This window comes from Henckelia pumila, chromosome 3 (genome assembly GCF_033568475.1).
Source record: "Henckelia pumila isolate YLH828 chromosome 3, ASM3356847v2, whole genome shotgun sequence".
In the NCBI taxonomy this organism is placed as follows: Eukaryota; Viridiplantae; Streptophyta; class Magnoliopsida; order Lamiales; family Gesneriaceae; genus Henckelia; species Henckelia pumila.
This window is the reverse complement of record NC_133122.1, coordinates 98,988,683-99,060,771: the sequence shown is the minus strand read 5'-3', so window position 1 is coordinate 99,060,771 and position 72,089 is coordinate 98,988,683. Positions and strand designations below refer to the sequence as shown.

At 37.8% G+C, this 72,089-nt stretch overlaps 1 protein-coding gene across 7 annotated transcripts; it reads left to right on the top strand.

The window, feature by feature from the left end:
* The first annotated feature begins 41,029 nt into the window (after positions 1 to 41,029).
* Positions 41,030 to 50,113, top strand: LOC140890807 (glyceraldehyde-3-phosphate dehydrogenase 3, cytosolic-like). Of its 7 annotated transcripts, none has more exons than XM_073298890.1 (5): positions 41,030 to 41,355; positions 41,446 to 42,518; positions 42,611 to 42,641; positions 42,744 to 42,840; positions 49,011 to 50,113. In XM_073298890.1, exons 2-5 carry the CDS (start codon positions 42,486 to 42,488, stop codon positions 49,138 to 49,140), a joined length of 291 nt encoding a protein of 96 aa, XP_073154991.1. In that variant the 5' UTR covers positions 41,030 to 41,355; positions 41,446 to 42,485; the 3' UTR covers positions 49,141 to 50,113. The 7 variants fall into 7 exon arrangements, 2 of the variants coding, with proteins under 2 accessions (XP_073154991.1, XP_073154990.1); XM_073298889.1 differs by having other exon boundaries at positions 41,446 to 42,525; XR_012152321.1 differs by having other exon boundaries at positions 41,031 to 41,355; positions 42,611 to 42,670.
* Positions 50,114 to 72,089: the final 21,976 nt, after the last annotated feature.

Sequence of the window (72,089 nt, the reverse complement as noted above, 5' to 3'; positions counted from 1 at the left end):
AGATCAAGAAACGGATTAAGACTGCACAGGATCGTCAGGCCAGCTATGCTAATATCAAGCGTAGGCCTTTGCAGTTCGACGTTGGGGAGAAAGTGTTTCTGAGAGTGTCACCTTTCCGCAAGATTCTCAGATTTGGCCATAAGGGCAAGTTGTCTCCCAGGTTCATCGGTCTGTTTGAGATCTTGGAGAGCATTGGCGATTTGGCTTATCGACTAGCTTTGCCACCGCATCAATCCAATATTCACGACGTGTTCCACGTATCTCTGTTGCGACGGTATGTGGCGGATGAATCTCATATTCTGCAGAGGTCTGAGGTTCAGGTGAACAAGGATTTGACCTGTGTTGAGAAACCTATTCGTATCCTTGATTATAAGGATAAGGTTTTACGGAACAAAGTCATTCCTTTGGTTTTAGTTCAGTGGCAGCGCCGAGGCACTGAGGAAGCTACTTGGGAGCTTGAGGACAGGATGCGTGAAGTCCATCCTGAGTTGTTTTGATTTCATTCTTCAAGTGTATTCAATTGCAAACTCTGTAAACGTTTGATTTGAATAAAGAATGTTTCTGATATCTGTATTGCATTCGGTACTTATGATCTGATTTCGAGGACGAAATATCTTAAGTGGGGGAGAATGTAGTAGCCCGTAACCAAAATCAGTAATTAAGGAATTAATTATAATTACTTGGGTAGAGTTCGGAAGCTCCAATCAGGATCGGAAGCTCCGATCGATATTACGTCAGGCATGACGTGTGGATGAATCGGAAGATCCGATCAGGATCGGAAGCTCCGATCACCCCTATCCGAAGTCAACAAGTGATATTTTGACACGTGGCAGATCAGGATCTTCGGAAGCTCCGATGGCAGGATCGGACATTCCGATCAAGGATCGGAAGTTCCGATCGTTGTCTATAAATAGAAGGCCGAGGCTTCACTTTCATTTGCCAATTTCGAGTATTTCCATCTCCTTTCTAGTCTATTCGAGTTTCTCTAACCTTCTTAGGCTTGACCCGGCGTTCGGCAAGGCGTTCGGTAGTCGTAGCGGAGTTGTGCCCAAGTTCTGGAGGCATCGACATCAAAGGGCTAACGACAGACGAAGGTATAGCTTTTGCTTCCTATAAATATTTAGGAGTACGCAATAGCTTAGTTAAGGCTTTTAGAGCGCTATAATGACAGTAGTATCATTTGGCAGTGTAGCGCGGATTATAGGCGTGGACCTAGGGCTGATAGCACTTGCCTAGTTTTGAGGTACGGAAGTACTGTTCGAGATATCCTGACTGAGTATGCATGTATTATCTGACTGCATGGTTTATATGTCATTGATTTATGCTGCATTCATTTGCATCTTGCTGTATCTCATTCGATATGTCTGTTAGTAGGGTTTTACCCTATCCTGTTAGTGGATGGACTTCCATCGATTTGGGTCTGGCGTATCCACGGTTATCTCGGTATGGGAGCCACCTCCTGAAGGGACGGCACAGCGTGCTACATACCAGGGCCCGGTCTGTCTCTGTTATCTGATCCTTGACCTCGAGTTATAGGGAGTTCACTTTGCATGCATGTATACTCATACTCTCGTACTGAGCATTTTATGCTCACGTCTCGTACTCTGTATTTTCTGGACACCCTATTCCATGGGGCAGGTTTGCGATTGGACGAGGAGGGTGGATCCAGAAGGGGCTAGTCAGTGGTTGGCCAGCTGGAGCTTCGTCTAGGTTTTATTACTGTTGTTTGGGTTTATACAGCTATTCAATTTGGTTGTATATTATTTGGATAAATTACAGATTCCTTTACTTGGGATTGTATAATGTTTATTGGTTTCCGCAGTTTTATTCTGATATCTGTTTAATTAAGTTAATTGCATGCTAAGTTCTATTTAGTAGGTGATCCGGGTAAGGGTCACTACACGGGCTGAGCTGGCGGTCGTGAAGAACTGCCGCTCTGAGCTCTATCGGATCCTCGCTGAGGACAGACTCTAGCAAAATGACCCGGCTGCTGGCAGATGTTGCAACTACCAAACACGCCTCGACACTGATCACTCGGGTGACGTCCTCCACACTTGCTGCATGAAGCTCCAGAAAACCCAGAATTCTATCCAGAACTGAACTGTCTAGAGCCACTGGAACTCGATGAACTGTTACCAGCCTTCTTAAAATTCTTCCCCTTCGGCCGATACTGATCTCGCCTGTTTCTGCCACTATTTCCTCCCTCAAACCTCTGAGGCTGATTCGACTGTTGAGACGGTTGGTACTGATACTGAGCCTGTTGAGGCTGAAACTGAACAGGCTAGTCCTGAAAAGATCTCTGCTGCTGCTGAGGAGCTACCTGATTACCTCGTTGCATCAAGAATCCGACTTCGGATCCCTTTGCTTGATCCATAGCATCAGCGAAGTTGTTGGGTCTTCCGGTATTGACCAAGGTAAATATCTCAGGGTTCAATCCATTTATGAAATGGTCGGCCTTGGCTTCCACGTTATCTGCAACGTGAGGTGCAAACCTCAAGAGACTGTCAAATTTGCTCACATAGTCCTCAATACTCAAGTTCCCTTGTTTCAGGTTCGCGAATTCGGCACCCTTTTCCTTTCGATAAGAGACAGGAAAGAAATGCTTGAAGAACTCAGTCTTGAACAAGCTCCAAGTGATGGCGGTGCCTCGGTTCTCATTCGCTCTCTTGGTTGTGGTCCACCAATTCTTAGCAACACCCTGCAACTGATGACTGACTAACCTGATCCTGCGGTCATCGGTATAGTCAAGGGAATCGAAGAGCTCATCCATTTCATCTAGCCAACTTTCACAAGCAACGGAGTTCTCGGTACCCGTTAAAGTAGGCGGTCGAAAAGATCGGAATCTCTTCAGAAGAGTCTCCATCGGGGTTGCGGTTGCATCAAACTGATCCACTCCTGTACTATCCTGATCATTCGGAGGAGTAATAACTGGCGGCGGATTCTCAGTAGAAGAAGGAGTCAAAGGTGGTTGATTCCTTCTCAAAGATCGTCGCGGTGCCATCTGATATCAAGGGTTAGGACACAATATCTCAGACTCAATCTCAATCTCAACCTCAAAACCTCGGTATCCAAAACTCTGCTCTGAGAACTCATGAATCTCAATGATATACAATGACAGATACATATCACATAATTCATGCTTTATAAATTAAACCACAACTCATGTAATTCAATTAATCCAAGAATCAATAAAGCATGCTCGCACATATTTAAAATAATCATTTAAATAAATCAATCACATGCAAGAGTTCAATTCATGCAGATTCTATCTACCCCGCTCACTCTAGTTCAAATCCAAGAATCTTATCGCTCTGATACCACTTAATGTGTGACCCCGTTTCTAATCTCCTATTCTCGAATAATTAAACAAAAACAAACACGAAGAGTCGCGTAAAAACGAATCAATTTTTTATTTTTTTTAACAACAGCGCGCCTGCGCCGGAGTCTCGCAAAGGACAATGCGCCCGCGCCGTGACCTCGCAAGAAACAGCGCGCCCGTGCCAATAGTCAGGGCACCTGCACCGTGACCTCGCAAAACAAAGGCGCGCCCGCGCCGTCAACTCGGCTGCAGAAAAACCAAAGCATAAAAATACATCTTTACGAACTCGAATCCAAAATCCAAGCAACCCAGGTTCAAACATCATAAATACATGAGATCTAAGGAGTTAAAACACCAACAAAAAGATGTTTAACAGTACAAGTTTGACGGTAGGGGTTCGTTCGACTAAACAAAATAGTACAACTCCAAAAGGTACGACCCTAAGATACACGGTGTCTCACTTCTATCATCACACCCCGAGCTAACCCAAACTACTTGGTCCAGCTCCTGATCCTCCTGTTGCCAAGTTACACATACAAAACAAAGACAACAGCAGGAATAATCCGGTTAGAAATATAATTTCTAAGTAAAAGAGACATGCACTCAATATAAAATAAACACTTCAATCGAAATGTGTCAACATAAATCATAACATCGAAATGATATTGAATGAATGCATGAATTTAAAAGTCGAGATTATCAAGTCAGATAATCATAAAATCGGTTGGTACTCAGTAGGGATCTCGGGGTCAAGTCTTCACGACAACTCACCGATGCACCCTTTTGGGGTGGAAGTCGAGCAACTCGATCCCCTAGACTTCAAAGCAACTATAAGAAGTATTCTGGCAATTGAAAAAACTCGAAATCCAAAGCCACTTCAATATAGCTCCCTAAAACGTCTAATTTCAAAACGAATCGAAAGTCGGCTCAATATGAATGCAAGTGAAAATAGAATGACAATCAAATTCACTCAAGCAAATAAATATGTAGTATGTGATTTTCGGGAACTCGAGAATAAGTCGATCTCGAGTATTCGTTCCCATTCATTTCAATGTCGACTTTTACCTTATTCTCGAAGCTTCAATCAATCCTGCCAAACAAAAGACAACTCGATTCAAACTCTAAACAATTCGAAACTCAAAGTCGATAAATCAAACAATCTATACCGTCTTCCAACTCTTCGATTGGTAACCGATCTCCAAGTCCTCCAATTCCAATCTCTAATCAACTGTTAAAAAATCGAGACACGGATTCGATATCAACTCGGAGTTCAAACTCAATCAAATTCGATATACAAATCAAATCGAACTAAAACCGATAACTCAAACAAGATTTCGACGGCATAACGGCTATAAATCGACTATCCGGAAAAACTCAAATCATCAACAACAATCATAACAACTCGAATATCATAACCAAACATCCAAACAACTCAATTCCAACCTCAATCAAAAGCACCATTTTTTAAGTAATGCCTCAAAAATCATATAAAATCCAAACTTCGTTCTTTTTCCAAACTGACTTCGAATACACGATCTATACTAGCTCAAAAATGACATACTCCAATATTATCAAATTCTGACAACTCAACAAAATCGAAGTTCAAGAGATCGAAGCAAAACTTACGTCTAAACGAAGCCCTCATTGTGGTGATCGTGAATTTCAACTCGGATATGAAATCTAACGGTCGGATCGAGCGAATCGAGTGGAGAGAAAGCTTGAAGAAAAGATTTGGCTATGGCTTCTTCAGTACGTACGAAATGGGAGGAAGGAGAAGAAAGGAGAGGAATGGGTCAAGGTGATGGGAAAGCCAACTTGCATGAGATAATATATTAAATCCAATATTTGCATTTCAGTCCTTTATTTCTCCAATCTTGCAAAGTAACCCCCTGCTAAATAACAAAACAATCCTCAATCACTGAAAACCCTGATTATCTCAATTAAACTCAATTATAATAAAATCGGGGCATTACACTATATATGCAAATAATATGCCTGGCTAAGTCAACCATCAAGGCCATACATATATAATCCCTCAAATCATCTAATCGAACGCTTCCGTTCATTTCAAAATCAAGGAATCAGTTTCAAGATGAATGCAACATATAAAATCAATATAGCATTCATTCACATCATAGTCTCATTCAAGAATTCATATAAGAGCAAGTAATCAAATAAGTATGTAATTTAGGGAACTCGATACAAACCATCTCGAGTTTTAATCTCATTCAAGTAGTAGTCCACCTTTACCTTCGTATTTCTTCTGTTCTGAATTCTTCAAATCTGCACTACAACATCCAAACATTCACATCAAACTTTGTTCAATTCATTCATTTCAGAATCGAGTCAAATTCATCAGTACATCTCCATTCAATCCATTTCAAACTTCCACTTCTTCTTCTTCAGTTCTCATTCAGAGTCATGCGTTGTTAATCTTCAAAACAAGTCTGAAATTAAGAAATAACAATGCTATATCATCGATAACATTTCAAAGAACATCTCATCTCAATAATCAGCTATCAAACTGGTTTCAAAACAAGCATTGACGGCGTAGCGATTGAAAATCGGTAACCGACAAAATATCGAATTCGAATCTAACTTCAATTCAAGTCATATGTATAATCACTTCAATCAACAACATTCAAATCATCATACCAGCATCTATAATTCTCGATATACATGCTGGAAATCATAACAAGTTTATTCCATAATCCATAGTCGATCCGATTTCGAAAATAAACGATACAACACGTCAAGAACATGATCATATACACACATACTGATTACCGCCATATCCTGATTTTGAAATCTAGGAGAAAAATCAAACTACTTACACAAGATCGAAGCCCTCTACGCAAGGATTCTAGAACACTTTTTGGAATTGAAATCGGACAATCGAATCAAAAGTTACGGGGTTTTGAAAATCGGAAATCAAAAGGAAAAGGAAAAGGGTTCGAGCTCCTCTGTTCGTCATTTCTGAATTCTAAATTTTACACAATGTTTACACGTTTCATTCTTCTTATCAATCTAATTAAATCGGATATACATTGCATAATTGCAATTTAGTCCTCGAAACTTCATAAATTGCAATTCAGTCCTCAGCCTTCTTTTTAATTCAATTTCAATCCAAAATAATTTAAGAATATTAGAATTTAAATCAAAACTCTAAATATTCCCAAATTAAATATGCTCGGATTAAAATTAAATAAATTCGGATTAAATCCATAATCCCGGCCTTTTACACTTTAGCCCTTCAACTTCGATATTTGCAAATCAGTCCCTGATCGGGTTTTATCTTCAAATTTAATCTTCGTTAATTTCCGAAACATGGAATTTAATCTTAAATCCCATAAATATTCAAATCAAATATTTATTCTTTTAATTTAAGAATTCTCGGAATTTACTTCTCAAAATTCATAAATTCTCAAATTAAATATTTTCGGCTCGGAAATTAAATCTATCATTTCCATAACTTCTCAAATCAATATTAGCCCATAATATGGAATTGAATTCTCAAATGCCATAATTATTCATTTAATATTTTCGAGCCTTACAGACGAGATGTTGTATTTTCACTCAAAATATTTAATGAGATTTTTATAAGCCTTAAAATATTATTTTAAGGTATTATTTCATGAAAATTTTAGTATTTATAAATATATATATATATATATATATATTTCCAATTTTTTTAATCCAAAATAAGCCATTTTATTGACTTTTAAGGACTTTTAAAAATCCATATATTTAATATTTCGAGATTTATGTTTTGATATCATATTTATTTATTGTATTTATGAGTTTTAAGATATATATTTTAATAATATATAAACTAATTAATTACCCTAAGTATAATTATAATAAAAATCCTACCCTAAACCACTCCAACCACACGTATTTCACCTTAGCCGCCATCTTCATCACCTTCATCAGACACCCTCCATATGTAGCAGCCACCATACCCGTGCTTTAGAGGTTTTTGGCTTGGTTTTTTGACTCGTTCATCTTGGAACGTCGTACACAAGTCGTAGGAATCGTTTTCATTCAAATCTCTATCAAAAGCATTTTTAATTCTATTATTTAAAACCATATAAGCTACATAATTGTCTATGCATCAGAAACTTTTGATCTAGCATGTTACATCACGAAATTTTATGAAGTTCTTGCATATTTGCCTTGGATGCTCATGGTTTGCATGTTTCCTTGCATGAACCTAACGTTTTCTGACATGGTGAGGATCTGGGCTGCTGGCTCGAGGTTAAAGGGTGTCTTAGGGTCCCTAGGGTCGAGCTTGGTCAGGGTTTGGGGTTGGAAAGGGCTGGAACCGAAGCCATATCTTTTGATGCACAGCAGATCATGCAGGTTGAGCGAGGTTAGGAGATTGGCTCGTTCTCGGTCCACAGAACGTGTTTTAGGGTGATTCTAGTTGTTTTAGAACCCAAATACCGTAATAAAAGGTATTACCAGTGGTTCTCCGGTCGGTATTAGCCGGAGATAGGAGTCCGAACGGCCTGAAGTCGGGACTAGTGTTCTGCACGCGAGCAGAAAAATAGGCTGTGTTGTTTTTGTTTGTTCTCCTCCTATAGGTTTCTGTTTTAGTTGATTTTTTGCTTGTTGGAAACGTATTGAAGTGGGCTAGGTGTAGGTGGTGGTGCTCCGGCTAGGGGTGGCCGGAGTAGGGCAGCAGCAGCCCTTAAATTCTGCTGCTCGCGACCAAGAGGGAAAGGGAATGGGGGGATCGGGTTTGGGCTGTAGGGCGGGCTGGGCCAGGGCTGGAGGGTCCGGGTTGGGTCCGTTGGGTCACGGGCCAAGATATTTGGGTCCGGGTCCGGGTCCGGGTCCGGGTCCGGGATATGTAAGTCGGGCTCGGGTATTTTTATTTTTAAGTAATTATTAGATTAAGTGTTATTTGTGGGCTAAGTTAATTAATATAAATATCATTTGGGCTTTTAAAATATTTACTTAAGTCTTAAAATATTTATTTAAGTGAGTCCAATAATTTTCATGGGCTTGGAAGCTTATGAGAATTATTGGGCCAGTCTGTGAATATTAGAGTCTGTCTGTGATTTTATTGAGCTTAATTAAGTTATTGGGCTTAAATGTTTTTATTTGGGATCAATTATGTTTAAGTATTTTATTTGGGACAAATTATGATGTTTGGGCTTAAATTATGTTAATGAGCCAATCTTTGAATTTTATGGGCTTAAGTCTAGGGGACCAGTAGTTTGGACAAAACCCATGAAAAATAATTAAATCCGAAATATATATTTAATTTATTTTATTCATGAAGTTTATTTCAAGTATAAGTATATATGTTATGAAAATAATTAAATATATATTACGGAAACACTTTTAAGTGCATGCATACATGAAATAATTTTATGATGTGTTTATGATTGAGATTGAGCATGAAAAATATTTTTATGGAAATTGAAGTGATGTGGCGGCACAGAGGTGGTTTACCACTGGCACAGAGGTAGTTCTACTACCGGCACATAGGTAGTTCTACTACCGGCATAGAGGTGGTTTTACCACCGGCACAGAGGTAGTTTACTACTGGCATAGAGATGATTTATTCATCGCCACGTACGTTGGTTCCTTTAGACTGATCAGTCGACACAGTTATTAGTCACATTCATGGATATGACCATACTCAGTTTTTATGATTATGACATGCTCAATTATGCTATGTATAATTAGTTATGATTTATGTATGGACTGATGATGGCAGATGTTTATGATGCATTATTTTTAAGATCATGCATGCATGCTCATGTAAGTTATATGTATTAGTTTGATTATGTGTTTGCATGATTTTAAACCTTGTTATTATGAGATAAAACATGTTGAGCCTCTAGTCTCACTACGTTTATATGGTGCAGGTGAGCATGAGTATGATGATGACACAGTCGCTCCGACCGGTGGTGAGGGCCTATGAGTTTTCGTACAAACGACGCCCGTGACCGATGCTAGTTTCACGTTATGAGAACATTTGCAGTTTTCTTTTAAAACATGTTTTCCGCATATTTAAGTTTTTATGGGGGTTTTGAATATATTATTTTATTATGCATGGCATGGCATGGGAAATTATTTGTTATGGTTTATTCATGAGAGATTTTAGTAGTGTTTTTAAATAAATTCCGCATTTACACGTTTATGGTGGTTGAAAATATTATTTTATTACGTATGCTTGGTTTATGGATTTTGAGTTGAGATATTATTTTATTATTGCATGATTTGAGAATTTTATTAAGCATTTAGACATCATTTATGTTAGTTTTTATTAAATGTTTAATTTTAGTGTTTATACATATATGTATGGGCATTTATGTATTATATGTATTTTTATTAGTTATTATAAAAAAAATTTCTAGAATTTTATTAGATCGAGTCGTTTCAATTTGTCCCAAGGGTTGCAAAGCATGACCCGTAAATCCATACAGCGCCGTGGTGATTGGGTCCAACTCAAAACCCTCCAATTTTATCTGGTCCAGGGTTTCTTTGAAAAAATCATATCTTAAGTTCTAGTTGTCGAATCGAGCCGAAATTTGGACAGAAACTACAAAACATCTTGAACTTATTTTGAACGGTGAAGATCGGATTTGGATTTCTCTAAAATAAAATATAATTTTGTATCATGGCTGGTCCGTAATTCATTCTTCAAAAAATTATTTTCCAACAAAATCAACCTAGAGAGTGAAAAGCACATGTAAGCAATAAATCACATAAAAAAACACATAAAACAATATGAGTGCACACAATATAGACATACAAATATCACTAAATAATGCATAAAAAATGCACTCATCAGCAGGCGCACAAGAAGATGGCACGGGCGCGCTGGCCTTGCGCAGGAACGGCATGAGCGCGCGACAATGTTGTGAGACCATGATTCTAATCATCTAAACTCGAAATAATACAAACATAAACGATAATCAAAGCCCGAAGAAATCGAATAAAAAAAAATTATTTTAAAGATGCCGCGCTCGATCTCATGAACTAGCGCGATCGAGCGCGCCATCCAAGCATCAAATACTGCCAAAAAAATTTGAGGTGCCGTGCTCGATCCGCTGAACTCGTGCGATCGAGCGCGCCACCCTTAGACATAACACTGCCTCAAAAATTGAAGGGTCGCGCTCGATCCACTCAACTCTTGCGATCGAGCGCGCCCTCTGCCCAAAAAAAAAAATCAGAAAACAGAACATGTTTTTCCAACTTTCAACAACAATTCAAATTAGAAATTACAACATGCAAACATCAATATTCGATAATCAAAGTCAAATTATTCAATACAACAAGATTCAACAACAATTCGAGTCTAAAAAGCTCTCAATACATAACAAGATTGACATGCAATTTCATTTCTAAATCGAGTCTCACTTCTATCACTCCCAACTTGATCTAATCATGCAGCTTCTGACTCGAATTAGCCCCACCTGTTACCAAGTACACATACAAAACAAGACAACAGCCGGATAAATTTGATAAGAATACAATTCCGAGTAAAAGAGACAAAACATGCATATCAAATAATATATCGAACGCGATATATGAAACAACCAAACAAGAAATTCCAATAGCATGTCAATAAATCCAAATCAAAATGAATAAAATTCAATGCATGTCTGTAAAACCAGGATTATCAAGTCTGGATAATCACAAGGTAAAGGTTCTCTTCTCTCATTTGGGATCCCGAGGACAAAATATCACCAACACACCGAATCTCCCGATCGAGGTGGACGATGCATATTTTACTTCTCTAGACTCTGGGCACCTATAGAGAGTGTTTCTAAAAAATTGGTAAAAAAATCTTCTAACTAATGTCACTCAACTATAGACCACAGAACATCTAACTCCTCTGGGTCATTCTTGCCGGCAAAACAAAGGTAATTGGCTCAATATGAATGCAATGCAAATCATAACTCATTCAACTGATTTCAAGTAAAAACAAATAACTTGCAAGCATGTGATTTCTTCGGTACTCTCGAATATAACTCCGATTCGAGAACTCATCCCATTCCAAACGATGTCGTCTCTTACCTCTTCTTGATTCAACGAAGCAGAAATCCAGACAAGCTACAAGCACGAAAGGCTCAATCAAACATCATTCATTTCAAGCCAAAGAATAAAGTAACCTCGATACCAAGCCTTGATCAATTCTTCAACGATTCGAATTCTGTAAATTCCGAACTCCACGATCTGCAACTGAATCTGAATAGAGATATAAGAATTCCAAAGTCAATCCATCCAATTCAAACCATTCAAACTAAATTCCAACTCCTAAATCTAAAATCTCATTAATATAAACGATTGATATTCCAAAACTCAAACTGCCAGCATAACGGCTATAACTGATCAAACCGGAAATACAGACAGTAGTACAGCATCTTAAACAACTCATATCAATGCTAAAACCACAATAAAGTTTCAAACCCAACAAATCTCAAAACTCAATTTTTAGAATAAACTTCCAAAATTCCTAACTATTCCGAACGACGTAATAATTCAAAACTGATTGAGAATAAATTATCAGAACTCTGCCAAGAACAACATACTCGAAACTCAATCGATTCTAGCAACATACTAAAAATAGAATGTTTCTGATCGTAGAAATACTTACAATAAAACGGAGCTCTCACTGCCGTGATCGCTAATCTGCATTCAGAATTAAATTCCAACGGACGGATCGAGCTCGAACTGAAATCTGGAAGCTTGGAAGCTCACGTTAATGGAAGAATCGGCTTGGGAGGCATGGAGGAGAAGGAGAAGATGAAGACCCATGCCTCTCTCTCCTATCCTCGGGGCGTTACAATTCTCCCCCTCTAAGAATAGATTTCGTCCTCGAAATCAAAAAAGTTCCAACATCCTCGGATAACATCTGAACTCCGAATGATTGGTAGCTCTGCGACAACACCTGTCAAATGCTCCAAATTCTATTCTAAAATAAATAAACGGTACAACCAAAATCAGATCTCTCTCTTAGCTACCAGCTGTGGATAGTTCAGATTATCAGTAGTAGTACTTCAAACCTCCTTCTGCATCTGTTCCGAAAAGATCAATTTCTCAATCCTCTGAATATCTGTCGGTCATCTGAAAGAATACTGAATAACTTCAAAGTGCCAATCTTGAGATACTCCATTTTCCCCAAAACATATGGCATAACAAAATCACTTACTCACAACATACAATCTCGGAACTGAACTAAAACTCGAACTGCTAACCCAATTTGAATTTCTTCAAAAAATTCTCATATCTGCTTCAAACTCAAAATCGAAACTGTATCAATCATCGATCAAAGAGAAATAACGATAGTAGATAAAATAAGAACGGATCTACACTCCAACCAGAAGTGAAGATATCACCGGTCAAGAGAATAATTTTAGTTGATAAAATAAGAATAAATCTTTCGGTTAAATAAACTGATCTCATAAGATTGGGTTCAAACAAAAGTGCATTCTCTGGAGATAGCTGAGAAATTGGCTCCACGACGATAAAAATCTCTCAAAGATTCTGTTATAGAACTCATAATCTTCAACTCTCCGGTACAGACACGATAAGATCAATAAGAAATCTAAATTCATCTAATACATCTGATAGATTCAGTTCAAAGGATCAATAACACTGAAGACGAATTTACAATTCAAACGGTACTACAACAAAATGAAAGCAGCCATCCTCAATCCAAATCTAGTCTTCCATACCTCTTTCTTACTAACTCTCAGCTGATGATGTCTGATCTCAAGTTGTTGTTGAATCTAACCTCATAAATCAGAGGCAATCCCAGAATCTTATCTGAAAATACCAGCAAACTCTCTAACCACTGGTTTATCAACGAATTCGGGCTAGATTCTAGGACATCAACTGCATACAAAGAGAATTCCTCCACAAAATTCTGAAATCAAGCGGTCATACGACAGAAAATAGCAACTACGGGATGCAAAGACTCAAAAGGATGAGGATGCATCATAGTAATATCCTCAGCTAATAAATAAGGAGCGTAACAGGACTATTATAATAAGAGCATAAAATCATACTCAACGGTTACCTGCTGTGTCATCATCGGGTGCAGCCCAAGTCTGCGGATCCTCGTTGAGAGCAAGATTCAACGTCTGTTGAATCTGAGATTGATTCATGATTGAAGAGCCTCTAAGTCAATTCTGGTGCGGCGGCTGAAATGAGTGAACCACACGAGCTTGTCTCTCCTGTTGAAACATTGGTCTAAAAGAACACCCCGACTGAGATCCAATTGTATAACGCTGAGGACATCTCCTAGCAAAGTTTCCTGGCAGATGGTAGATATAGCAACTACCATAAATTCCAAGATAGTGCTTGCTGGGGTGTCGACCTCCACAATTGTTGCAAGATACTCCTGAATACCCAGAACTCTGTAATTAACCAAACTGTCCTGATCCACTGGAGCTAGAAGAACTGCTCCCCAAATTTTTTAATTGTTTTCCTCTTGGTTGCAAATGATTCCTTGCGGTACTTTCTCTATATCCGATCGATTTCTGGAACGGGATCTGCCGAAGAAATTCATCTTTAAACAAACTCCATAAAACAACCAAGCCTTGCTTCTCTAATGCCTTCTTCCTAGAAATCCACCAACTTTTGGCAGTCCCTTGCAGTTGTTACATAACTAACCAAATTCTATGGTCATTGTTGTATTTCTGAGAATCAAAAAACTGGTCATTTCTTCTAACCAATTTACACATTCCACCGCACTCTCTGTACTTCTCAGGGTTAGGGGTTGAAAGGTCAGGAACCTCATCAACAAGGCTTCCATCGGCGTCGATGTAACGTCTATTCTTCAGTCATAGAATAACCTTGTTCAATCGAATTTCGATGCAGAATGTTTCCTATTAAAAATTCATCGAGGAACACATATCTCAATTTCGAGAGCATTAGGACACAAACATCCCAATCTCAATCTCAATCATCTCGTGTCCATAATCTCTATTCAACAATTTTCTTCTATCTCAGAAATATTCAATTGCAATTGAGAAACAATTATAGTTTATATTCCAGATAATTTATGCTTTACAATTTAAATCACAAAATTATGCAATTCAAATAATCTTCACATAATAAAGCATGCTCGCATGAAATTTAAATAAGTCAAAAAATAATTCAAACACATGCGAGAATTCAATTCATGCGGACTCGATCTACCCCGCTCACTTCTAGTTCAACCAAGAACTTATTGCTCTGATACCACTTAATGTGAGACCCCGATTCTAATCATCGAAAATCAAAATAATACAAACATACATCGATAATCAAATCCCGAAGAAATCGAATAAAAATAAATTTCTTTTAAAGGTGCCGCGCTCGATCGCATGAACTCGCGCGATCGAGCGCGCCATCCAAGCATCAATTACTGCCGGAAAAATTTTAGGTGCTGCGCTCGATCCGCTAAACTCGTGCGATCGAGAGCGCCACCCTTAGACATAACACTGCCTCAAAAATTGAAGGGCCGCGCTCGATCCGCTCAACTCGTGCAATCGAGCGCGCCCTCTGCCCAAAAAAATCAAAAAACAGAATAGATTTTTCCAACTTTCAACAACAATTCAAATTACAAATTACAACATGCAAACATCAATATTCGATAACCAAAGTCAAATTATTCAATACAACAAGATTCAACAACAATTCGAGTCTAAAAAATCTCTCAAAACATAACTAGATTGGCATGCAATTTTATTTCTAAACCGAGTCTCACTTCTATCACTCCCAACTTGATCTAATCATGCAGCTTATGACTCAAACCTGCCCCACCTGTTGCCAAGTACACATACAAAACAAGAAAACAGCCGGATAAATTTGGTGAGAATACAATTCCCAGTAAAAGAGACAAAACATGCATATCAAATAATATATCAAATGCAATATATGAAACAACCAAACAAGAAATTCCAATAGCATGTCAATAACTTCAAATCAAAATGCATAAAATGCAATGCATGTCTTTAAAACCAGGATTATCAAGTCTGGATAATCACAAGGTAAATGTTCTCTTCTCTCATTTGGGATCCCGAGGACAAAATATCACCAACACACCGACTCTCCCGATCGAGGTGGACGATGCATATTTCACTCCTCTAGACTATGGGAACCTATAGAGAGTGTTTCTCGACAATTGGTAAAAAAATCTGCTAACCAATGTCACTCAACTATAGTCCACAGAACATCTAACTCCTCTGGGCCTTTCTTGCCCGCAAAACAAAGGTAATTGGCTCAATATGAATACAATGCAAATCATAACTCCTTCAACTGATTTCAAGTAAATACAAATAACATGCAAGTATGTGATTTCTTTAGGACTCTCGAATATAACTCCGATTCGAGAACTCATCCCATTCCAAACATTGTCGTCTCTTACCTCTTCTTGATTCAACGAAGCTGAAATCTAGACAAGCTACAAGCACGAAAGGCTCAATCAAACATCATTATTTTCAAGCCAAAGAATAAATTAACCTCATTACCAAACCTTGATCAATTCTTCAACGATTCGAATTCTGTCAATTCCGGACTCCACGATCTGCAACTGAATTTCAAAGGGGATATAAAGAATTCCAAAGTCAATTCATCCAATTCAAACCATTCAAACTCAATTCCAACTCATAAATCCATAATCTAATCAATATAAAAGATTGATATTCTAGAACTCGAACTGGCGGCATAACGGCTATAACTGATCAAACCGAAAATACAGACAGTAGTACAGTATCTCAAACAAGTCATATCAATGCTAAAACCACAATAAAGGTTCAAACCCAACAAATCTCAAAACTCAATTTTTAGAATAAACTTCCAAAATTCCTAACAATTCCGAACGTCGTCCTAATTCAAAACTGATTGAGAATAAACGATCAGAACACTGCCAAGAACAACATACTCGAAACTCAATCGATTCTAACAATATCCGAAAAACAAAATGTATTTGATCGTAGAAATACTTATGATAAATAGGATCTCTCGCTGTCGTGATCGCTAATCTGCCTTCAGAATTAAATTCCAACGGACGGATTGAGCTCGAACTGAAATCTGGAAGCTTGGAAGCTCACGTTAATGGAGGAATCGGCTTGGGAGGAATGGAGGAGAAGGAGAAGATGAAGACCCACGCCTCTCTCTCCTATTTTATATTTAAGACCAAGTCAAACTATTAAAATTTCACTTTGGTCCCTAAATTTTCAAAATTGCAGTTCAGTCCCTTATCGAATAACAATTAAATCCTCGAATTTTTTAATCTCTGATTAACACAAATAAACTAAATTAAGATAAAATTGGGGCATTAAAAATGTAGAGCGGACCCGCAGGGTCTTTGTAGGAGTAAGGCGTGGGCGCGCAGATATAGGAGTGCGGGCGCGCCGCAGCTTCGACTTTGGCCTTCATTTTCTTCACTTTCTTGACTTCTTTTGACCTCAATAAAATTATAATAACCTCCAAAATTATATTCGAGCATTCCGAATTGGTTTCCATGTATTCCAAACCCTTTAACTCTCGATTGTAAATCATGGAGCAAATCTTGAAACAATATGAATCTTCGAGCACCTCCTAGAATCATAGGAGACTCCCCTTCTTCAAAAATATTTGAATCATCTAGGACTCTTTAAACTTAAATGCGGAAATTTTTATTTTTTTTAAATAATAACAATACATATACGCCCATACATATATGTAATTCAAAATAAAAGATAAATAATATCAGCATGAAATAAAAATAAGTTTTGCATGCTCCAAAAACACCAAGTGCGGAAATACTAAAGTAAAAGTATAATTTGATTAAAAATCAATAACATAATAAAATATATCTGCAATAATCCTAAGTCATGCAACGGTCACAGGGCCACTTTTCCGTGAGCTCATACGTCCTCACCACCGGTAGGAGCTACATAAAAGTCATCTGTCTCACCTGCACCATATAAGCGTAGTGAGCCTAGGGGCTCAACATGTCTAAACTTGAATATCAAGGTTTAAAATAATGCATCACATAATTATATTAATACATATACATGATACATGAACATGCATTGAAACATTTTTATAACATAAATGCTGAATCATAAATCTTTCTTCATCATACATAACATATTTGAGCATGGTATTTTTGAAATAGTCTATGGTCCTATCCGTAAGTGTGACGCTTATCTGTGTCGACTGATCAGTCTCCTGAACCAACGTACATGGCGGTGATAAATCACCTCCTATGGTAGTAAACTACCGCATAAATCATAAATCATATTGTAACACCCGGAAATTTTAATACGTAAATTCGCATTGCATAATTAGGGAAAATAATTATTTAAAAATTTATATTTGGGTTAAATGATATTTATGTGTTATTATGTGAATTATATGCATGATTTAAATTTATTTTAGCATTTAACCCGTGATTTTAGAATTTCTAAATTTTTCAGAATTTTATTGATTTGATCGCGTAGACGGGACCGTGGACGAATGAGATATCAAATTTTGAGCCAAAAATATTTTATGAGATTTTATGAGCCTTAAAAAAATAATATTTTATGATATTTTGTCAAGAAAATTTTAGTATTTAATTATATATTTATTTAAGGGTTGATTTTTAGCCAAAATAAGTCATTTTAATGATTTTTATTAATTTTTAAAAATAGGCTATTTATTTATTTCGGGATTTTGGTCTATTTATCAGATTGGTAGGTATTTTAAGAGTTTAAAATTTTAAGTTTATGATATATTATCTTTTTAAATAAATTATATTAGTTATTATCCTAATCTACCCAACATTACACCCAAAATCTCTCCCTACCCTACGCTCAAACCCCATCAGCCGCCAACCCCATCTCCTCCACCTCCTCCCTCACGATTTTCAGCAGATAGCAGCCTCCTTAGCTGAGTTCTTCAAGTTTTTGGCCCGTTCGTCGTTTCGGAGCCCCGTATACGCATAAATCTTCGTTATAATTAACAAGGCATGTTTAATTCCTTTCCTTTACCACCATATAAGCTACTACTCACGTTTTTCATTAGACTATATGGATTTGACATGATATTTACTGAACTTCTTCTGAAAAATCTCATAGACTCCTTCACGTGCATGAATTTTCTTGTTTTCTTCAAGGTTTGATCACGTTTTTCTCATGTGGCTCGGGTCTAGGCTGTTGGCTGTGGTTAGGATCGTGTCTTAGGTTCTGTAGGATCGAGTGAGGCAGGGGGTTTGTGCCAAGAAGGACCGGAACCGAAGCCAAAGAAGTTGGGTGCAGCAGATCGCGCAGATTGCGCAGCGTTGGGAGATTGGCTCGTTCTCGGTCCACAGGGCGTCTTTTAGGTTGATTCCAGTGGGGTTAGAACCCCAAGACCTTGGGGAAGATATTTCAGGTGGTTCTCCGGCCGGTGGTTGCTGGAGATGGGCGGCCGAATGGCCTGAAGTTTCTGGTCGCGTTCTGCGCGTGAGCAGAAACTAGGGGTAGATTGTTTTGGTTCGTTCTCCTTCTACAGAGCTCCGTTTGAGGTAAAATTTGTTGGGTTAGAACCATTTGGATGTTGGCTAAGTATGGGAAGTGGTTTCACGGCCAAACGTTGCCGGAGTAGGCAGCACGGTCAGTTTTTCCAAAGTCGCTCAGGGCTGCCGTGAGTTAGGATTAAGGAAAAAAAAAGGCTAAGGTTGTGTCTAGGCTTTAGGCGGGTCGGGTTATGGGTCAGGGTTGAGTGATGGGTCGGGTCAGGTAGTCATGGGTCGGGTTAATTTGGTCCGGGTCCAGGTTAGGTGGGCCGGGCTTGAGTATTTTAATTTTTAAATGTTTAATGTTTTAATTGGTTTTTGGGCAAATTAATTAGAAATAAAATTATTTGGACCTCCAAATAATTTTATTTGGGACTTAAATAATTTATTTAAGTTAGCACAATGATTTTTATGGGCTTGGGAGTCCATGAGAATATTTGGGCCAGTCAGTGGATTTTGGGCCAGTCTAGAGTTTGATTGGGATTAAGTTAAGTAATTGGGCTTAAATATTTTATTTAGGTCAAGTTAAGTTTAATTAAGTTATTTGGGCTAAAATATGATTATTGAATTTTATTTAAGTTTAATGGGCTTAGAGTGAGTGATCAGCAGTCTGGACCAACCCATGAAAATAAACTAAGTCCGGAATATATATTTAATTATTTTTATGCATGAAGTCTATTTTAAGTAAAAGTATATTTATTATTAAAATTAATTAAATATATATTACGGACATATTTTAAGTGCATGCATACATGAAATATTTTATGATGTGTTTATGATTAAGAATTGAGCATGAAAAATATTTTTATTGAAATTGAAGTGATGTGACAGCATAGAAGTGGTTTTACCACTGACACAGAGGTAGTTCTACTACCGGCATAGAAGTGGTTTTACCACTGGCACAGAGGTAGTTTACTACCAGCATAGAGGTGGATTTATCCACCGCCACGTACGATGGTTCTTTAGACTGATCAGTCGGCAAAGTTATTAGTCACATTCATGGATATGACCATACTCAGTTTTTTTTATGTTTATTACATGCTCAATTATGTTATGTATGATGAAAAAAGTTATGTTATGTTTATGATTTATGATTCAGCATTTATGTTATGAAAAATGTTTCCATGCATGCTCATGTACATGTATATGTATTAGTATCTACGTGATGCATTATTTTTAACCTTGTTATAAAGGATTAGACATGTTGAGCCCCTAGGCTCACTACGCTTATATGGTGCAGGTGAGCATGATGACATTTATGTAGCTCCTACCGGTGGTGAGGACGTATGAGCTCACGGAGCAGTGGACCCCGTGACCGTCGCAGTTATTTAGTCTATTATGATGGAATTTTGAAACATGTTTTATTTTATTATTATTCCGCATATGAGATTTTTCAGCAGCATTGTTTATCATTTTAAATTGATGCATGAAACATTTTTAAGGATTTATTTATTTATTTAATATTTTTCAGTTATTTAAGAAATATATGTTATTTTTATATACATATATGTATGGACGTATATGTATAGTATTATAAAAAAAAAAGTTTTTCCGCATTTTATTAGTAGTAGGCGTTACAATTGGTATCAGAGCACGGTCCTTGGAGGGGTCTATCTGCCACGTGAAGCTCAGAAATCCTACTACCGGTCTGTAAGTTTTAAATGTTTTATTATGATTTATCAGGAGCATATGTTATGACTTAAGACTTTATGTTAGCAAAGTTTTAAAATACTTAGTTAAAATTGCGATTACGTGACTTTGGGATACTGAAACTTGAGAACTAGATAAGTAATCGTGGAGTTAGTAAACTAGAATTTTGAGGGACTTCGTTATTAAAATTTGATCAGTCTAATTTCGAGGACGAACTTCAATTTAAGGGGAGGAGAATTGTAACACCCGGAAATTTTAATACGTAAATTCGCATTGCATAATTAGGGAAAATAATTATTTAAAAATTTATATTTGGGTTAAATGATATTTATGTGTTATTATGTGAATTATATGCATGATTTAAATTTATTTTAGCATTTAACCCGTGATTTTAGAATTTCTAAATTTTTCAGAATTTTATTGATTTGATCGCGTAGACGGGACCGTGGACGAATGAGATATCAACTTTTGAGCCAAAAATATTTTATGAGATTTTATGAGCCTTAAAAAAATAATATTTTATGGTATTTTGTCAAGAAAATTTTAGTATTTAATTATATATTTATTTAAGGGTTGATTTTTAGCCAAAATAAGTCATTTTAATGATTTTTATTAATTTTTAAAAATAGGCTATTTATTTATTTCGGGATTTTGGTCTATTTATCAGATTGGTAGGTATTTTAAGAGTTTAAAATTTTAAGTTTATGATATATTATCTTTTTAAATAAATTATATTAGTTATTATCCTAATCTACCCAACATTACACCCAAAATCTCTCCCTACCCTACGCTCAAACCCCATCAGCCGCCAACCCCATCTCCTCCACCTCCTCCCTCACGATTTTCAGCAGATAGCAGCCTCCTTAGCTGAGTTCTTCAAGTTTTTGGCCCGTTCGTCGTCTCGGAGCCCCGTATACGCATAAATCTTCGTTATAATTAACAAGGCATGTTTAATTCCTTTCCTTTACCACCATATAAGCTACTACTCACGTTTTTCATTAGACTATATGGATTTGACATGATATTTACTGAACTTCTTCTGAAAAATCTCATAGACTCCTTCACGTGCATGAATTTTCTTGTTTTCTTCAAGGTTTGATCACGTTTTTCTCATGTGGCTCGGGTCCAGGCTGTTGGCTGTGGTTAGGATCGTGTCTTAGGTTCTGTAGGATCGAGTGAGGCAGGGGGTTTGTGCCAAGAAGGGCCGGAACCGAAGCCAAAGAAGTTGGGTGCAGCAGATCGCGCAGATTGCGCAGCGTTGGGAGATTGGCTCGTTCTCGGTCCACAGGGCGTCTTTTAGGTTGATTCCAGTGGGGTTAGAACCCCAAGACCTTGGGGAAGATATTTCAGGTGGTGCTCCGGCCGGTGGTTGCCGGAGATGGGCGGCCGAATGGCCTGAAGTTTCTGGTCGCGTTCTGCGCGTGAGCAGAAACTAGGGGTAGATTGTTTTGGTTCGTTCTCCTTCTACAGAGCTCCGTTTGAGGTAAAATTTGTTGGGTTAGAACCATTTGGATGTTGGCTAAGTATGGGAAGTAGTTTCACGGCCAAACGTTGCCGGAGTAGGCAGCACGGTCAGTTTTTCCAAAGTCGCTCAGGGCTGCCGTGAGTTAGGATTAATGAAAAAAAAAGGCTAAGGTTGTGTCTAGGCTTTAGGCGGGTCGGGTTATGGGTCAGGGTTGAGTGATGGGTCGGGTCAGGTAGTCATGGGTTGGGTTAAGTCGGTCCGGGTCCAGGTTAGGTGGGCCGGGCTTGAGTATTTTAATTTTTAAATGTTTAATGTTTTAATTGGTTTTTGGGCAAATTAATTAGAAATAAAATTATTTGGACCTCCAAATAATTTTATTTGGGACTTAAATAATTTATTTAAGTTAGCACAATGATTTTTATGGGCTTGGGAGTCCATGAGAATATTTGGGCCAGTCAGTGGATTTTGGGCCAGTCTAGAGTTTTATTGGGATTAAGTTAAGTAATTGGGCTTAAATATTTTATTTAGGTCAAGTTAAGTTTAATTAAGTTATTTGGGCTAAAATATGATTTTTGAATTTTATTTAAGTTTAATGGGCTTAGAGTGAGTGATCAGCAGTCTGGACCAACCCATGAAAATAAACTAAGTCCGGAATATATATTTAATTATTTTTATGCATGAAGTCTATTTTAAGTAAAAGTATATTTATTATTAAAATTAATTAAATATATATTACGGACATATTTTAAGTGCATGCATACATGAAATATTTTATGATGTGTTTATGATTAAGAATTGAGCATGAAAAATATTTTTATGGAAATTAAAGTGATGTGACAGCATAGAAGTGGTTTTACCACTGACACAGAGGTAGTTCTACTACCGGCATAGAAGTGGTTTTACGACTGGCACAGAGGTAGTTTACTACCAGCATAGAGGTGGATTTATCCACCGCCACGTACGATGGTTCTTTAGACTGATCAGTTGGCACAGTTATTAGTCACATTCATGGATATGACCATACTCAGTTTTTATGTTTATGACATGCTCAATTATGTTATGTATGATGAAAAAAGTTATGTTATGTTTATGATTTATGATTCAGCATTTATGTTATGAAAAATGTTTCCATGCATGCTCATGTACATGTATATGTATTAGTATCTACGTGATGCATTATTTTTAACATTGTTATAAAGGATTAGACATGTTGAGCCCCTAGGCTCACTACGCTTATATGGTGCAGGTGAGCATGATGACATTTATGTAGCTCCTACCGGTGGTGAGGACGTATGAGCTCACGGAGCAGTGGACCCCGTGACCGTCGCAGTTATTTAGTCTATTATGATGGAATTTTGAAACATGTTTTATTTTATTATTATTCCGCATATGAGATTTTTCAGCAGCATTGTTTATCATTTTAAATTGATGCATGAAACATTTTTAAGGATTTATTTATTTATTAATATTTTTCAGGTTATTTAAGAAATATATGTTATTTTTATATACATATATGTATGGGCGTATATGTATAGTATTATAAAAAAAAAAAGTTTTTCCGCATTTTATTAGTAGTAGGCGTTGCACATATGGTGGATAACCACCCTTATGTCACACTACTTCAATTTCCATCAAGAAAAATATTTTATTGCTCAACTCATACATAATCATAATCATATCATATAAAATTTCATGAATGCATGCACTGAAAATTTGTCCGTAATATATATTTAATTGATTTTTCATAGTAAATATACTTATACTTAAAATATAAACTTCATGCATAAAAATAATTAAATATATATTCCGGACTAAGTTATTTTTCATGGGTTGGTCCAGACTGTTGGTCTCTCTACTAAACCCCTTAACTGACTTAAAGCCCATTATCTAACTTAAAGTCCATAATTAAATAAATAATTTTAAAAATTATAATTTTTACTAAAATAAAATACTTAAATATTATTGGGCTTAAATAGAAATATTTAGGCCCATTAACTAATTAATTTATAAAAATTCTTGGACTGGCCCAATAAAGTCACTGACTGGTCCAAAACTTTCTATGGGCCCACGAGCCCATAAAAATCATTGGTTTTACTTAAAAAAATAATTTGAAAGCCCAAATAAAATTATTTGGAAACCCAGGCATAACCAGCCCTAACCACATGACCCAGCTCGACCCTAGGCACCCTAGGACACCCCTTAACCAAGCCACAACCTCTGGACCGAACCATGCAACAGAAACGTGAACCATGACATGAAACAATCAACAAACATGCATCAAAATCGTGCATTCTTGCATAAATCAAAAAGCTCCTGATTAGATCTGAAATAAAACAATCATGCATAATTAATAGCTTATATGGTGTTAAAACGAAAGAATATACATGCCTTTTAAATTTATAGACAAAGGTTGATGTGTTTACGGGTATCCGGGATGACGAACGGACCAAAATCTTCAAAGATGGAGCTTTGTTGGATCGGCTATGGTGTTTTCTGCTGAAGAAATGTGAGGAAAGGGTTGGAGAAAGTGGGTTGTCGGCTGATGGAAGATAGTGGTGGGGTGTGGGGTAGGTTTAGGTTTAAATTTTTGGGTAGATAATATATTAAAATCTCGTTAAATCAATATATAGATATTATATCTTAAAGATAAAAATTTTAAGCTCCTAAAATATTAACAATATGATAACAAATCAAAAATCCCGAAATAATATTATAGAGGATTTTTAAAAATTAATAAAAGTCAATAAAATGACTTATTTTGGTTAAAAATCAACCCTTAAATAAATACAAAAATTTTATTGAAAAAATACCTTAAAATATTATTTTAAGGCTCATAAAACTCATAAAATATTTTTGGCTAAAAATTTTGGTATCTCGTCCGTTCACGGTCCCGTCTACGCGATCAACTCAATAAAATTTCTCAAAAATCTAAAATACAATAATTGCGGGTTAAATGATAAAATAAATTTAAATCATGCATATAATTCACATAATAACACATAAATGTCATTTAACCCAAATATAAATTTTAAATAATTATTTTCCTTAATTATGCATGCGAATTTACGTATTAAAATTTTTCGGGTGTTACAATTCTCCCCCCCTTAAATTGAATTTCGTCCTCAAAATTAAAGTACTTACTCGAATAACTCTGGGTAGCGAGTTCTCATGTCTGCCTCGGTCTCCCAAGTGGCTTCTTCCTCGGAATGATTCTGCCAGTAGACTTTGACCATCGGTATGACCCGCGTCCTCAATCTCCGCTCCTCTCTGGCTAGGATCTGAACAGGCCTCTCCTCAAATACTAGATCCGGTGCTAACCGCAAAGGCTTGTAATATAGTACATGCGCCGGATTCGAGACGTATCTCCGAAGCATGGATACATGGAAGACGTTGTGCACTGCTGCAAGCCCTGGCGGTAGTGCTAATCGGTATTCCAAAGTGCCAACTCTCTCCAAGATCTCAAATGGCAAAATATATCTCGGATTCAACTTTCCTCTGCATCCAAATCTCATCACCCCTTTCATAGGTGATACATTCAGAAACACATGATCACCCACTGCAAACTCAAGATCTCGTCGACGAGTATCAGCATAACTCTTCTGCCGACTCTGAGCAGTCCTCATACGATCCCGAATCTAAATCACAACATCTGCAGTCTGCTGTACAATCACAGGACCAAGTAGAATCCTCTCACCAACCTCATCCCAATGCACGGGAGATCTGCATCTCCTCCCGTAGAGAGCTGCATAAGGAGCCATACCTATAGATGCCTGAAAGTTGTTGTTATAGGTAAACTCCACCAACGGCAATCTAGTCTCCCAAGAGCCCTGAAAGTCGATGACACAAGCTCTCAGTAGGTCATCGAGAACCTGGATCACTCTCTCATACTGACCATCTGTATGGGGTTGGAATGCTGTACTGAACAATAATCTAGTCCCCAACGCTGTGTGCAAACTCTTCCAAAAAGCAGATGTAAATCTCGGATCCCTGTATGATACTATCGACACTAGTATGCCATGAAGTCTAAAAATCTCCTTGATATAAAGCTCTGCATACTGTGTCAACGAGTAAGTAGTCCTCACCGGCAAGAAATGAGCTGACTTGGTGAGTCTATCCACGATCACCCATATAGCTGTACATCCTCTAGTACTCCTCGAAAGGCCAACTACAAAGTCCATCGTGATGTTCTCCCACTTCCATACTGGAATGGGTAGTGGATTAAGCAACCCTGCTGGACGCTGGTGCTCTGTCTTGACCTGCTGACAAGTCAAGTACAAAGATACGAATCTTGCGATATCACTCTTCATGCCGGGCCACCAATACAACGTCTACAAATCCTTATACATCTTCGTACTTCCTAGATGAATGGAGTACGGATATGTGTGAGGCTCTGTCAGGATCTCAGTCCTCAGCTGATCAATATTCGGTACGCACATACGACCACGATACTGAACAATACCATCACTAACAGAAAAAATAAGATTGCCCTTGGCCTCATCCTTCTGCCTCAATCGTTGCAACTCCTCATCGGCAGGCTGTCCATCCCTGATACGATCTCAAAGATTCGGCTGTACTACTAACACTGCCAAACTCGGTGCGTGACCATTCGAATAGTACTCCAAACCGAATCTCTGGATCTCTTCCTGAAGTGGCAACTGTACTGTCAAACAGGATACCACTGAAGTCTTCCGACTCAATGCATCAGCCACCACATTAGCCTTACCCGGGTGGTAGCTAATGTCGCAGTCATAGTCCTTCACTAATTCCAACCATCGGCTGTCTCATGTTCAACTCCTTCTGAGTGAAGAAGTACTTGAGACTCTTGTGGTCTGTGAAAATATTGCACTTATCACCATACAAATAGTGCCTCCAGATCTTGAAAGCGAAGACCACTGCAGCAAGCTCCAAATCGTGCGTCGGATAGTTCTGCTCATGAATCTTCAACTGTCTTGACTCATAAGCAATGACTCTGTCCCTCTGCATAAGCACGGTGCCTAAGCCCAGTTTAGACGCATCCGTGAACACCACTAACTCCTCATGGGGCACTGGCATCGCCAACACTAGCGCAGTAATGAGTGCTTCCTTAAGCTGATTGAAGCTCCTCTGGCAGTCTGAACTCCATATAAACTTCGCATTTTTATTGGTCAAGGAAGTCAAGGGTACTGCAATAGAAGAAAAACCCTTGATGAACTTCTGGTAGTAGCCTGCTAAACCCAAGAACTGCGAATCTCTGAAGCATTCTTCGGAATTCCCCAATCCTGCACTGCCTGCACTTTTGTCTGATCCACTGCTATCCCATCTCTCGAAACCACGTGGCCTAGAAATGCCACCTGCTCAAGCCAAAACTCGCACTTACTAAACTTTGCATACAATCGATGCTCCCTCAAAGTCTGCAACGCTGTCAGCAAGTGCTGTCTATTCTCCTCAATGCTCCTCGAGTAGATCAAGATATCATCAATGAAGACTACGATGAACTGATCAAGGTACGCTGAAATACGCGGTTCATGAGATCCATGAAGACCGCTGGAGCGTTGGTCAAACCAAATGGCATTACCAAGAACTCGTAATGCCCATAGCGTGTCCGAAAAGCAGTCTTGGACACATCCGCATCTCTGATCCTCAACTGATGATAGCCAGATCGCAGATCGATTTTAGAGAAAACCGATGGTCCCTGCAACTGATCAAACAAATCCTCAATCCTCGGCAGTGGATACTTGTTCTTCACTGTGACTCTATTGAGCTCTCGGTAATCGATACTAAGTCTCATGCTACCATCCTTCTTTTTCACAAACAACACTGGAGCTCCCCAAGGCGAAAAGCTAGGGCGAATAAAGCCCTTCTCCAACAGTTCCTGAATCTGCTCCTTCAACTCTTTCATCTCTGTAGGAGCGAGTCGATACGGTGCCTTAGAAATAGGCACAGTGTCCGGCATCAACTCAATGTTAATCTCCACTTCCCTCGCTGGTGGAATTCCTGCAACGTCATCGGGAAAAACATCTGGAAAGTCACGTACCACCTCTATCTCTGCTAGGGAACTGGTAGGTGGCACTGCTGATGTGACTACACTGGCAAGAAACCCCTGGCAACCACGTCTCAATAACTTCCTCGCATGTGTATAAGAAATCACCGGCGAGATCTCACTGCTCGGAGATGCATAGTAAACAAACTGGTCGCCCTCCTCTGGTTTCACTGCCACTGTTCTCTGCCGAAAATCAATCACGCCCCATTGACTGACAACCAGTCCATACCCAAAATCAGATCGAATCCAGTCAACGGTAGGACCACTAAATCTGCCCTGATAGTGCGCCCCTGTAAATCCATCTCCAAGCCTCTGCAGATACTAGTGGTAGAAAGGACCTGTCCAGATGGCATGGTTACATCGTACCCGGTAACAGCATCCTCGGGCTTAATTCCTATCCGTCTGATAAACTCCAGGGAGATAAACGAATGCGTAGCCCCTGAATCTAGCAACGCATACGTGAAGTTTCCTCCTACTAGAATTCTCCCTGCACGCAGAAAATCCCAAAAATCGCATACTAAACTTACTCTCTCCCAATAAAAGTTATAAATATTTCTCTTACTTAAACACAAGTAAAAATACATCTTACTCTAATCATGCAAACAGATAACCCATACAAATTAAGATCATGAAGTAAATTCCCAAAAATTTCTTAAAAGCATAAGTTAGGATATACCGGTGATTAAGGAGGTATCTGGGTCTGCCTCCTCAGCCTGCATGACAAACACCCTCCCAGTGGTGTTCTTCCTCTTCGGGCAGTTGTAAGACACATGCCCTGGCTCCTTGCAAAGATAGCATACATTGGACCCCACTAAACACTTCCCGGTGTGCGGCTTCTAACACTGCGGGCAAATCGGAACTCCTCTAGTCTTAGGGGCCCCGCCCCTCTGCTGCTGCTGACCCTGCGGCCTCTGCTGATTTGGGCCCTTATATGGCCCTACGCACTGCTTCTTCGCAGGAGGCTGCGAAGTCGCCCTCTGATATCCTGGAAAAAATTGCCTCTTACCCTGCTGCTCTCTCTGAATCTCCTTTCTGCCCTCCTCAGAATGAAAAGCTCTGCTAACTGCAGCCTCATATGTGGTGACGTCCATCATCCGAACGTCATGCTTGACTTCAGCCCGCAATCCCTCAGCGAACTGCCTCAGCTTCTCTGGTGCCCTGTCTGCAATCAAGGGCACAAAATGAAAGCCCCTCTCAAACTGACTCACGTACTCCACCACTGACTTGTCCCCCTGATGGAGACTCATAAACTCTCGGACCATGCGACTGCGCACATCCTCCGTGAAGTACTTGGCATAGAAGATATGCCTGAACTCTGCCCAAGTCAAGGTAGGAAGGTGTACTCCCCTGACAGCGCCCTCCCACCATAAAGCTGCATCTCTCTTCATCATATAGGTTGCACACTTGACCCGGTCAGCATCAGTAATCCCCATGTAATCGAAGATGGTCTCCAGGGATCGAATCCATCCCTCAGCAACTAGCGGATCGGTAGTGCCCGAAAACTCCTTCGGTCCCTTCTTCTGGAACTGCTCAGCCACGTCCTCCTCATGTGACAGCCTCGGGCGCGCCGCCTGCTGCTCCAACAGAGCAGTAATCCCAGCCATCATGTTTGCATTGGCCTGATCCAATGCTGAAAGAGGTTTCTGCGGAGGTGGAGGTGGAGGTCCTCCGCGTCTATTCATCTGTCTGGGAGGCATTCTGCACCACCACATTTTTCTTTACGTAAATCGCAATGCATAACTTAAGTGTTCTAAAACTTTACTAACATGAAAATCTTAAATAATTACATATGCTCCTTATAATTCATAAGAAAACAATTAAAACTTACAGACCGATAGTGAGATTTCTGAGCTTCACGTGGCAGATGGACACCCTCCAAGGACCGTGCTTTGATACCAATTGAAACATCTAGGACTCTTTAAACTTAAATCGGAAATTTTTTTTTTTAAAATAATAACAATACATATACTCCCATACATATATGTAATTCAAAATAAAAGATAAATAATATCAGCATGAAAACAAATAAATTTTGCATGCTCCAAAAACACCAAGTGCGGAAATACTAAAGTAAAAGTATAATTTGCTTAAAAATCAATAACATAATAAAATATATCTGCAATAATCCTAAGTCATGCAATGGTCATGGGGCCACTGTTCCGTGAGCTCATACGTCCTCACCACCGGTAGGAGCTACATAAAAGTCATCTGTCTCACCTGCACCATATAAGCGTAGTGAGCCTAGGTGCTCAACATGTCTAAACTTGAATATCAAGGTTTAAAATAATGCATCACGTAATTATACTAATACATATACATGATACTTGAACATGCATGGAAACATTTTTATAACATAAATGCTGAATCATAAATCTTGAGCATAAACATCATCTTTCTTCATCATACATAACATAGTTGAGCATGGTATTTTTGAAACAGTCTATGGTCCTATCCGTAAGTGTGACGCTTATCTGTGTCGACTGATCAGTCTCCTGAACCAACGTACGTGGCGGTGATAAATCACCTCCTATAGTAGTAAACTACCGCATAAATCATATATCATATGGTGGATAACCACCCTTATGTCACACTACTTCAATTTCCATCAAGAAAATATTTTATTGCTCAACTCATACATAATCATAATCATATCATATAAAATTTTATGAATGCATTCACTGAAAATTTGTCCGTAATATATATTTAATTGATTTTTCATAGTAAATATACTTATACTTAAAATATAAACTTCATACATAAAAATAATTAAATATATATTTCGGACTTAATTATTTTTCATGGGTTGGTCCAGACTGCTGGTCTCTCTACTAAACCCCTTAACTGACTTAAAGCCCATTATCTAACTTAAAGCCCATAATTAAATAAATAATTTTAAAAATTATAATTTTTACTAAAATAAAATACTTAAATATTATTGGGCTTAAATAGAAATATTTAGGCCCATTAACTAATTAATTTATAAAAAATTCTTGGACTGGCTCAATAAAATCACTGACTGGTCCAAAAATTCTTATGGGCCCACGAGCCCATAAAAATCATTGGGTTAACTTAAAAAAATAAATTTGAAAGCCCGAATAAAATTATTTGGAAGCTCAAATAATTTTATTTCTAATTAATTGGCCCAAAAACCAATTAGAACATAAAATATTTAAAAATTAAAATACTGGAGCCCGGCCCACCTAACCCGGACTCGAACCGACCTAACCCGACCCACTACACCCAGACCCGACCCATACCCCCAGACCCGACCCAGCAACCCCCAAAACCCCAAACCCGATCCCCCTTCCTCTCCTTTCCTTCGGCCGTGCGAGCAGCAGCCCTTCCAGGGCTGCTGCCGCCTTGCTCCGGCCATGGCCGGCCAGAGCGCCACCGGCAGGACCTTCCCAGGGTCCTGTCGGTTTGAACCATACCATGGCTTGGCTGGTTCATGGCCTAGCATGAACCAGCCGTGGCCTCTTTCCGTACAACCCTAGCCGCGCATTCCCTTGGACCAATCCATGCATCAGATAAAACCCAAGCATAACCAGCCCTAACCACATGACCTAGCGCGACCCTAGGAACCCTAGGACACCCCTTGATCGAGCCACAACCTCTGGACCGAACCATGCAACAGAAACGTGAACCATGGCATGAAACAATCAACAAAGATGCATCAAAATCATGCATTCTTGCATAAATCAAAAAGCTCCTGATTAAATCTGAAATAAAACAATCATGCATGATTAATAGCTTATATGGTGTTCAAACGAAAGAATAGACATGCCTTTTAAATTTATAGACAAAGGTTGATGCGTTTACGGGTCTCCGAGACGACGAACGGACCGAAATCTTCAAAGATGGAGCTTTGTTGGATCGGCTATGGTGTTTTCTGCTGAAGAAACGTCAGGGAAGGGTTGGAGAAAGTGGGTTGTCGGCTGATGGAAGATAGTGGTGGGGTGTGGGGTAGTTTTAGGTTTAAATTTTTGGGTAGATAATATATTAAAATCCCATTAAAATAATATATAGATATTATACCTTAAAGATAAAAATTTTAAGCTCCTAAAATATTAAAAATCTGATAACAAATCAAAAATTGCGAAATAATAATATAGAGGATTTTTAAAAATTAATAAAAATCAATAAAATGACTTATTTTGGCTAAAAATCAACCCTTAAATAAATATATAAATAAATACTAAAATTTTCTTGACAAAATACCTTAAAATATTATTTTAGGGCTCATAAAACTCATTAAATAATTTTGGCTAAAAATTTTGGTATCTCGTCCGTCCACGGTCTCGTCTACGCGATCAACTCAATAAAATTTCTCAAAAATCTAAAATACAATAATTGCGGGTTAAATGATAAAATAAATTTAAATCATGCATATAATTCACATAATAACACATAAATGTCATTTAACCCAAATATAAATTTTAAATAATTATTTTCCTTAATTATGCATGCGAATTTACGTATTAAAATTTTCCGGTTGTTACAATATTTGTCCTCAAATCTTGCCCCTTGTCAACAAAAACCATGTAAGAATTAAAAACTTGAAAATTATTTCCCACAAGTAATAATATACTTTGCTCACTTAAAACCATATCAAGACTCACGAAATATCTCATGCACAAATTAAACACACCAACATCATTAGCATGCAAAAACATGATTATTACTCCATTAAGCATTACAAACACTAAATTCCTCCCCTTCCTAGACCTAGTTAACAACAACGCAATGTTCATAGTTAAGTACAACCATTGCTGTCTAGGAATAAGAAACAATGCACTTGAAATATGCCACTCACAACTCCTCTCAACATATCTCTTCATATACAACCACAACCAATATTCATGCAACTTATTAATTTCTCTATAATCTCCCAAACAACAAATCAACTTTATACGACATGATCCCACAACAAGTAACTTATTCAATGACGAAGATGGAATGAAAATTCTATTCTTTTTAAACAAACACTTATTGCTCGCATAGAATTTTTCATGAGTATCATGCAAACATAACTCAAAAACATCTTTCAAACCATTATCCAATGCATTCAACTCCTTAACATTCTCAATCCACAACAACATAAAAAACAAGGTAGATAAAAATGCGTACCTTCGTGATAGTGTAGTAACTACCACATACTCCTTACCTCGTTGACACTTAATCACCTTTCCATCAAAAATTCTCTTTCCTTGAAGACTCACACCATAAACAAATAAAACAAGTTCTCTCACACACTTTTAAATTCCCATTACTATGTATAAACAACACAAGTATCAAATGATCAACATGCCCATTAAAATTTTTGCTATATACTATGACATAATCAAAGTATACCACAACAAATTTATCCATAGATGAATGCAAAACATAATCCATCAAACCCATGAAAGTATTACGCACATTAGCTAGCCCAAAAGTCATCACTAGCCACTCAAGAATATATGACTTTCCACATATGCTATTCATGCACAATTGACTCACATCAACACAAACTAACTCATCAAATCTTTTAGTATACACAAACTCAAGAGAATTGATATCAAGATTTGACATCAAAGCAGAATTCATAGCTAATACCTTCTCAAATCCTTCAACAAAGTAATTGAATCCATGCAACATTGAATTTAGATCATACCTTTGAAAGTGTACATTTGGTAGGTATTCAACATTTAAAGTTAAATCATACCTCTCAAACGAAACAACTCTAAAATCCCTAACCTTTCCAAGGACGTGACCAACCTCATATGGAACCAACATGTTAAAACTTTTAGTATGACTTCTCTTTTGCTTCTTCATCAATGCATCTCCGAAATTCTGCAAAGAAGAATAAACGATGCTCGGGATTGAACTTGCTAAATCATGACAATAAAATAAAACCTCCTTATACAAAAGTACTTTAGGGATTTTATTCAATTGCAAAAACTTTTGAACCTCACAATTTTGGACCATAATATTTTTTTTTTCTTGGTCTATTTCCTCTCTTTTCTTTCCTCTCTTTTTTTTACCTCAAAGGTCATCTCACTTTTTTGCACTCTCTTTCTTTCGGCCTATAAATTTTCTTTTTTTTTTCTTTTTCTATGGCTATCTCACTTTTTTTATCACTCTTTTTTTCATCCATATCACTCAAATTTTGAATTTCCAATTGATTCTCGAGAAAATATTTTGGATTCAATTGCAAAGAATGTTTACAAGATTCATCAATAGATTCAAAAGTGATACCAACAACATTGTCATCCACAACATTCATAATATAAAAATTATCATCAATTAATGATTCACCCTTCGCCACACATATTTTAACACTCACATCATCATTAGTTGAAGTATCATCAACCTCAATTTTCTAAATTTTTTCAACTTCAACTTTTGCCTCAACATCCACTAAAACATTTGCTTCAACATCTACTTGAGAGCCCACCGCTTTCATCATAAACTCCTTAAAACATGCTCACATATCATTCTTACCCTTTTTATGACATCATAAGCATTAAATATCACATGTACTAAAATTTGAAAATTTAGATGTACCTTGATAATCATTCTTTGGAACTCCACTTTTCTTCTCACTAGGAGCAAAACGTGTCCGCATAGCCCTCTTCATTTCATCCCATGTAGAAATAAGACTCATTCCATGCCTTTTTCTATTCACCACCATGTTATCCCGCCAAGTACAAGCATAGTCGGCAAACTCTTGTAAGACAAGTTTAACCTTCTTAGCTTCAGAAAAATCACGACCATCTAATTTATTCTCTACTCTTTTCTCCCACTTCAAATATGATTCCGAATCCATATCTCCATGGAATGACGGAATTTTATTTTTCTTAATCCTATCTAAATAATATTCAAAATCTTTTTCTCCACGATAACCATCATCACCTCTATACACATCAATTTTTCTCTCTCTCCTACTCCCATAATTTCTCCTTTCTCTCTCCCAATCCTCACTACTATATTCATCTTTTCTTATATTACTACCACACCCATAAAATCTCCTTTTACCCTCCCTATACTCATCACCTCCACCAACAAAATAATTTCTATAGGACATCGTACCTGTAAGAAAAAGTTTAGTAATAAAATATTCATCACCCAAAATCTCACAAGTCACTTCAAAGAAATTCACTCAAAAACTCCCTTTTATTCACTCAAAATATGGAATAGCTTTATGCTATGTGGTTTTGTGTGTATCAAACTCACAAGTTCAAAATTTGTAAACACTTGTCAATCGACTCACGTAGATTTCACAAAAACAAGGACTTGACTTATGAAGGTTGAAATAGAACTTGGCACCCAAGGATGAACCAGAAACAAGAAAATTGACCACAAGTTATTTCTCACTTCTTCTTTTTTTCGAAGCTTTTTTTTTTGTCCTTCAATTTTTTTTTGACCGATTTTTTTTTTACTTTTTCGATTTTTCTCTTTTTTTTCGAATAACTTGTAGGACAAGACACGAAACTTAGGCAACAAGATTGACAGAACAAAGAACGACGAACGAAGAACGATGAACAAAGGACGAAAAACACGAAGAATGGATAAGAAGAAAGAAGAATAGATAGAAGAACAAGTAGAAAGATACGACTTACTTTAATTAATGAAACCTTAAGATTTGATACCAAATGATGCGAATTCTTAATGTATGAAAAGCAAATACGACTATATTAAAATTATACCCTCAATCCAATAATAAAAAGATTCTATAATTTTGTTCCGACCTTTTTAAACAAGTTTTTTTTCAGATATTCACCTCTAATTTACTTGAAATTAGCAACAGATAATCACGAGAATAAACAATTAATCACAACGAAACCTTCAGAAAATTTGTTTCTGAAAATCCACGAAGATAATCAATTGACAAACGCCACAAAGTAATTAAACTTTGATAAGTTTGATTTTTGACAAAGAAAAAGCTTCAATAAAATTCTATATAGAATTTTTGTCACAAAATGTGTAAAATATTAACTATGTTATTCAATAATTAATGTAAAGTTTACAATTTATAAAAGAAATAAACTATGAATCCTAAAAGAATTAGACTAAAGATTTTCTAGTTGTATTATAATTTCAAAATCCTAAAGATAATGCAAAATATATCTAAAGATATCATCTAGAAGTTTCCTGATAGACTTATAAGACTCAAAATAATACAATATATCAAAATATATCAAAAATCATGCACACACACAAAACACCTTCGGCGTGTGAAAATCTCGGATGCGCGGGAGCGCTGGCCTTGCGCAGGAATGGCTCAGGCGCACGAAAATGTGGAGCGGATGCGCAGGGTCTTCGCAGGAGTAAGGCGCGGGCGCACGGATATAGGAGCATGGGTGAACCACAGCTTCGACTTTGGCCTTCAACTTCTTTATTTTCTTGACCTCTTTTGACCTCAATAAAATTATAATAACCTCCAAAATGATATTCAAGCATTCCGAATTGGTTTTCATGTATTCCCAACCTTTCAACTCTCGATTATAAATCATGGAGCAAATCTTGGAACAATATGAATCTTCGAGCACCTCCTAGATTCATATCAACTGCGGAAAATGGCTCAACATGCAAAGCATGTAATATAGAAAATTGTTCAGAGATAAATGTATGCGATGCACCTGTATCTATCAAAATATAAGCAGGATAACCAAAAAGAGAGCAGTTACTTGCTATAACGTCATAAGGTGCTGCCTGTGCTTGCTCCTCTATCAATGCAATCACTCGAGCCTGTTGTCTCGGCGGTTGGCTCACAATCTGGCTTCTTCCTTGTATAGCCTGTGGTTGCGGCTGAAATGAGTGTACTGCAGAGGATTTCCTATCAGACTGAGGTGCTGGTTGAGATGAACTTCCACCTAGTGCTCTCTCAAGACCACATTGCGGGAAAATTCTAGCAAAATGACCAGTCTTATTGCATATGTGGCAACTACCAAAAACTCCTCTACACTTATCTTTGGCATGACGACCTCCAAATTTTTCACAATATACCTCTGATGCACTAGCTTTCTGTCAAGGCCTAAACTGTCGTATCCCACTAGAACTAGACGAACCACTTCCTGACCGCTTAAATGGCTTCCCCTTGGCTTTGAAGAAATCTCTTCTACTGCTACTACCACTTCCTCTCTCGAATTTGGGTGGTCGTTGAGAATCTTGTGGCTGATCTTGGGGTTGTCTAGGTGGATTTGGTACAAACGGTGCTACTCGTTGTCTGAACAAACCACCTTCCGCCCCTTTTGATCTATTCACTGCTTCTGCAAAGTTGTTGGGTCTTTCCGCATTTACCAACGTAAACACACCCGGATTCAACCCATTGATAAATTGATCTTCCCGAGAATCATCATTTTTGGCCATGTGCGGCGCAAACTTCAACAAACTAGTAAACTTGGCTACATATTCCTCGATATTCTGTTGTCCCTGCTGCAAACTAGCAAATTCCGCTCCTTTGTCTTTTCTTTAGGATACTGGAAAAACCTGTTGATAAAAAGAAGTTTTAAACACAGACTAGGTGATAACCGTACCTCTATTCTCCAATGCTTTCTTTGTTGTGATCCACCAACTTTTAGCAACTTCTTGAAGTTGGTGTGCAACAAGTCGAATCCTATGATCATCAGAATAGTCCAGGGATTCAAATAGCTGATCAATGTCTTCTAGCCAACTCTCACATTCCACTAGATTCTCATTTCCCTTAAGTGTTGGGGTTTTAAACGACTGAAATCTTTTCAGTCGCACTCATCGGGTCAGCAGATGTACTACCCTGAGCATTCGAAGGTTCTTCTATTGTCTGTGGTACGAGTGCTGGTTCTGTCGGAGGAATAGCAACTGTATGTCTAGTGACTGGTGCTTGTCAAGGAGACATATCTGATATTCAAACAGATTAGTGCACAATACAACCATATATCAGATTCAACCATTCTGTTTCAGTCCCCCCTCTGATTGGCATAATAATGCAGTCTCAGGAGATCGAGTTCTGATCAAAATTCAAGTCTAGTATAGTTTCCAAATAAAGATACTCGCATAAAAGATAATCATATAGTCAAATAAGAAACTCAATTTCATGCGAGAAAAATAAATAAATCAGACTTGATCTACCCCACTCATCTATTATCAGTCCAGGAACTAACTTCGCTCTGATACCACCTGTTGTGGGGGCTCGGGTTTTTAATCTCAATTATTATGGGAAAATTAATGAATAAGCATCATTAAATAAACAAGTAAGGAAAAAGATCAAACAAAAAAATTTTTTTGCAAGGGGTGTTGCGCTCGAGCTGCACATTATGGCCGCTCGAGCGCTCCCTCATCACCCAATCTACGGGTTGGGCTGCTTGGGCTGCGCTCGGGCTGCAAAATATTGCAGCTCACGCCTGTTCTGGGAAATGCATAGCTCTGTTTTTTGCAGCCCTCCTTTTCTCTTTCTAATATCTTCTATAACATGTTCTTTTCAATATCAAACAAGCACAATCATTGATATCAACTTCTACATATGTTCACCAGTTGATATTACATCCATCTAGAGATCCGAATACGAGAAAATATAATTAAAATCAAGTATAAAACAAGTAGAACATATATACAAAGTTCTTGTTTCTTTTGCAACTTGATTCAAAACACATATATTACATCATCTGCTATAACCCGAGTCACCACATGCTAAAACTCTCTCTCAAGCTACCCTCGTCATCTCTAGCAAGCTCCTGCCCCTTTTATTGTCATGCAAACATACAAAACAAGATAATAGCCGGATAACTTCGTTGAAAATAAAATTCTCAGTATAATCAACATAAACATGTGTTAACGATAGCAATTAAATTCAAGCTATAACATAAATAGAACACATATTTAATAAAGACAATTGATCCACGTTCTCGAGATTTTGTATCCAATCTCGGTCTCAATATTCGTTTGTTCATTTTCGATCTTGGAATCAAGATTTGTAAACGATCTTGATCTGGATATATCCGGGCCTTGGGGATCGTAACCGACTCAACATCAAAGGTAAATAACATAATTCAAAGATCCATTTACCTGAGATGGATTCACAATTCAATTTCTATATCAAAACACATATAAAATCAAGTATGTGATTTTTTGCGTGATAACTCAAGAATCGTAGTTTTCGAGTTTCAAAGCCCTTAACTCTCGATGCATTCTTATACCTTCTATTTTTTTGGTTCTTAAGGTGCTTCAAATCTGAACAACACAATAACAACACATATATCACAAATCTGCTCAAACATCATCATTAAATCTTCAACAAAATGACTTCAAACTTTGAGCTATTCTATCCCAATTCGAATACGGAATTCCCGAGCTCGTCAACCTTCAACTAAAATCTTATATGAAGTGATTATCAGCTAGGAATCTCAGTTTGCAACTCAAGAATACACAGCTCAAAGAACAATACAAAATCTTGACAATTCTTGAACCGGTGGCGTAACGCTACAAAATCCGTAACCCAAACTATATCGAATTCAATCCAACAATCATATCCAACTCATAACATACATATATCAGAAAGAATACTCAATAAACCAGATGAACAAAAGCATGAGGTTCGAACAATAGGCTAGAAAATTCATAACAATTCAAACCGATATCCGTTCTTCGATCCGACTTCAATTCAATCATATACAGAAGCTCAAGAACACATAATAATATTCAAACTCCGAATTATTCAACATCACATTTTTGAAATATGCTGGAACCTTAAAATACTTACATTAAATCGAAACTTTTGAAGAGAGGATCGCAGAACTATTCCCGGAATTAAAATCGGTTGGCCGGATCTTGAGATATCTAATTTGAAGATCAAATTTGCAAGGAAGAAAATGAAGTCTCGGTTTTGACATGCTATGAATTGATAAATTCTGATTATTTTTCATGTATAACACGTACATGCACATAATAAATCCATGTGTCCTCCACTACATGCAAAAATTGCATTTTGACCCCTTTTTTTTCATTATTTGCAATTCGGTCCTCGGCCCTTATTTTAATTCCATTTCAATCCTAAATAATTTGAGAATATTAGAATTTAAATTTAAACTCTAAAAATTCAGAAATTAAATTTTCTCGAATTAAAATTAAATAATCTTGAATTAAATCAAATAATCCCGGGCCTTACACATAGTGCGACGTGTTTATATGTGTACGGTGGATATTATTATTTTTGATATTTTTTTCCTATTTTTGAGTGTTTGAGAGCGATTAGAAAACTATTTTTTGCATATTTTGCATTTTCAAGTTGTAAACTATATAACACTAGATTTATTCATTATTCAATAACAATTATTAAGATTATTGAAATTTGTGTCAAAATTTTCTCTTGAATTTAATTGAAACTTTTGTTTTTCCAAAAATCAAACTTATCAAAGTTTATCAACTTTATGACATTTGTCAATTTTTCTTCATCGTGGATTATCAAAAAGAAGTTCTTCGTTTATCGTGATTATTTATTATTAATTTCTTTTAAACTTGGGGTGAATATCCAAAGTTTTACTTGTTTTAAAGATCGAAAAAACAATTTGATTCTTTTTGTTATTGAATTGAGGTCACGATTCTTCTTATAATTGTGTTTTATTTTCATGGATATTAAGATTCATAACAGTATTTCTACGACTTTAATGAGGATTCGAAAACTCAACTCAATCTACCAAGAACATCTAAAAAAGTATGATCTAACCAGCTCAACAGCCTTTGACTATCAGGTTGTGTTCAGTCAATTGGATATGAACTCGAGTAATTGTAAAATAAAAGTAAGGTTTTGGGAAACATATGAAGAACTTTACTTTCCCAAATTCCACCAAATATTAAAGAAGAAAATAAAGTCATCAAAACAATGTATTGATATTGGACCAGTTAAGGAGACTAGTGTCCTACCTAAGCCAACTGAGGAGGCACGGGGTCCAATCGAGCCAGAGACAGTCACCAATCCAGAGCACCAGATTACTATTCCTCTCGAATATGTATCACTTCTCAATATTCCCATCTAGCCAAGTGTTGGCCAAGGGTACTTGTAATAGCTCTTGTATGACAATATTTCTTTACTATTTTAATATAGTTGAGAAATTCATAGAAACTGCTCCCAGAAGGACCAACTTTATCCTTTTGTTTTTGATTTTTCCCTCTTCTTCCACAATTATTTTTGCATTTTAACGCGTATTTTTATCCACTCCCTTCTCCATGTCTGAGGCTAACCTCTTCACGTTCTCTCCGAATTCCCACGCTTCTTCTCCCTGCCTTCAATTCAACTGAAAACTTCTTCTCCAAAAAACCCACCCTCTCTCTGATCTCCGCTTGCCCTATTGTTCATCGAGAGATGAACTCTGGTCAGAAAGTCCCACACTTCTACCGCAGATCTGCTCACGTGGTCAGAAATTCCATCGGAAAACTCACCCGCCACAGCCTCCGCCACCCGCTCACACCAGGTGATGCACATTTAATTAAATTGATTGATGAATAAGAGAGTGTTTATTGTTTTTTTCATGAAGTTTATGTTTTTGAGTTTTTGGTTGAAGGATGAAGCCGTCAGATGGGATCAAAAAAGTGGTGTTCGGGGTTCAGGTTACTGATGAAGAAGTTGAGAGCCTGAATAAAAAGTGGGAGATCTAGCTTTGTTTTCTCCTGTCTAAATTCGAATTTGAATGTATACTTTCTTCCATGCAACAGGAGAAGCTATAAATTTTACTTTGATGCATTTTTTTATTTAAACTATGTGACTACGGCCTACCTCAGTTAAAATCTTGTGTGGCTTCTGGGTTTTGTTCGTTTTGCGTTGCTTCAGAGTCGAATAATCCTCAAACCTAAAAACCTTCTGATGTAGGTATTTTCCACACTTTGTTTCATGTGCAATATTTGTGTTTCTGTAGAACTACATGTTCATGTATGATAGTGTTGATGGACAATGGAAGCACAATGAGATATCTGTTAAGGATGAGAAGACCCTTCTCTTTGGGGAGAAGCCTGTGCTTATTAATTTTTTTTTGTATTTGGTTGATGACTATTTATGTGTTGTGTACAAAATACCAACAATGCATTACTGAAATTTTAATATTGAAAGAACCTGGAGGAGATCCCTTTGGGTGACTCTGGTGTGGAGTATGTTATGGAGTCAAGTGGAGTATTCATTGACAAGGATAAGGCTGAGGCCATTTAAAGGTATGGGTATCTGCTTTGCGGGTTGATAAATAAGTATGTTTTAATTTGTGAAGGATGTGATGGCCCCTTTCAAATTGTTAGAAGTTGCAAAAGCACCAGCAATATTTATTCGAGGACTCTCTGCATCTTTTTGAATCTATATGCATAAACTTCTGAAATCAGAACATTAATGGTTTTGTGATCTAATTGGTAGTATAAAAAAAGTATCTGATAACTTCTGTATAAATATTAAATACCATGAGTTGACACACAAGCTATTAATCTCCTGAAAATTTGTGAATTACCAAGGAGGTGCAAAGAAAATTGTTATTTCTGCTCCAAGTAAAGATGCAGCCATGTTTCTTGTTGGTGTCAATGAGAAGGAGTACACACCAGATCTAAATATTGTTTCCAATGCTAGATGCACCACAAACTGTCTTGCTCCCTTGGCCAAGTTTGGTGTACATCTTTTTTGCGTGTTTTCATGTTTTTCTTTTGTAATATCTATTTTTTTTAATTCTCAATTCGTGCTAAATAAACCTGCAGGTTATTAATGATAAGTTTGGCTTCGTGGAAGGTCTTATGACCACCCTCCACTCTATTACAGTTATGTTTAATTAATTGTTTATTTCATTTTCGTTTGTGTCTAGCTGGTGATGCTACTTTGATTGTCATTTAGCCATTCAAAATACTGTGGATGGACCATCCGCAAAGGACTGGAGGGGTGGGAGAGCCGCCTCTTTCAACTTCATCCCAACAACACTAGATCAGAAAAGGTATATGGCTTTGATCACACATGATATGTTCTTATTTTTGATGAATAGGACCTGATTATCTTATTTTACATTTGAAGCAGTAACCTTGAAAACTAAAATTTTAATTTGAATCAAGGTGTGTCTTAATTATATCACCTTTGGACCTTGGTTTACTATTATAAAATAATAGTGATAATATAGATATACAATATCTTCGTATATCTCTACTATTTGATACTATTTATTATAAAAAGACCATCATATTGTATTAAATTATATTCGTTTCACACACGAATCGCATGTGCCCCGTCCGCTAGATTTAATAATATTTGAATTAATTAATTTGGAATATCTTTATATGTATACCAATGCTTGTTTCATAGATAAAAACCATGAATATACAAATATTAGAAAGAATTTGAGATGGTCATGTGATGACTATCATGAAATTTATATTTGGAATACTGTATATTCTAAACCATTTCTAGTCTACTCAGTCGCCAAAAATATGGATAAAGGACGCTCGAGCTTGAGACTAATATTTGCGATGTGAGTACCACGTTTCATTGGTAGGGGACATAGTGATGTTCAATCTTGAAAATAGGTGCTTCTTGTAAAGTGCACTGAAAAACCCTCCCTAAAGGACTTTCCAAGTGGTTCTCACTTATCGAGTGGAAAGGTCTTAGTTTATGGTTGTACACCATTAGCCCTAATGACCTGGGACAAAATGAAAACTCTATGTGCTAGCGCTTCATTTTGATTTGTTTACCGACTCCACTAGGGTCATCAGGTGTCAAGGTTGGGTGTTGTCGAAACATGTAGGAGTCGATGCATTATAGTCGGGAATTCACCGCCTAACTTCGGGTATGGATATCCTATGTAATCTCAAATATTTATAGTTTGAAATCTATGATCATAGTAGGTGGTAATTAAGAAAGGAGTTTCTTTAATTACACTTTCGACGCAACTACGGCATGACATATATATATCGATTCCATGACAACTCTCGACATACCATTGATTGTCCAATCGGTCGGGATATATGAGTTGAAGGGAGTATTATGTTAGAGTAGGTGCCCATCGAGCCATGTGTTGGCCGATGGTCATTGAGAGAACTCTTGTATGACAATCTTTATTTTAATAATATTTGACATTATTTAATTTGGCACACCTTTATCTGTATACCCATGATAGCTGCATAGTTAAAGCCCTTCAATATACAAATAGTAGAAAGAATATGAGATGGTCATGTGATTACAATCATGAAACTCATATTTGGAATACTGTATATTCTAAACTGTTCCTAATCGATTCAGCCGCCACAAAGAAGGATTAAGGTCGCTTGAGCTTGAGACTAGTATTTGCGATGTGAGTACCATGTTTCATTGGTAAGGGTCATGGTGATGTCCAAGCATGCAAATAGATGCTTCTTATAGAGTACATTGAACAACTGTAGTGACCCTACCCGGATCCACTACCTAATCAGAGTAATAAAGAGCATGGAGTAATAATAAAAGTCTGAATAGCGGATAACTCAAAATACAACAAATCTGATCGGCATAATACAACCGACGATTAAAAAAACTGTATAATTGTTATACAACCAAATCAAAAGTTCTTAGGGTCACAACCCTATCACTAAATCCTCCGGTGCCATCGGCACCGGCCTCACTCCTGGTGCGAACCTACGGGACTGTCTAGCCTCAAAACTGCCCTGCCACAAGGAATCCCAAAACACTAAACATAGGGGCGTGAGCGACAATGCTCAGTACGAAAGCAATGATATATAAACAAATATGCAGCACATAAATGACTTCAAAATCCTAGGTAAAACAGTTTACTCAGAGCGCCATATACAGTGCCTTGCCAGAGAGGGACTCCGCGGGGGTACTCATATATTCACCCTAGCACTATAGTGTCCCCAAACCTAACCCGAATCCAAAACAGGACACAAAACTCACTTGGAAACTGACAATACCTGACTCGAGTCCATGATGAGTTACAATCTCCCTATGGAAACTGTCAATGACTCACATCTCACAAAATGCAGCCCAATATAAAGCATGCATGTGCTAATACATTAAATCATGGGAAACATATAGCACATACGTATGCAACATAAAAGCATATATATCATGCCGGCTATCTCGGTCAATACTTACGTACCTCTAAAACTGCAGGTAAAAACCTAGCACACTGGTGTAGATCCCACCTCTACAAGTCCGCTCTACTATGAATACAATGCAAATACCCATGCATCACTAAATAAGAGCTAAAAGCCTTAATTAAGCTATTTCATACTCCTAAATATTTTTAGGAAGACAAACCTGTACCTGCGTTTGTCGTTAGCCCTTTGATGTCGCTTGCATCAAAACTAGGCCACAGCTCCGCTGCAATGCCTGGATCACTCGGCTACTTCCGAATTCCCAATAGGACGCCTAGAATTTCCTAGATCAAAGTTATAAGACCTAAGAAACGAGATAGAGAAGGAATTCGATGCGCCTAGAAATGAACCTCGGAAACTCTATTTATAGACAAAGATCGGACCGTCTGATCCTCGATCGGAGCGTTCGATCCTGACATATGAGCATCCGATGTCCCATCCACACGTAAGACATAACTTCACATTGCTGATGTAGAGAATAACGTAAGCATTGGCCCTGATCGGACCGTCCGATGATGCCAACGGAACGTCCAATCCCAATCGGAGCCTCCGATCTCCACTTCGGAGCATCTGATTTGCTCTGGCCCGATTGCTTAATTTTGTTAATTATTCCTCTTAATTACCTTAATTGGGTGCGGGTTACTAAATTCTCTCCCACTTAAGAAATTTCGTCCTCGAAATTTTAAGTCTTGTGGAAAAACAAACGAGTTACAAACAATGTCCTTTATTACAACTGAACAATTTAAAGTACAAATCTTTCTTACAAAGAAAAGTACAAAACATAAAAACAGTTCTGGATGCTCAGCTCGCATTCGGCTCTCCAGCTCCCAAGTAGCTTCTTCATTTTCCCTACACTGCCACAACACCATCACTAGAGGTATGCTCTTGTTGCGAAGCACCTTGTCCTTTCTATCAAGAATCCGTAGAGGTCTTTCCACATAGGAAAGATCCTGATCCAAGTTCACCTCAGTCAGATGCAATATGTATGACTCATCTGCCACATGCTGCCTCAGTAAGGACACATGAAACACATCATGTGTACTGGAAATTTACGGTGGCAAAGCTATACGATAAGCCACATCTCCAACTTTCTCAGGAATCTAGAACGGACCGATAAACCTCGGTGACAACTTTCCTTTGAGTCCAAATCTCATCACCTTCTGAAAAGGTGATAATCGCAGGAACACATTCTCTCCTACCTCAAAATGTAACGGTATGCGATGAGTGTTAGCATAGCTTGACTGTCAATCTTGGGCCGCCTTAATCCTCTTACGGATCAACTTCGCTGCATCGGTCATCTGTTGGATCATCTGTGGACCTTCGACTTGACGTTCGCCAACTTCGCCCCAAAACCAAGGCGTACGACAGTGGCGTACATACAAAGCCTCGAATGGTGCCATGCCAATGCTGAAATGGTAACTATTATTATAAGAAAACTTTTCCAACGCTAAATGGTAATGCCACGCGGGTCCAAAAAGAATCACTGTCACTCGAAGCATGTCCTCGAGAGTACAAATAGTTCTCTCACTCTGCCCGTCATCCTCCAGGTGGTAAGCTGTACTCAGACTCAGATTAGTGCCAAGATCTCGCTGTAAGCTACCCCAAAACCTAGAGGTAAACCTCGGATCTCCGTCGCTGACAATGCTCAAAAAAATTCCATGCAAAAGAACAACCTCTTTCACGTATAGACGTGCCATCCAATCGAAATTAAATTCCCTATTTTAAGGCAATAAATGCGCGGAATTCAACAATTGATCAACAACAACCCAAATAGCATCACAATTACTGAAAGACATCAGAAAGTGGTTGAAAAAATTCATCGTCACATGCTCCCACTTCCACTCAGGAATATCTAAACTATGGATCTGTGGGGACCTCGGGTGCTAATCTCATCTAAAAAGGCGATTATAAGTTAAACATATTTAAATCTTTAACATCAACCAAGCAAGGAAAGAAAGAAATTTAAAAAATTTATTATTATTTTTATTAGGGTGGCTCGCTCGAGCGAGCTTATAGGGCGCTTGAGCGAGAACCACTCGGGTCCAAGTACCAACCTTGGCTCGCTCGAGCACACCAGCCGGCGCTCGAGCGAGCTGAGCTCTGCCCAAACAGCTGAAATTCCTCTCTTAACTAATCTTGGTTTATTTTCTGATGTCTAACCATCTACATATGTCAAATATGATGTACAAAAGAAGAATAACATGGTAACTGTAGTAACCCGTATCCAGAATTAACGATTTATGAGTAATTAATAATATGATCATGTTTAGATGTAATAAAACATGATTAAGGGAATCCCAGATGGATTAACAGAGTTCGGAAATGGATTCAGAATGCTCAAAAATGTTTAGGGGGTCGTCGAGTTTGGAGGCTCTGAAGTCAGGGTTCGGAAGGTCCGAAGTCAGGGTTCGGACGATCCGAAGAGTGGTTTGGACGCTCCGAACGTGCTACCGACAGTCGTAATGGATGACATCATTGTGCTGATATAAGCAATGATGTATTATTTGGTTAGGACGTCCCGAAGTCGAGATCCGATGGTCCGATCGTGTTCGGACGATCCGAATTCCGTCTATAAAGAGGAGGGTCAAGATTCAGATTTAGATGCACCAATCACCTCTTCTCTCTCGATTCCTTAGTTTTCTAACTCAGATCTAGGGAATTTTAGGCATACCATCGGGAATCCGGAAGTGGCATAGCGATCCAGGCGTCGTAGCGGAGCTGTGACCTAGTTTTGAGGCAATCGACAGCAAGGGGCTAACGATGGACGAAGGTATATGTAGTAACCCGCATTTCTAATTAGTGATTAATGAGTAATTAATCACGTGATCATGTCTAGATTAAGTAAAAACATGATTAAGTAAATTCCTGTTGGGATAACGGACTTCAGAAATGGATTCAGAGCACTCGAATTAGTTGAATTGGTTTAGTAGGATCGGACGGTCCGAAGAGGAGTTCGGACGATTCGAAGTGGATCGGAAGCTCTGTGCCAGGATCGGAGGCTCCGATCGAGATTGGACGCTCCGTCGGTAAGATCGGACGTTCCGATCTGGGCCAGGGCACAGGTCATCGCTTATGTTAGCAAGGTGACATCATGGCTGATGTAATATTGAGCGATCGGACGCTCCGAAGGTGCGATCGGAGGTTCCGATCGTGATCGGATATTCCAAACGGGGATCGGAGGTTCCGATCGCCGTCTATAAATAAGGGGTCCGAGCCCTCATTCTGTGCACCGATTTCCCCTCCTTTCCTCTGGTTTTTGAACCTTCTTACTTAGATCTACGGAGTTCTAGGCATCCTATTGGGAATCCGGAAGTTGCCTAGCGATCCCGGCGTCGTAGCGGAGGTGTGCCTAAGTTTTGAGGCGATTCTACACCAGCGGGCTAACGACGGACGAAGGTATAATTTGGCTTCCTAAAAATATTTAGGAGTATGCAATAGCTTAGTTAAGGCTTTTAGAGCTTAATTATTGATGCATGGATATTTGCATTGTAGTAGCAGTAGACTGGACTAGTAGGCTTGGAGTCTAGGTCAGTAGAGCTAGGGTTGACCAGCAGTGTTAGAGGTACGTAAGTACTGACCGAGATAGCCGGCATGATATATTTTCTTATATGTTGCATGAGTATGTGCTATATGTTTTATCATATTTTAGCATGTTTTACCGCATTAGTACATACTCATGATTTTACGTATGACTGCATCCGGAGAGATGTGAGTCATTGACAGTCTCCATAGGGAACGATGATCTCTTTTTGGACTCGAGTCAGGTATGACAGTTTCCATATGGGACTTGTATCCTGTTTTGGATTCGGGTCAGGATGGGGTTGGCTCAGCCCTGATATGGAGTATACGAGTACCCCGCGGAGTAGCTCTCTTGCCGGTACTGTATATTCCCGGCGCCATGAGCAAGTGTTTTCACTTGGGTTTTAAATCATCTGTGTGCGCATATTGTATTTATATCATTGCTACGTATTGAGCGTTCTAGCTCACGCCCCTGTGTTTGGGTATTGTGTACCTTGTGGCGGGGCAGGTTTGAGGCTGGACGGTTCAGGCGGCTCCCAGCAGGATTGAGCTTTGGAGAGTGCAAGGTTGTAGAGGGTAGGGATTTATTTACCCTGAACCTTCGATTTGGTTGTATAACAGTATTTATACAATTTTGATAACGTCGGTTGTATTCTGCCGATTGGATTTGTTGTATTTCAATTATCCGCTCTTTATGCTTTAGGCTTTTATTGCGTGCGCTTTTTCTATAACTCTGATTAGTTAGTGGATCCGGGTTGGGTCACTACAGTATAGCTTTTGCTTCCTAAAAATATTTAGGAGTATGCTTTAGCTTAGTTAAGGCTTTTAGGGAGCTATAATGATAGTAGTATCATTTGGCAGTGTAGCGCGGATTATAGGCGTGGACCTAGGGCTGATAGCACTTGCCTAGTATTTGAGGTTAGAAAGTACTGTTCGAGATATCCTGACTGAGTATGCATGTATTATGTGACTGCATGATTTATATGTCATTGATTTATGTTACATACATTTGCATATTGAGCTATCTCGTTCGAGATGTCTATAGTAGGGTTTTACCCTATCCTGTTAGTGGTTGGACTTCCATCGATTTAGGTCCGGCATATCCACTGGTATTTTGGTATGGGAGCCACCTCCTGAAGCGACGACACAACGTGCTACATACCAGGGCCCGGTCAGTGTCTATTATCTGATCCTTGACCTCGAGTTTATAGGGAGTTAACTTTTCATGCATGTATACTCATACTCTCATGCTGAGCGTTTTATGCTCACATCTCGTACTGTGTGTTTCTGGACACCCTATTCCATGGGGAAGGATTGCGATTGGACGAGGCGGGTGGATCCAAGAGGGGATAGGCAGTGGTTGATCAGCTGGAGCTTCGTTTAGGTTTTTATTCTGTTGTTTCGGGTTTATACAGCTATTCGATTTGGTTGTATATTATTTTGGATATTTACAGATTCCTTTTCTTGGGATTGTATAAATGTTATGGTTTTCGCAGTTGAATTCTGATTTTTGTTTAAATAAGTTAATTGCATGCTTAAGTTCTGTTTAGTAGGTGATCCGGGTAAAGGTCACTACATTTATGGTATCAGAGCATGCATAGTATTCTTGGGATTTAGATTCTGCATAAGGTAACCGTGAGGTACTTTTGTAGATGGCAAACTACGATGACCAGAGTAGCCATGGTAGTGGAGGTGGACGCTGGGGGAGATGACGATCGTGAGCATCGTCGGGACCGTCATCATCGTCGTCGTGATGAGGACCGTTTTAGCGTGCGCCGATTCTTGCAGATGGGTCCTAAGCCCTTGGTTGGAGGTGAGTCTCCGGAGGATGCGGAGAACTGGTTAGACCGCATGGAGACGACTTTTAAGACTTTCCACTGCACCGAAGAGAAGAAGATGGAGACCCTTGGCTATCTTTTGGATGGGCGAGCTCGTAGGTGGTGGAGGTTTACTTTTGCACCCTTTATTACAGAGAGACAAAGTGGCCAACTGGGCAGAGTTTCGCACAACTTTTCAGAAGCTGTATTTTCCTCCTGCACTTCGTCAGTCAAAGGCGGGCGAGCTACTGAGTCTGCGACAGGGAGCCATGTCTATTGACAAGTATCAGCAGAAGTTCTTTGATCTGCTATCCTATTGCCCCGAGATTGCTGACAGCTTTGAGATGAAGTATAATCTGTTCCTTTAGGGCCTTAACCCTGAGATCCATGACCGTGTGGTGGTCGGTTCTGGAGAGGTCGCATGGACAGCCTGCTGGGAGTTCTCATTTGAGGCCGCGGGCTTCTGGTCAGGTGTTTGCCTTGAGGCATGATCAGGCTGTGGAGGAGAATGAGAAGGTTATCGCAGGTACATTTCTACTTTATGGTATCCCTGCTATCATACTTATTGACACTGGTGCATCTCATTCCTTCATTTTTGCACGTTTTGTTAAGAGGCATAAGTTACCATGCATTTCACTAGACGTAGTAGTTTCTGTTTCTACTCCAACGGGTCAATCTGCTTTGGCCAAGCGTCTAGTGATGGGTTGCCCTTTAGAGTTCGAAGGGAACATTCTTTTGGTGAATCTCATGGTTCTTGCGATGGATGATTTCGATTTTATTCTGGGGATAGACTTGCTGACTACCTATCGAGCTTCAGTGGACTGCTATCAGATATTAGTACGCTTTCATCCAGATGGAAGTGATAGCTGGTTTTTCTATGGTGAGGGAGAGCGATCCCCGATGCCTTTGGTATCAGCTTTGAGAGCCTGTCGAGCTCTAGAGTTTGGGGGGGAAGGCTACCTTATCTATGCAGTTGATTTGTCCGCTGAGAGTATTGGGATAGAGAGTATTCCTGTTGTGGATGAATTCCCAGATGTATTTTCAGATGAGATTCCGGGTTTTCTTCCTTCTAGGGAAGTCGAGTTTGACATAGAGTTGATGCGGGGTACTTCGCCTATTTCTCGAGCACCGTATCGTCTGGCTCCGTCAGAGATGCGTGAGTTGAAGAATCAGTTACATGATGTTTTCAACAAGGGGTACATTCGTCCTAGTGTATCTCCTTGGGGAGGTCCTGTTCTTTTTGTAAAGAATAAGGATAGTTCTATGCGGTTGTGCATTGACTATCGGCAGCTGAATCGAGTTACTATGAAGAACAAGTATCCGTTTCCTCGCATTGATGAATTTTTTGATCAGCTGCAGGGTACTTCGGTTTACTCCAAAATTGACTTGAGATCTGGGTATCATCTGTTGAGAGTCCGAGATCAGGACGTAGCCAAGACTGCATTCCGTACTCGCTATGGGCATTATGAGTTTCTAGTGATGCCATTTGGATTGACTAATGCGCCCTGTATATTTATGGATCTGATGAACCATGTCTTCAGGGAGTATTTAGACAATTTTGGCATGGTCTTCATTGACGACATCTTGGTGTATTCGCGTAATACCGAAGAGCATGTTTCTCACTTGCGAGTAGTACTGCAGACTCTTTGGGACGAGCAGTTGTACGCCAAACTGAGAAAGTGTGAGTTTTGGATGGATCAAGTGGTCTTTCTTGGCCATATCATATCCAGGGAGGGGATTTCTGTTGATCCGAGCAAGATTGAGGCTGTGCTGAATTGGTCGCGTCCAACGACGTTTGCTGAGATCCGTAGTTTTCTGGGTCTAGCAGGATATTATCGACGCTTCATTCTGAACTTCTCTTAGCTAGCTCGACCGTTGACGCAGCTTACCCGCAAGGGTGTTGATTTCGAGTGGTCCTCCGAGTGTAAGGAGAATTTCTGTGAGATTCGACGGCGGTTGACTTCTGCGCCGGTGTTGGCATTACCATCAGGATCTGGAGGGTATGTGGTATACACTGATGCTTTTCTTCTGGGGTTAGGTTGTGTCCTGACTCAGAATGGGCATGTGATTGCATACGCTTCTAGACAACTGATGCTTCATGAGGACAACTATCCAGTTCATGATTTGGAATTGGCAGCCATTGTGTTCACTTTGAAGATCTGGCGTCATTATCTGTATGGCGAGAAATTTGAGATCTTCAGCGACCACAAGAGTCTCAAATATTTGTTCACTCAGGAGGAATTGAACATGAGGCAGAGACGTTGGATGGATTTGCTTAAGGACTATGATTGCGAGATTAAATACCATCCGGGAGCTGCTAATCTCGTCGCTGATGCTTTGAGTCGCAAGGTGCGACTATCCGCACTGTAGACTTGTTTGATGTCTAGTGCGATCAGTGACTGTTGTACTTTGGGGTATACCTTCAAGCATAAGAAAGGTATGCAGAGTATCCAGATGTTTGCAATATTATCTGAGCCAGCTTTGTATTCGCGGATTCGGGATGCTCAGATGTTTGATTCGAAGACCCAACGTTTGGCTCTGCTAGCTAACGAGGGTAGCTCGTCTGGATTTCACTATCAGTCAGATGGTTTTTGTGTTTGTCTGGTAGACTTGTGATTCCGCAGGATGAAGAGTTGTGAGAGGAGATCTTTTCTCAGGCACATCGCACCAAGTTGAGTATTCATCCGGGAAGCTACAAGATGTACAAGGATCTACGTACTCGGTTTTCGTGGAAGGGGATGAAACGCAGCGTGTATCAGTATGTTTTGAGATTTTTTGTGTGTCAACAAGTCAAGGCAGAACACCGATGACCTGGAGGTTTGCTTCACAGTCTGCCTATTCCTGAGTGGAAATGGGAGTTTATCACGATGGATTTTGTGACCCAATTGCCGATGTCCTCAAGGAATTGTGATGCTATCTGGGTTGTGGTGGACCGACTCACCAAGTCAGCGCATTTTATTGCCTATAGTCGAGAGTAATCTGTGGATCGCATGGCACGGTTGTATGTTCAGGAGATCATTCGACTTCATGGAGTGCCTGTGAGCATTGTCAGTGATCGAGACCCCAGGTTCACTTCTAGGTTCTGGGGGAGTGTTCAGGGTGCGATGGGTACTACTCTCAATTTGAGTACTGCCTATCATTCGGAGACAGATGGTCAGTCAGAGTGCACTATCCGTACTTTGGAGGATATGCTTGGAGCGTGCGTTATGAATTTTGGTTCAGCTTAGCAGGATCATTTGCCATTGATCGAGTTCGCGTACAACAACAGCTATCATACTAGCATTGGGATTGCACCTTTTGAGGCGTTGTACAGGCGAAGTTGTCGTACTCCACTCTTCTAGGAAGAAATGGGGGAGAGACAGGCAGAGGGACCGGAGTTTATCCAGCAGGCAGTAGATATTGTTGATCAGATCAAGAAATTGATTAAGACTGCACAGGATCGTCAGACCAGCTATGCTAACACTAAGCGTAGGCCTTTGTAGTTTGATGTTGGGGAGAAAGTGTTTTTGAGGGTGTCACCTTTCTGCAGGATTCTCGGATTTGGCCTTAAGGGCAAGTTGTCTCCCAGATTTATCGGTCCGTTTGAGATCTTAGAGAGCATTGGCGATTTAGCTTATCATTTGGCTTTGCCACCGTATCTGTCCAGTATTCATAAGTTGTTCCCCGTATCTCTGTTGCGACGGTATGTGGCAGATCCATCTCATATTCTGCAGTGGTCTGAAGTTCAAGTGGATAATGATTTGACGTATGTTGAAAGACCTATTCGTATCCTGGATCATAAGGATAAGGTCTTGCGGAACAAAATCATTCCTTTTGTTTTAGTTCAGTGGCAGCGCAGAGGCGCTGAAGAAGCTACTTGGGAACTTGAGGACATGATGCGTGCAGAACATCCTGAGTTATTTTGATTTCATTTTCGATTTGTATTCAGATGTAAACTCTGTAAACGTTTGATTTGAATAAGAATATTTTGGATTGTTGTTTTACATTCGGTACTTAAGATCGGATTTTGAGGACGAAATATCTTAAGTGGGGGATAATGTAGTAACCCGTATCCAGAATTAACGATTTATGAGTAATTAATAATACGATCATGTTTAAATGTAATAAAACATGATTAAGGGAGTCCCAGATGGATTAACAGAGTTTGGAAATGAATTCAGAATGCTCGAAAATGGTTCGAGGGTTGTCGAGTTCGGAGGCTCCGAAGTCAGGGTTCGGAAGGTCCGAAATCAGGGTTCGGACGATCCGAAGAGTGGTTCGGACGCTCCGAACGTGCTGCCGACAGTCATCATGGATGATGTCATTGTGCTGATGTAAGCAATGACGTATTATTGGGTTCGGACGACCCGAAGTCGAGATCGGACTGTCCGATCGTGTTCGGACGCTCTGAAGTCTAGTTCGGACGATCCAAACTCCGTCTATAAATAGGAGGGTCGAGATTCAGATTTAGACGCACCAATCACCTCTTATCTCTCGATTCCTTAGCCTTCTAACTCAGATCTAGGGAATTTTAGGCGTTCCATTGGGAATCTGGAAGTGGCATAGCGATCCAGGCATCGTAGCGGAGCTGTGGCCTAGTTTTGAGGCAATCGACAACAATGGGCTAACGACAGACGAAGGTATAGCTTTTGCTTCCTAAAAATATTTAGGAGTATGCTTTAGCTTAGTTAAGGCTTTTAGAGCGCTATAATGATAGTAGTATCATTTGGCAGTGTAGCACGGATTATAGACATGGACCTAGGGCTGATAGCACTTGCCTAGTATTTGAGGTACGAAAGTACTGTTCGAGATATCCTGACTGAGTATGCATGTATTATGTGACTGCATGATTTATATTTCATTGATTTATACTGCATACATTTGCATATTGAGCTATCTTGTTTAAGATGTCTATAGTAGGGTTTTACTCTATCCTGTTAGTGGTTGGACTTCTATCGATTTGGGTCTGGCATATCCACTGGTATTTTGGTATGGGAGCCACCTCTTGAAGAGACGGCACAGCGTGCTACATAACAGGGCCCGGTCTGTCTCTGTTATTTGATCCTTGACCTCGAGTTTATAGGGAGTTCACTTTGCTTGCATGTATACTCATACTCTCGTGCTGAGCGTTTTATGCTCACGTCTCGTACTCTGTGTTTTTGGACACCCTATTTCATGGGTCAGGTTTGCGATTGGACGAGGCGGGTGGATCCAAGAGGGGCTAGGCAGTGGTTGATCAGCTGGAGCTTCGTTTAGGTTTTTATTCTGTTGTTTTGGGTTTATACAGCTATTCGATTTGGTTGTATATTATTTTGGATATTTACAGATTCCTTTTCTTGGGATTGTATAAATGTTATGGTTTTCGCAGTTGAATTTTGATTTCTGTTTAAATAAGTTAATTGCATGCCTAAGTTCTGTTTAGTAGGTGATCCGGGTACGGGTCACTACAGTAACATAATTTATAACATGCAAACATCATCTTTGTTCCTCATAAGTTCTTTCAAAGGTTAATATCAATTGTAGAAAACTCAAACATTACTACAACACAAGTCTAGTTCAAGTATTTCACATGTCCTTGAATATACAAGAAGTTTTGACAACAAACTCTACTCCAAAACCCAAAGTCACCACGTGCTAATCTTTCTATCTCGAGCTATTCGCGACCTCTCTGTCCAGCTCCTGCCATACCTATTGCTATGCACACATACAAAACAGAGCAATAGCCGGATAACTCCGATGAGAATATAATTCTCAGTAGAAATAACATAACATGCAAGAATGTAAACATGAATGCAATGCATGTTTGAAGAATAGGCTATCAAATCTGATATCAAGTAAATCTTCGTTCTTGGGATCCCGGGGAATAAAATCTCAATAGATATGAATCTTGAATGTATGGAAGGCAAACACGACTATATTAAAATCATACCCTCAATCAAATAGCAAAAAGATTCTTTAATTTTGTCACGATATTTTGAACAAGTATATTTCGGATATCCACCTCTAGTTTACAACAAAACTAGCAACACATAATCACGAGGATAAATAATTAATCACAACAGAACCTTCAAAAAACTTGTTTCTGACAATCTACGAAGATAATCAATTGACAAACGCCACAAAATTGTTAATCTTTGATAAGTTTGATTTGATAAAAACAAAGAAAATCTTTGAAAAAATTCTAGAGAGAATTTTAGACTGATAAAAATCAACAATATGATTTATGTTATTCAATAATGAATGTAAAGTTTACAATATATAAAAGAAATAAACTAGAAATCCTAATAGAATTAGACTAAAGATTTTTTAGATGGATTATAATTCCAAAATCCTAAAGATAATGCAAAAATATTGAAAAAGTTATCAAGGATATCATCTCGAAGTTTTCTAATAGAATTATAAGACTCAAAATAACACAATTTATCAAAATATATCAAAAGTACTCAAAATTCCAAGCACACACACTACACACCAAAGTGTGTGTTTTGGACGATAGGCGCGGGCGCGCAACACTGACGCGCGGGCACGCATAGCCAACGCATATGGGTGCACGGGTGCACTAAGGAAGAGGCGCGGGTGCACGATAGCTTCGAAAAGGGGCGGCGCGAGCGCTCAAGTCCGGTGCGCGGGCGCGCTGCTGCTTCGACTTTGGCCTTCATTTTCTTCATTTTCTTGACCTGCTTTGACTCAATAAGATTATAACATCCTCCAAATTGAATATCAAGTATTACAACTTTATTCCCAAGAATTCCAAACCCTTCAACTCTCGATTGTAAATCACGGTGCAAATCTTGGAACAATATGAATCTTCGAGCACCTCCTAGATTCATATCAGACTCCCCTTCTTCAAAAAAATTTGTTCTCAAATCTTGCCCTTTATCAACAAAAAACACGCAAGAATTATAAAATTTAAATGTATTTTTCACATGCATTATTGTACCTTGCATACTCATAACCATATCAAATAACACAAAATTCTTCATGCTTAAACTAAACACCCTATAACCACTAACACACATAAACATAATTAAAAGTCCATTAAGTAGGATAAATATAAAATTTCTCCCCTTCTTAGTCCTAGTTAATCCCAACACAAAATTAAAAGATAAGTATTACCATTGTGTTCTAGGAATATGAATTAATGCACATGCAATATGCCTCTCCCAACCCCACTCGATATATCTCTTCATGTGTAACCATAACAAATTTTCATCCATTAGACTCATTCTTTTGGATCTCTAAAAATTACACTTCAATCTCAAGACACATACACTTTCATCGAGTAAATCATGCAATGACGAACACATAAAGAAAAACTTATTTTCTTTAAACAAATACGTGCTTACATAAAATTTATCATGAACACTGAACAAGTATTTTTCAAACAAATCCTAAAAATCATTAACCCATTCATGCCATTTATTAATATTTTCAAACCATAAGAAACTTTTAGCCAAAAGATATAAAAACTCATACTTTTGTGATAGTGTAGTAACTACCACATTTTCCTTGCCTTGTTGGTACTTAATCAACTCTTCACCAACAACTCTAAATCCTTGAGAACTTACACCAAAATCAATAATTTCTCTTGCACTAAATACACTCAACTTTCTATCATGCTCACGGCTCAAAAACTTCATATCCAACATGATTAACACAACTCTATAATGTTCAACATGCTTATTAAAATTTTTTCTATATACTAAAACACAATCCAAGTATACCACACCAAGTTTACTCATAGATGCATGCACAACATAATCCATCAATCCCATGATAGTACTAGGCATATTAGCTAGCCCAAAAGTCATCACTAGCCAATCAAGCAAATAATACTTACCTCCTATACTATTCATGCAACACTCGCACATCTCAACATAAACTAAATCACTCAATCTCATAACATACCTCGATTCAAACACCTTGAGATCAAAAATCACAACACATTCCATAGATGGCACATTCACAATTCTCCAATCAAAGTATTTAAATCCACACAATTGAGAATTGAGGTCATACCTTTGAATGTTGGTATTGAATTTGTACCCTTGAATTAAATCTACTTCATAACTCACAAAAGGAACAATCTTCAAACCTCCAACCTTACCTTGACATGGATCCAACATGTTAAGCCTTTTAGTGTTGTATCTAATTTGCTTCTTCATCAATACATCTTCAAAATCCTACAAAGAAGAACAAACAATGCTCGGGATTGAACCGGCTAAATCATAATAATGAGATAAAACCTCCTTGTACAAAAGTACTTTAGGAATTTTATTCATTTGAACAAAATTTTCATCCTCACAATTTTGGACCATAATATTTTCTTTTTTTATTGGTCTCTTTCCTCTCTTTTTTTCTCTCAAATGCCATCTCACTCTTTTGCACTCTCTTTTTTTTGGCCTCTAAATTTTCTCTTTATTATATTTTTCTTTTTCCATGGCTATCTCACTTTTTTATCACTCATTTTTTCAGCCATATCACTCAAATTTTGAATTTCCAATTGATCCTCAAGAACCTCTTTTGTGCTCAATTTATTATAAAGATTACAAGACTCATCCAACAACAAATTACTAATCCCACTATGAACATCAATAGGACTCTCATCTACCACAAGAATATTACATGACTCATTAAGACATAAAGACTCACCTACCACTTTAATTTTCCAACACTAACACTACCATCAACCACAACATGTACAATAGAAGATTTTTCATCAATCAAGAATTCACCCTCCATCGGACATATTTCAACACTCACATCATCAATAGTTGAAGTGTCATCAACCTCAATTTTCTCAACTACTTCCACGTCACATTTAGATTCAACCTCTACACGAGAATCCACCACTTTCATCATTGCCTCCTTAAAACATTAGCTCATATCATGCTTATATTTTCTATGAAACCATAAGCATGCAATATCACAAGTACTAAAATTTGAAAATGTACCTTGATATTCACATTTGGAAGCTTCACAGTGATTAGGAGCAAAACTTTTCCGCATAGCTCTCTTCATCTCATCCCATGTAGAAATATGATTCATTCCATGCCTTTTCCTATTCACCACCACTTTATCCCACCAAGTTCAAGCATAATCGGTAAATTCTCGTAAAAGAAATTTAACCTTCTTGGCTTCTGAAACATCACTACCTTAAAATATATTCTCTACCCTTTTCTCCAAATTCAAATACGACTCCGGATCCATATCTCCGTGGAACGACGGAATTTTATTTTTCTTCAACCTATCCAAATAATATTCAAAATTTCTTTCCCCATCATCATATCTATACACATCACTATACCCCTCGATTTTATGCTATGTTCTACTCCCACAATTTCTCCCTTCTCTCCCCCAATCCTCACTACTAGATTCATCTTTTCTCTTATTACTACCACACCCATAAAATCATCTTTTTCTCTCCATATACTTATCATCTCCACCAACAAAATAATTTCTATAGGACATCGTACCTGCAAGAAAAAAGGTTAGTGATAAAATATTCCTCACCCAAAATCTCACAAGTAACTCCAAAGAAAATCACTCAATAACTCTTTTTTTCACTCAAATAAATAATATCTTATGCTTTGTGTTTTTGTGTGTATCAAACTCGCAAGTTCAAAACTTGTAAAAACTTGTCAATCGACTCACGTAGACTGGGCAGAAACAAGTAGAGGACTTTATAAAGATTGAAATAACTTTGTACCCAAAGACTCACAAGACATAAGAAATTTTGCCACAAGTTATTTTGCTTCCTATTTTTTCGACAATTTCAGTCTTCACTATATATATATTTTTAACCGATTTCAGATCTCTTTTTTTTTAATTTTAGATTTTTCTCTTTTTTTTTGAATAATAACTTGTAGCACAAGAAACGAAACTTGGGCGACAAGATTGAAAGAATGAAGAACGACGAACAAAGAATGAAGAACACGAGGAACCTTCAGAAAACTTGTTTCCGACAATCCACGAAAATAATAAATTGACAAATGCCACAAAGTTGTTAAACTTTGATAAGTTTGCTTTGATGAAAACAAAGCATTGCTTTGACAAAATTTTAGAGAGAATTTTAGACTGATAAAAATCAATAATATGAACTATGTTATTCAATAATGAATGTAAAGTTTACAATATATAAAAGAAATAAAGTAGGAATACTAATAGAATTAGACTAAAGATTTTCTAGTTGGATTATAATTCCAAAATCCTAAATATAATGCAAAAATATTGCAAAAGATATCAAGAATATCATCTAGAACTTTCTTAATAGAATTATAAAACTAAAAATAACACAATATATCAAAATATATAAAAAATACTCAAAATTCCACGCACACACACTACACACCAAAGTTTGTGTTTTGGACGATAGGCACGCCGGTGCGCGATAACTTCGAAAAGGGGCGATGCCGGCAATCGAGTCCGGTGCACGGGCGCACTGCTGCTTCGACTTTGGCCTTCATTTTCTTCACTTTCTTGACCTCCTTTAACTTCAATAAGATTATAACATCCTCCAAATTGAATACCATGTAAAACTCTATTCCTATGAATTCCAAACCCATCAACTCTCGATTGTAAATCACTGAGCAAATCTTGAACAATATGAATATCCGAGCACCTCCTAGATTCAAATCATCAACCAAACCACCGACTCTCCCAATCGAGGTTGCGTCAAGTATCTCAATCCCCTGAATTTGGTGCAACTATAGTGATTCACCTAGCTCTGAAAGTGATTTTACAATCCATGTCACTCAACTATAGTTCTCCAAACGTCATTTCACTATCTAGGCCAATCAGCCTTAAATGCTTTTCAATGTAGAGTTGAAGATGAATGCAACATAATCTGTATGAATTAAATACAGTAAAACATCTTGAAAATATAATCAAATAAGAAGGAAAAGAAAAAAGGATAATCTATTCACATCAAGCACGTATCAAACAGGAGCAAATAAGTATGTGATTTCAAAAGGGAATAATCGAGAATCATATCTATATCGAGTGTTCTATCCCATCTGGATTAGCTGTCATTTATACCTTTCAATTTCGAGTTTGGAAGTACTTCAAATCTGAAAATTTTATATAAATAGCACATATCAAATTCTGCTCCAAAGAATAGCAAAGGTTAACCTTAAAATAGCTTCAAACCTCAAGATTGTCTATTCCGATTCTAATGTTGAATTTCAGAGTTAGAACATTTCAAAACAAATCTGAAAATGAAGTATGCAATTCTAGGAGATATGAACAAGAACTCCATACAAGTTTAGTTCAATCAATCTAACTAAATCTTGATCATTTTCGAATCCAACGGCGTAATGGCTAAAAATCGATAACCGAAACAATATCCAAAGCAATCCAACAAGCATATACAACATAACTCTTCATCTTATTCACATATGAACGGTGAACACAAATAATTTAGAATTGGAGATGCTCGACTTTTACTTCTAAAATTCAAAAGAAATCCGAACGACAATCTTTTTCCTATCCGTCTTCGAATATATAATCGATGCTAGCTCATGAACATTTATATTCAAGAATAAGAAAATTCCATCATATCTTCATAATTCAACTACGATAGAACTCAAGAAAATATATACAGTAACATAGCTCTCGGAGCGGTGATCGTAGATATATATTCGATTCTGAAATTTGACGGTCGAATCACAAAGTATCGGAGGTTTAAAAGGTTGAGAATGGTGTCTTCAATATTTCTGTTCTTATCCTTCTTTTATTCTGATGGCTCACGTTAATATCAAGACAATAAGATATCAAATTTAGATATATATTGAAAATTTTTAGTTTAGTCCCTACACTTTTGGCTATTTGCAATTCAGTCCTCCAAAAATCAATTTAATTCAATTTCAATCCTAAATAATTTAAGAATATTAGAATTTAATTCTAAACTATAAATATTCCCAAATTAAATATTCTCGGATTAAAATTAAATAATCCCGAGCCTTACATTTCTCCCTCTCTAAATCATGAGTTCGTCCTCGAAATCATATGCATCTGTATAAGAAGTTTGTATACACATAAGATAGAGAAATAACAGAAAAAAGAATAAGAAATCACATCAATGAAATAACTCTGGAAATCTCTGTCTCATGTCATATTCAGTTTCCCAAGTCGCTTTTTCAGTGCCATGTTGACTCCACTGAACTTTGACTAACTGAATTGTCTTGTTTCTTAACTTCTTTTCTTTACGATCAAGAATCTGAATAGGATGCTCAAAGTAGCTAAGAGTTTCGTCAAGTTCATCTTCATCAGTTTGAAGAATATGGAAAGTATCAGGCTGATACTTCCGAAGCATAGAGACATGAAATACATCATGAATACCAGAAAAATATTGAGGAAGAGCGAGTCAAAAAGAAAGATTGCCTATATTCTCGATAATCTCGTATGAACGATAAAACGTGGATATAACTTTCCTCTCATGACAAATCTGACTGTACCTCTAAATGGAGAAATATTCAAGAATACTCTGTCTCCTTGATCAAAAGATAGAGGTCGACGTCTGATATTTGCATATTTCTCTTGTCTGCCTTTAGCTGTTTTTATTCTCTTCTGAATCAGCTTCACTTTCTCTGTCATGTCACAGATCATATCTGGTCCAATTTCAGGTACCTCTGATATGTCATCCCAGTACAACGGTGATCTACATTTGTTTCCACACAGTGCTTCGAATGAAGCCATCTCAATACTTGTTTGATAACTATTATTATATGTAAATTCAGCGAGTGATAATGAATCTTGCCAATTATTGCCAAAATCTAGCACTACAGCTCTAAGTATATCCTCAAGTGTCTGGATAGTCCTCTCGGACTGTCCGTTTGTTTGAGGATGATATGATGTATTCAGGTGCAATTGAGTACCTAGAGCTTGCTGCAGGCTATGCCAAAAGTGTGATGTAAATCTAGGGCCTCGATCTGGAACGATAGATTTAGGCACACCATGCAATCTTACCAATTCTCTGACATAAATTTCTGCCATCTGATCATGTCTATACGTCATTCTGTACGGAATAAAGCATGCTTATTTCGTCAATCTGTTGTTAATCACCCAAATGGCATCCCAACCTCTGGATGAATTTGGTAGCTGTGTAACGAAATCAATGGAAACGTGATCCCATTTCCATTCTGGAATGGATAAGCTATGCAATAGACCACTTGACTTCTTTATTTCAGCTTTTACCTGTTGGCAATTCAGACATCTAGATACAAAATCAGACACATCTGACTTCATCTGTTTCCACCAATACTGCATCTTCAGATCATTGTACATCTTTCTGCCATCAGGATGAATACTAAATCTACTTCTATGAGCCTCTCTCATAATCTGTTGTTTCAAATTTAAAACATCTGGTACAACAATTCTGTTATTCAAAAATAAAACACTATCAGCAATGACCTGATATTAAGATTGATGTACAGATCTGACCATCTCAATCGAATTTTGAATATTCTGATCAACTTTTTATGCTTCTTTGGCTCAGCTTGAATAGCACAAACTCTGATCGGCTGTATATCTGTTTCAAATACTAATCCAAAAATACGAAAATCTTTGACCAAATGAGATAAACCTATCGTAGATAAGGATAAACAACATACCTTTCTATTCAAGGCATCTGCAACTGCATTTGATTTCCCTAGATAGTATTTAATCTAGCAATCAAAGTCTTTCAGTAATTATAGCCATCTTCATTGCCTCATATTCAATTCTGACTACCAAAACAAATATTTCAAGCTTTTTTGATCAGAATAGATTTCAAACTTCTCACCGTATAGATAATGTTGCCATATATTCAATGAAAATACAATAGCGGCAAGCTCCAAATCATGGATAGGATAATGAGTTTCGTGTGGCTTTAACTGTCTCGAGGCATAAGCCATAACATGGCCTCTTTACATCATCACACATCCTAGTCCCCTATGAGAAGCATCACAATATACAACAAAATAACCTGTATCTGACGGAAACATCAAGACCGGTTCACTGGTAAGCCTTTTATTAAACTCTAAGAAACTAGCTTCACAAGCTTCACTCCAAACATATGGCATATTCTTCTTAGTCAATTGCATAATAGGCTTGGCAATGCTGGAAAAATACCGAATAAAACTGCGATACTATCCTGCTAAGCCCATAAAACTCCGTATCTCTGGCACTGATGTTGGTCTAGTCCAATTAAGCACAGCCTCTACCTTGATTGGATCCACTGAAATTCCATCACCTGAAATAATATTCCCATAAAACACAACTTTCTGCAACCAAAATTCACATTTCAATAATTTGGCATATAATTTCTCATCTCTCAAGTCTATAAGATAATTCGGAGATGTTCAGCATTATCATGCACATTCTTGTAATAGATCAAAATATCTTCGAGAAAGATAATGAGAAAGTCATCCAAATATTTTTGAAACACTCTATTCATCAATCCCATAAATACTGTAGGAGCATTGTTCAGACCAAAAGGCATGACTATAAATTCATAGTGACCATACCTTGTTCTGAATTCAGTTTTAGTGATATCTTCATCTCGAACCCTTACCTGATGATATCCATATCTCAAATCAATCTTGGAATAGATAGCTGAACCTTGCAATTGATCAAACAAATCATCTATTCTAGGCAGTGGATATTTATTCTTTATTGTCACCTTGTTCAATTTCCGATAATCAATACAAAACCGCATCGAACCATCTTTCTTTCGTACAAAAAATACCGGAGTGCCCTAGGGTGAAATGCTCGATCTAATGTAGCCTATGGCCAATAAATCTTCCAACTGATCTTTTAACTCCTTCAGTTCAATAGGTGCCATTCTTTAAGGAACTGTAGATATCGGTTGCGTACCTGGCATTAACTCGATACTAATGTATATTTCCCGCATTGGAGTAAAACCAGGAATTTCATGAGGAAATACATCAGTAAATTCATGCACCACTGGAATATCTGTCACAGCTGGACTCTTTTTCAATACATCTACTACATAAACCAGAAATTCTTCTGCCCCTCTCTGCAATAAACGGGTCATATATAACACAGATATCAAATGGATCTTGGCTCGAGAACCCTTACCGTATATTTTCCATTCATCTGTCATCTCTAGTCTGAATCTGACCACTTTCTGGAAACAGTCCACGGTCGCCCTGTACTTGGTTAACATTTATATTCCAATAATTCAATCAAAATATGATAATCCAAATACTATGCAATCCAAATCTATCACATTCCCGTCATATTGTAAAGAACAATTTCGAATTAATTTGACAGATACAATCCCTTCACCCAAAGGTGAAGAAATAGCAACAACAACAGGCAATGACTCAGAAAATAAAGAATGCATCATAACAAATTTCTCAGTTATGAATGTATGTGATGCACCTTTATCTATCAAAACATAAGCAGGATAACCAAATATAAAACTGTTACCTGCTATAACATCATCAGGTTCTGCCTGAGCCTGTTCTTCATTCAATGCAAACACTCTTGCCTGTTGCCTAGGAGGTTGAGTCATAGTCTAGCATCCTCTTGGTCTATATTTTTGTTGATATGAATTCTTAATGTATGGAAGTCAAACACAACTATATTAAAATTGTACCCTTAATCCAATAACAAAAGAAAACAAGAAATTTGCCCAATCTTGAAAACAAGTAAAAGTTTTGGGATTATTCACCTCTAGTTTACTTGAAACTAGCAACAAACAATCAAGAAAAAAATAATTTATCTCAACGGGACCTTCAGAAAACCTATTTCTGACAACCCACGAGGATAATCAATCGACAAACGCCACAAAGTTGAAGAACTTTGATAAGTTTGATTTTGGGTAAATCACAAAGCTTCAAAAAAAATTCTAGAGAGAATTTTATGTATTGAATAATCAATAATCAGAAATCTTAATTGTTATTCAAAAAAATGATTTTTTGTTGTATTTATAATACAACTACAAAATCATAAAAGATATCACAAAATATATCTAAAGATATAATAATATCTCCTAAAAGTTTTCTAGTAGGAATAAAAGACTCAAAAATAACATAAAATATCAAAAATAAGCTTAATATCTTGCACACACACAAACACCTTTGGTGTGTGTAAAAGTCAGTAGCGCGGGCGCGCAGTGTCACGGCGCGGGCATGCGTCAGTCATGAATTTTCCATCTAACTTCTTCAGGATGCAGCGCGGGCGCACGTTGTGGAAGGCGCGGGCTCGCTGGAGGTACGCATATTCCTCGTCAAAAAGACACTCGTACGCGGGGGCGCGCAGTCTTCAGGGCACGGGCGCGCATGGGTCTCGCAGATAAAGGCGTGGGCGCGCCGCTGTTTCAAATTTGGTCTTCAATTTCTTCACTTTCTTGACCTACTTTGACCTCAAAAATTATGACATCCTCCAAATTGAATATCAAGAAATACAACGCCCTCTTGTGACTTTATCATCAATAATTGAAGTGCTTCCTTGAACTTTTTAGCTTGCCCTCTCGTAACTGGTCCTCTTAGTATCTCCAACGGATCCTTAGCCACTTGATTAACATGCGAGCCATCCATGATTGCATCATCCTCCCCTTCTTTAAAAGGATTTGTCCTCAAATCTTGATCATCACCTACATCAAACGGAGACAAATCAGAAACATTGAAAGTAGCACTGACATTATACTCATTTGGAAAATCTAATTTTTAAGCATTGTTATTGATCCTCTCCAAGACTTGAAAAGGTCCATCGCCTTTGGGTAACAACTTAAAACGCTGCTTCTCCGGAAAACGATACTTCCTCAAATGTAACCAAACCAATCACCAGGTTCAAACACGAACTTCTTTTTACCTTTGTTTGCTTGCTTTTTGTATTGCAAGTTCTTTTTCTTGATGTTCGCTTTCACCTTCTCATGCCAATTTCTCACAAACTCAGCCTTTTTCTTTCATCCATATTAACCATCTCACTCATAGGCAAATACATTAAATCCAACAGGGTTAAAGGATTAAAACCATACACAATTTCAAATGGTGAAAATTTTGTAGTAGAATGCACACTAAGATTATATGCAAACTTAACAAATGGCAAACATTCCTCCCAACTCTTCAAATTCTTTTTAATTATAGTACGCAACAAAGTTCCTAACTTCCTATTAATAACCTTAGTTTGACCATCCGTTTGAGGATGGCATGTAGTCGAAAACAATAATTTTGTACCAAGTTTGCTCCATAATATTTTCCAAAAATAGCTCAAGAAATGAGTATCTCTGTGAGACACAATACTCCTAGGCATGCCATGCAATCTTACAATTTCATGAAAGAACAAATCTGCAACATGAGATGCATCATCAGATTTTGACAAGCAATAAAATGAACCATATTAGAAAATCTATCAACCACTACAAACACAGAATCCCTCCCCTTCTTAGACCTTGGTAATCCTAAAACAAAATCCATAGAAATGTCTACCCATGGTTCACTAGGGACGGGAAGTGGAGTATACAATCAATGTGGTTGTTTCTTTGACTTAGCCTTTTTACAAGTCACACCTCTTTCACAAATGTTTTCAACATCATTATTCATATGTGGCCAATAAAAAGTTCATGCAAAGTTTCATAATTTTTAGCCACACCAAAATGTCCCATCAAACCACCCCATGTGATTCTTTAACAAGTGATTCACGAATAGACTATTTAGAAACTCATAGCTTATCTTCCTCAAACAAATAACCATCATGCATGAAAAATTTATCTTTTGGACCATGCAAACATGATGCATAAATCTCACCAAAATCAAGATCACTAGAATATAAATCTTTCACATACTCAAATCCTAAGAACTTTGAATCTAGAGTAGATAAAAGCACATACCTTCGCGATAGAGCATCCGCTACCACATTTTCCTTCCCTTTCTTGTACTTGATAATGTAGGAAAAAGTCTCTACAAACGCCACCCACTTGGCATGTCTCTTGTTCAGCTTTTTTTGTCCTTTGAGATGATTCAAAGACTCATGATCTGTATGAATCACAAATTCTTTTGGACTCAAATAATGCTGCCACGTTTCAAGTACACGAACCAAGGCATAGAATTCCTTGTCGTAGGTAGGATAATTCAATGCTGCTCCACTTAGCTTCTCACTGAAGTATGCAATTGGCCGTCCTTCTTGCATCAAAACACCTCCAATCCCTACATCTGGTGCGTCACATTCAATTTCAAATGTATTAGAAAAATTAGGCAATACAAGTAAAGGAGAATTAATTATTTTTTGCGTAATAATATCAAAAGACTTCTCTTGCTTCTCGCCCCAATAGAATAGAACGTTCTTTTTTATTACCGCAGTCATAGGAGCCTCTAAAGTGCTAAAATCCTTCACAAATCTCCTATAGAAACTTGCAAGACCATGAAAACTTCAAACTTGACCTATGGAAGTAGGCGTTGACCAATCTCGAATTGCACTTACCTTATCTTCATCAACTTTGACACCTTGAGCACTCACAACAAAACCAAGAAACACAAGCTCATTTGTACAAAACACACTCTTTTTCAAATTAGCATACAAATTTTCAGCTTTTAGTGTGATTAACACAATTCTCAAGTGTTCAACACGCTCATTCAAATTTTTTCTATACACCAAGATATAATCAAAATATACCACAACATATTTTCCAATATAAGCATGCAAAACATGATTCATCAACCTCATAAAAGTACTAGGTGCATTAGTCAACCCAAATGGCATAACCAACCACTCATACAACCCATACTTGGTTTTGAAAGCCGTTTTCCATTCATCACCCTCTCTCATTCTAATTTGATGGTAACCACTTTTAAGATAAATTTTATTAAAAATGCTAGAACCATGAAATGCATCTAACATATCATCTAGTCTAGGAATAGGATGCCTATACTTGATGTTATTATTGTTAATGGCTCTATAATCCACACACATTCTCCACAAACCGTCTTTCTTAGGAACCAACAAAACAGACACAACACAAGGGACTCATGCACAAATCCTTATCGAGAAGTTCACTTACCTGCCTTTGTAGCTCTTTTTTTTTTCCACCGGGTTACTCCTATAAGCTGGACGATTCGGAAAAGCACTTCCGGGAACAAGATCAATTTGATGTTCAATTCCCCACAAAGGTGGTAATCCTTGAGGTAGATCCTCCGGAAATAATTCTTCAAATTCCTGCAAGAGAGAAACAACATTGGTGGGAAGATTTCCGGCTATATCACTTGTGTTAAAGAGAATCTCTTTATAGAAAATCAACACAAGTAGATTATGCACATGTAAAATCTCTCGCAACTCACTCTTTTGGGCCATATATTTTTTTTTATCGGCCTCTTTCCTCTTAATTTTTTTTTCATCATTTTTTTCTTTCATTCTTTTTTTCTAAGATCATCTTACTTTTTTGTTCACCCTTTTTTTTTGGGGCTCTTCTCTATTTTTCTTTTTTAAATGATCCTCCAATACTTTCTTTGGAGTTATAGGCAACAATACAACAGACTCTTTTTTCATAGTAAAAGAATAATGAATTTTAAAATCATCATGTGTCACCTTCCTATCAAATTTCCATGGTCTACCCAACAAGACATGACATGCTTGCATAGGCACCACATCACACACCACTTCATCCTAATATTTTCCAATTGAAAAAGGTGCCACAACTTGCCTAGTCACTCTCACTTCAGAACTATCATTAAACCACTGCAATCTATAGGGTTGAGGATGCTTCACAGTAGGAAAACTCAATTTTTCAACAAGCTCACTACTCGCCACATTAGTACACCTACCCCCATCAATGATGTCACTAAACACTTCGTTTTTCACAAAGCATCTAGTATGAAACAAATTTTTCCTTTGATTTTCTTCTTCCTCCTTCTATTGCATATTCAACACTCTCCTAGACACCAACAACTCTCCAACCACAACATCATATCCCTCATCATCGGGATCCTCCAACGCATGCATACCATCATAATTCTCCTCCTCACTCTCCGACCCAAAATCACTATGTTGTGAAAAATTGCTCGCAAGCGTACGAGTATCAAGTTTTAATATAGTTATAAAATCAGATATCGATCCCACATGGAGTAATTTGAAAATATTCAGTACTTGTAATTAAAATAGCCTAAACTTTATTTAGATAATAAATAACTCGGAGTTTTGCAGAATAAAATAAAATAATCAATGAAGTTTTGTGATCGAGCAAATACTACCACGAAAAATCAACATAAATATATCTATCAATTAAGCTCGAATAAATCGCAAGTGCACGATTCAAGTTATAATATAATGTACTGAGTACGAGTATCGTCCTCAGGGACTAACAAAAATAATTTGCCTTTTCAATTTTTAACTACACAAAGTATCGAAAAAAAATGATTTGTGAATTAACTAACATCTAATATTAAAACTCAATATAAATAAACTTAAATTTCACAACCAAGCCAACAAATCTCAGAGTGAAGAATAACAATTCAAAATGATTTTGTTGGAATTTCGGTTCACCTTTTCCCTAATTGAACTGGACGATTGGAACTTAATTTATTCTTATAAATTTAACTTAAGTTCCTATAACATTGACACTCTCTCTCGAGGTGATGCCAAACTAATCAAATCAGTGAAGTAATTAAATCTCTCTAATTATTTATCACGACTGATTGCTTTGCATTCTATGAATTCTACAACTTTCAACCTGGTGGTCTATGGCTATCAACATGTACTAAATACCATATCTCTATGCATATTTTAAGTCCATGGATTATATCATTCGTCATAATTATAAACCTATCTCTCGACAGCAATTCATAATTTACGAATCTATGTTAAGGGTAGCTAATCATCAACATAGAAAGAAAAACATGATAAAATCAATTATAAACATAAATCAATTCCCAATACATCCGGTGATTCAATCACACTACAGTGTTTCGGTATTAGGATCCCCTCGATTCCAACAAAATAATAGTTTAGCTACTAGAATTCATTACAAAAATTCAATCTCCAAGATGTTCAACATAAAAATTCAGAAGAAGAAGAAAAGGAAAAACTCCCAACGGAGAAGAGAAATCTCAAGCGTTCAGCCGCCAGTAGTCTTCTGATATGCGTCCCGTGTAACCCTCAAAAACTAAAGAAATAATTGTATTTATAGTTCCCCAGAATCCTCTCCGAAATAAACTCTCAAAATAATAAAAAATAAAAAATAAAAACTGCGCGCCGCGCCCGAGCGGTAGAAATTGGCCGCTCGGGCGCCTCGAAACTCCTTGCGCTACTATCTCAAAAATACGTGACCGCGCCCGCGCGGTAGAATATGGCCGCTCGGGCGCCTCCTAAAGTTCCAACCTACTGTTTTTCTCAACCGTGTATGCGCCCGCGCGGTAGATATTGGCCGCCCGCGCACCCTTCTTATTTTCCAAAATTTTGCCTTTCTTCTTGTTCTATCTGCATGGCCTCTACTGTGCATCACCTTCCCACCAAGTATCGGCATTTCTTGGTGATTTCCTGCCATAAAAATAGATAAACCAGAGGAGTGAATACGATCATAATAAAACAATATAAAGAACAAGAATGGAAAAGAACGGACAATAAGTAAACGAAACGAAAGCAAAACAAACACAAAACAAGCAATAAAAACACATAAAACGACTCCTATCAACCTCACCAAACTAACCTTTTGCTCGCCCTCGAGCAAAATAGGTGATAGACTAACATGCAGACACCACATAACGACGAAACAAGGAAGTGAAATCAATCTTCTTAAGCCTCAGAATATTTTCCACAAAATAAAAAATCCAATCAATCAACATGCTGACATTTTG

Coding starts and splice junctions, on each gene's coding strand:
- LOC140890807 (XM_073298889.1), top strand. CDS start 42,421: ATGTTTCTTGTTGGTGTCAATGAGAAGGAGTACACACCAGATCTAAAT. Junction 42,526..42,610: donor CTCCCTTGGCCAAGTTTGGT/GTACATCTTTTT, acceptor ATAAACCTGCAG/GTTATTAATGATAAGTTTGG. Junction 42,642..42,743: donor TAAGTTTGGCTTCGTGGAAG/GTCTTATGACCA, acceptor ATTGTCATTTAG/CCATTCAAAATACTGTGGAT.